Below are 72089 nucleotides of genomic sequence, written 5' to 3'. Positions count from 1 at the left end.
GTTAGCTTCGGGGGTTGATAGGTGGTTTAGGAGTATGATCGGAATTAATTTTGGAGGTTCAGAGTGGAATTAGGCTTGAATTGGCGAAGTTAGTATTTTGGCGAATTCCGATTGGTAGGTGAGATTTTGATACGGGGGGAGGAATGGAATTCCGAGAGTTGCAGTAGCTTCTTTAGGTGATTTTGGATGTGTGTGCAAAATTTCAGATCATTTGGAGGTGTTTTGGTCGGGTTTTTGATTAAATGCGTATTTCGGAAGTTTTTAAGAAATTTAGGCTTGAATCCGATGTAATTTGATGGTTTTGGTGTTGTTTGTGGTGTTTTGATGATTGGAACAAGTTTGAATGATGTTTTAGGATGGGTTGGCACTTTTGGTTGAGGTCCCGGGGGCCTCGGGGTGATTTCGGATGGTTAACGGGAATTCTTGAAGTTGGAAAATGCTGCAGAAATGCAGGAGTCAGTGCAGAGAAATTTTGCTCTATGCGATCGCATAGCACAAAGGGCTGCGATCGCATGAAAGGATTTTAGGGGTTGTTTGGTTGTTCAATGCGGTCGCATGAAGTGGTTGCGATCGCACAGTGTTGTTTGGTAAGGCATTGCGATCGAATAGGGCCTGTTGCGATCGCATAGGGTAATTTGAGACCATGGAATTTTTGGCCTATGCGATCACATGGGCTTGAATGCGATCGCATAGAGTTAGCTACAATGATCCGGGCAGAATGTTAAAAACATTTCATCCGCGAACCCAAACCTATTTCCTCTATTTTTTGAGCAACCTTGAGAGCTTTTGGACGAGAATTGAAAGGGTTTTGACGAGAAGTGATTGGAGGTAAGTCCTACGAACTAAATACATGATTATATTGTGAAATCATCCTTGAAATTCATGAAAATATAGCAAAATTGTAAGAAGTTAGGGTTTGACTTTTGAAATAAAAATTTGAGGGTTTGAGGGAGCATTTGAGCTCGGATTTCGGTAAATTTGGTATGTATAGACTCGTGGTGAGATAAGGAATCCGGTGATGTCAATTTTTTGATTTTTCGAGAAGCAGGCCCGGGGCTCGAGTTTTGCCAACTTCGTGATTTTCGATATTTTTCGAGTGTTTTCGATTGGGTATTGTCTCTTTAGCATAATGCGACATATTCGTTGTGATTTTGAGCAGATTCGTCGCACGAGGAGGCTAATTTTAGAGGCAAAGGAGTAGCAAGCTAGGATTTTGGACTGCTTGAGGTGAGTAATGAATGTAAATGATGTCCTGAGGGTTTGAAACCCCGGATTTGCACATCGTAGTGCTTTATTGAGGTGATACACGCGCTTGATGATGAGTGCGGGTCGTTTACTATTGGGGATTGTGACTTGGTCCGTCCCGAGTGATGCTTCTACTGCGTATTTGATTAAAGCTTATTTGTTATCATCGTTAGTTGGACTGATTGTCATATTTGGGCTTCTTGCCAATTCTTTGAACCCTCCGGGGAGTTTATTTACTATTTCCTCACTGTTTGACTTACTACTTGAACTCAGTCGTACCGTTTTCTACTGTCTTACAACTCAGCCACTTTTACTCGTTTTTTGAAACTAAAAGATATTAAATGATGTTTTGGGCTGAGACCTACTATTTTACTATTGCCCGAGGAGCTTATATGATTTCTGGACTAAGTACGGCCAAGGGCTAGATGTGAGGATACTATGGGATCGGGCTGCGTGCCATAGCAGTGTCATACTGATATTGATATGAGGCTGAGGGCCTAGATTTGATGCCACGAGATGGCTTGATATTGCGCTTGGGCCGCAAGGGGCCCCTCCCGGAGTCTGCACACCCCCAGTGAGCGTCGTCGACGATAAATAAATAGAGCGGGCTGCACGCCGCATCGGGTATTCTAGGGTACCGTTCTATGTGTTGATTTCTCTTTATATGTCTGTCACTTAACTGCTTATTTGTTGTAGTATTTCTACATTTCGCTTCCATTGGTTTATTACTCTCATATTACTTGTTTTTAAACTGCCGCAGTGTAGATTTCTCTGTGTTTTTCGTGATTTCTTATTCTCAGTCATTATTTATGCTTATTACTCACTGGGTCGGAGTACTCATATTACTCCCTACACCTTGCGTGCAGATCTAGGTGCATCTGAGGCTGAGTGAGGATTATTTCAGTTGAGCAGCGCGTATCCGGGAGAATCGAGGTAGCTGTATGGCGTCCGCAACCCTGATCTCTCCCTTCTATCCTTGTTATTAATTAGTATTCCCTATATGGACATGTATTAGGTTGTTAAACTTGTACTAGAGGCTCGAGACTTGTGACACCAGATCTGTATAGGCTATGTAGTGGTATTATCATCTGACTTTCCGCATATTTAACTCGTTATCTTAAACTCTTATCGGAGTAATTTAGCAATTTAACTGTGTTAACTGATAATGATTTTCATAAGAAAGCATAAAGGGTTGTTAGTTGGTCAGACTTTCCTAGCAGTGTGTTGGGCGCCATCACGACCGAGGTTGGGGTCGTGACAAGTTGGTATCAGAGCCTAGGTTACTAGGTCTCGCAAGTCTGGAGCCGGTTTAGTAGAGTCTTGCGGATCGGTACGGAGACGTCTGTACTTATCCTCGGGAGGCTGCAGAACCTGTTAGGAAAATTCCACATTCTTAAAATTCTTGTCGTGCGATTGTTGCTCTGAATACTAAATTTCTCTTTATTCCATTCTCTCACAGATGGTGAGGACTCGAGCTACCGGACATGCCGGACGACCACCAGTACCACCTACTGAGGCTACAAGAGGCCGTGGACGCGATCGTGGTCGTGGTCGTGGTAGAGGCATAGCAGCAGGGGCAACACCTATGGATCCTTTAGTTGCCCCAGCTCAGGACCAGGCTCCAGCAGCACCAGTGCAGGCACCAGCTGTGCCCATTGTGATACCGGGTCTCTAGGAGGCCTTGGCACAGATTTTGACAGTTTGCACAGGCCTGGCTCAGGCAGTTTCAGCCACCACAGCAGCAGCTACTTCACAGGCCGGGGGAGGCAATCAAACCCCCGTTGCTCGCACACCCGAGCAGGTTGTGTAGGGACTACAGACGCTGGGGGCACCTTCAGCTCAGCCGGTTATACCAGTTCAGGAGTTTGTAGTACCAGCTATGCCGGACGATGAGCAACGTCGTCTTGAGAGGTTTGGTAGGCTCCAGCCTCCATCGTTTAGTGGTGCTGAGGGCGAGGATGCGCAGGGTTTTCTTGACAAGTGACAGCGGATGCTCCGTACAACAGGGATTCTTGAGTCTAGTGGTTTGGCATTTACCACCTTTCAGTTCTCCGGGGCTGCCTTTACTTGGTGGGAGGATTTTGAGAGGCGTAGGCCGGTTGGTGCAGCACCCCTTTCTTGGCAGCAGTTCTCTGCTCTCTTCTTAGAGAAGTATGTACCGCAGTCCCGCAGAGAGGAACTGCGCAGGCAGTTTTAGTGGTTAACGTAGGGGGTATAACCGTGACCTAGTATGAGATGAGGTTTTCTGAGTTGGCTGGTCATGCCATTTGTATGATTCCGACAGATCGTGAGAGGATCAGGAGATTTGTGGATGGCCTTAACTACCATATCCGTATTCTGATGACTAGAGAGATAGTATTGGGTGCTACGTTCGAGAAGGTGGTTGATATCGCTCGTGAGATTGAGACGGTTCGCCGTCGGGAGCGAGAGGAGAGGGAGGCCAAGAGGCCTCGAGGATTGGGCAATTACAGTGGTGCTCCTTCGAGAGGCCAGTTCCAGCATGGTAGAGGTCGTTCTTTCAGGCCTGCTCATTTGGCCCGTCCAGAGTATCATGAGACATCTTCCAGTCGTGGTCATCATGGGTCTCAGCAGGGCTAGCCTTCACTCAGCGCCCTTCCAGCTCAGAGTTCGTCTCATGCCCCATCAGCTCAGGGTTCTTCTGCACCGAGTGCATCAGCTAGTCACTCCGGTGCGAGGGGTTCCCTTAAGTCCCCATCTCCAGCACCGGGTAGTTGTTATGAGTGCAGAGAGTTTGAGCATATGAGGAGGCAGTGTCCTCGACTTTGCGGTGGTCAGTATCAGCAAAGGGGTCAGCCCTCAACTTCTTCTCTAGTTACTTCACCACCCGCCCAGCCAGCTAGGGGTGGAGGTCAGGCAGCCAGGGGTCGCCTTAGAGGGGGAGGTCGATCAGGGGGAGGTTAGGCCCGTTTCTATGCACTCCCAGGCAGATCTGACGCCATTGCTTTGGATGCTGTCATTACAGGTATTGTTTCAGTCTGCCACAGAGATGCCTTTGCATTATTTGATCTCGGTTCCACCTTTTCTTATGTGTCATTATACTTTGCTCATTATTTGGGTAAATCCCGTGAGTTTCTTGCATTACCTATTCATGTATCTACCCCGGTGGGCGATACTGTTGTTGTAGACCGTGTGTACCGGTCATGTGTGGTGACTATTGGGGGTCTGTAGACCCGAGTAGATCTATTGCTATTGAGAATGGTGGATTTTGATGTCATTTTGGGCATGGATTGGCTATCCCCGTGTCGTACTATTCTAGACTATCATGCTAAGATAGTCACTTTGGCTATGCCGGGTGTACCGCGGATCAAGTGGCGTGGTGTGACTGATTATGTTCCTAGTAGAGTGATATCCTTCTTGAAGGCCCAACGTATGGTTGGGAAGGGTTGCCTTTCATATCTAGCATTTGTGAGGGATGTTGGAGCCGAGACTCCTAGTATTGATTCTGTTCCAGTTGTGAGGGATTTTCCCGATGTTTTTCCTGCAGACCTGCCAGGCATTCCACCGGACATGGATATTGATTTTGGTATTGACCTGGTGCCGGGCACTCAGCCCATTTCTATTCCGCCGTATCGTATGGCACCGGCAGAGTTGAAGGAATTGAAAGAACAACTTCAGGAACTCCTAGATAAGGGGTTCATTTGGCCTAGTGTGTCACTTTGGGGTGCGCCCGTTATGTTTGTGAAGAAGAAGGATGGCACAATGAGAATGTGCATCGATTATAAGCAATTGAACAAAGTAACAATTAAGAACAAGTATCCTTTGCCTCACATTGATGACTTATTTGATCAGCTTTAGGGAGCGAGAGTGTTCTCCAAGATTGATCTCCGTTCGGGCTATCACCAGTTGAAGATCAGGGATTCAGATATTCTTAAGATTGCTTTCAGGACCAGATATGGTCATTATGAGTTTCTTATTATGTCTTTCGGGCTAACCAATGCCCCAGCAGCATTCATGCATTTGATGAACAGCGTGTTCCGGCCTTATCTCGATTCATTCGTCATAGTCTTCATTGATGATATTTTGGTGTATTCACGTAGTCAGGAGAAGCACACGGAGCATTTGAGAGTTGTGTTGTAGAGGTTGAGAGAGGATAAGCTTTATACAAAATTCTCCAAGTGTGAGTTTTGGCTCAATTCAGTGGCTTTCTTGGGGCACGTGGTGTCCAACGAGGGTATTTAGGTTGATCCAAAGAAGATAGAGGCAGTTCAGAGTTGGCCTAGACCGTCCTCAGCCACAGAGATTCGTAGCTTTCTTGGGTTAGCAGGCTATTATCGCCAGTTTGTTCAGGTATTTTCATCCATTGCATCGCCCTTGACCAAGTTGACTTAGAAGGGTGCTCCATTTGTATGGTCGGACGAGTGTGAGGAGAGATTTCAGAAGCTCAAGACAGCTTTGACCCCAACTCTAGTGTTGATTTTGCCATCAGCTTCAGGTTCATATACTATGTATTGTGATGCTTCGAGAGTTGGGATTGGTTGTGTGTTAATGCAGGAGGGTAGAGTTATTTCTTATGCTTCTCGTCAGTTGAAGCCCCATGAGAAGAACTACCCCATTCATGATTTGGAGTTGGCTGCCATAGTTCATGCATTGAAGATTTGGAGGCATTACTTGTATGGCGTATCTTGCGAGGTGTTTACTGATCATCGCAGTCTTCAGCATTTGTTCAAGCAGAAGGATCTTAATTTAAGGCAGCAAAGATGGTTAGAGTTGCTTAAAGATTATGATATTACCATATTATATCACCCGGGGAAGGCCAATGTGGTGGCTGATGCCTTGAGCCGAAAGGCAGTGAGAATGGGGAGTTTGGCATATATTCTAGTTGGGGAGAGACCCCTTGCAGTTGATGTTCAGGCCTTGGCCAATCGGTTTGTGAGACTAGATATTTCGGAGCCTAGTCGGGTGTTGGCTTGTGTGGTTTCTCGGTCTTCCTTATATGATCGCATCAGAGAGCGCCAGTATGATGATCCACATTTGCTTGTCCTTAAGGACAGAGTTCAGTATGATGACGCCAGAGATGTGACCATCGGTGATGATGGTGTGTTGAAGATGCAGGGCAGGATTTGTGTGCCCAATATGGATGGGCTTAGAGAGTTGATTCTGGAGGAGGCCCATAGCTCATGGTATTCCATTCATCCGGGTGCCGCGAAGATGTATCAGGATTTGAGGCAGCACTATTGGTGGAGAAGAATGAAGAAAGACATCATGGGATTTGTAGCTCGGTATCTCAATTGTCAGCAGGTGAAATATGAGCATCAGATAACGGGTGGCTTGCTTCAGCAGATGGTTATTCCCGAGTGGAAGTAGGAGAAGATTACTATGGACTTTGTTGTTGGACTTCCACGGACTTTGAAGAGGTTTGATGTGATTTGGGTGATTGTGGATCGGCTGACCAAGTCTGCGCACTTCATTCCTATGTGTACTACCGATTCTTCAGAGCGGTTGGCAGGGATTTATATCCGGGAGATTGTTCGGTTGCATGGTATTCCGGTTTCCATCATCTCAGATAGAGGTACTCAGTTTACTTCGTAGTTTTGGAGGGCCGTGCAGAGGGAGTTGGGTACTTAGGTGGAGTTGAGCACAACATTTCATCCTCAGACGGACGGACAGTCCGAACGTACTATCCAGATATTGGAGGACATGTTGCGTGCTTGTGTTATTGATTTTGGAGGTTCATGGGATGCGTTTTTGCCACTTGCAGAGTTTGCTTACAACAACAGCTACCAGTCGAGTATTCAGATGGCTCCGTATGAGGCTTTGTATGGGAGGCGGTGTAGATCTTCCGTTGGTTGGTTCGAGCCCGGCGAGGCTAGGCTATTGGGGACAGATTTGGTTCAGGACGCCTTAGAGAATGTGAAGGTGATTCAGGAGAGGCTTCATACAACACAGTTGCGTCAGAAGAGCTATGCGTACCGGAAGGTTCGAGATTTATCCTACATGATTGGTGAGAAGGTCATGCTGAAGATTTCGCCCATGAAGGGTATTATGAGGTTTGGGAAGAAAAGCAAGTTGAGTCCGCGGTTCATTGGGCCTTTTGAGGTACTTCGGAGGATTGGGGAGGTGGCTTATGAGCTTGCTTTGCCACCCATCCTGTCGAGTGTGCATCCGGTATTTCATGTTTCTATGCTCTAGAAGTATATTGGGGATCCGTCTCATGTTTTGGACTTTAGCACTGTTCAGTTGGATGATGGTTTGACCTTTGATATGGAGCCAGTAGCTATTTTGGGTCGCCAGGTTCGGAAGTTGAGGTCAAAGGATATAACTTCAGTGAAAGTGCAGTGGAGAGGTCAACTAGTGGAGAAGGCTACCTGGGAGACCGAGCGGGAGATACGGAGCAGATATCCTCATCTGTTTGAGGCTCCAGGTATGTTTCTTGACCCGCTCGACGACGAGCGTTTGTTTTAGTCGGGAAGGATGTGACGACCCGGCCCGTCGTCACGTGAGTTACTGCCCCGTTTCCCCCATTTTATACTTCTTCTTGTTTCGTTATCGGTAATCGGTGTGTAGAGTTAATTCGGATTGGTTTGATAGGAAATGAGACACTTAGTCTCTTTAAGGAATGCTTGTTTTGGAAAAGTCAACCGGATGTTGACTATTAAGTTAGAGGGCTCAGATGTGATTTTCGGTGATTCGGTTAGCTTCGAGGGTTGATAGATGGCTTAGGAGTGTGATCGGAATTGATTTTGGAGGTCCGGAGTGGAATTAGGCTTGAATTGGCGAAGTTAGTATTTTGGCGAATTCCGGTTGGTGGGTGAGATTTTGATACGGGGGTCGGAATGGAATTCCGAGAGTTGCAGTAGCTTCATTAGGTGATTTTGGATGTGTGTGCAAAATTTCAGATCATTCGGATGTGGTTTGGTCGAGTTTTTGATCAAATGCGTATTTCGGAAGTTTTTAAGAAATTTAGGCTTGAATCCGATGTAATTTGATGGTTTTGGTGTTGTTTGTGGTGTTTTGATGATTGGAACAAGTTTAAATGATGTTTTAGGATGGGTTGACACTTTTAGTTGAGGTCCCGAGGGCCTCGGGGTGATTTCGGATGGTTAATGGGAATTCTTGAAGTTGGAAAATGCTGCAGAAATGCGGCAGTCAGTGCAGAGCAATTTTGCTCTATGCAATCGCATAGCACAAAGGGCTACGATCTCATAGAAGGATTTTAGGGGCTGTTTGGTTGTTCAATGCGATCTCATGAAGTGGTTGCGATTGCACAGTGTTGTTTGGTAAGGCACTGCGATCGCATAGGGCCTGTTGCAATCGCATAGGGTAATTTGAGACCATGGAACTTTTGGCCTATGCGATCGCAGGGGCTTGAATGCGATCGCATAGAGTTAGCTACAGTGATCTGGGCAGAATGTTAAAAACATTTTATCCGCGAACCCAAACCCATTTCCTCCATTTTTTGAGCAACCTTGAGAGCTTTTGGACGGGAATTGAAGGGGTTTTGATGGGAAGTGATTGGAGGTAAGTCGTACGAACTAAATACATGATTATATTGTGAAATCATCCTTGAAATTCATGAAAATATAGCAAAATTTTAAGAAATTAGGGCTTGACTTTTGAAATAGAAATTTGGGGTTTGAGGGAGCATTTGAGCTCGGATTTCGGTAAATTTGGTATGTATAGACTCGTGGTGAGATAAGGAATCCGGTGATGTCAATTTTTTGATTTTTCGAGAAGCAGGCCCGGGGCTCGAGTTTTGCCAACTTCGTGATTTTCGATATTTTTCGAGTGTTTTCGATTGGGTATTGTCTCTTTAGCATAATGCGACATATTCGTTGTGATTTTGAGCAGATTCGTCGCACGAGGAGGCTAATTTTAGAGGCAAAGGAGTAGCAAGCTAGGATTTTGGACTGCTTGAGGTGAGTAATGAATGTAAATGATGTCCTGAGGGTTTGAAACCCCGGATTTGCACATCGTAGTGCTTTATTGAGGTGATACACGCGCTTGATGATGAGTGCGGGTCGTTTACTATTGGGGATTGTGACTTGGTCCGTCCCGAGTGATGCTTCTACTGCGTATTTGATTAAAGCTTATTTGTTATCATCATTAGTTGGACTGATTGTCATATTTGGGCTTCTTGCCAATTCTTTGAACCCTCCGGGGAGTTTATTTACTATTTCCTCACTATTTGACTTACTACTTGAACTCAGTTGTACCGTTTTCTACTGTCTTACAACTCAGCCACTTTTACTCGATTTTTGAAACTAAAAGATATATAAAATGATGTTTTGGGCTAAGAACTACTATTTTACTATTGCCCGAGGAGCTTATATGATTTTTGGACTGAGTACGGCCAAGGGCCAGATGTGAGGATACTATGGGATCGGGCTGCGTGCCATAGCAGTGTCATACTGATATTGATATGAGGCTGAGGGCCTAGATTTGATGCCACGAGATGGCTTGATATTGCGCTTGGGCCGCAAGGGGCCCCTCCCGGAGTCTGCACACCCCCAGTGAGCGTCGTCGACGATAAATAAATAGAGCGGGCTGCACGCCGCAGCGGGTACTCTAGGGTACCGTTCTATGTGTTTATTTCTCTTTATATGTCTGTCACTTAACTGCTTATTTTTTGTAGTATTTCTACATTTTGCTTCCATTGGTTTATTACTCTCATATTACTTGTTTTTAAACTGCCGCAATGTAGATTTCTCTGTGTTTTCCGTGAGTTCTTATTCTCAGTCATTATTTATGCTTATTACTCACTGGGTCTGAGTACTCACATTACTCCCTGCATCTTGCATGTAGATCCAGGTGCATCTGAGGCTGAGTGAGGATTTCTTCAGTTGAGCAGCGCGTATCCGGGAGCATCGAGGTAGCTGCATGGCATCCGCATCCCTGATCTCTCCCTTCTATCCTTGTTATTAATTAGTATTCCCTAGATGGACATGTGTTAGGTTGTTAAACTTGTACTAGAGGCTCGAGACTTGTGACACTAGATCTATATGGGCTATGTAGTGGTATTATTATCTGACTTTCCGCATATTTAACTCGTTGTCTTAAACTCTTATCGGAGTAATTTAGCAATTTAACTGTGTTAACTGATAATGATTTTCATAAGAAAACAGAAAGGGTTGTTAGTTGGTCAGGCTTGCCTAGCAGTGTGTTGGGCGCCATCACGACCGGGGTTGGGGTCGTGACAAAGAGGACAAGGTCTGCAGTGAAAAATAAACAAGTTAGAGTTTTTGAAGATGAGGAATGGAGTGGTGAAGAAGAAAGTGAGTCTGATGGTGGACAAGACAAGCTGGTCAAGTTTGGAAAAAGAAAAATTTTGAAGGGAAGATTGTTGAAAGATTTAGTGGAACCAGGAATGGTTTGTTTGGTTGATGCCCTAGCTGTTCAAGGCTGGAAGGACATGGTCATTCATATGGATGGAAGGATAGACATGAATGAGATCATTAAATTCATGGCAAATGCTAGGTCAAAGATGGCAGAGTCACCAGCCAAGTAAAAGGAGTTTAAGTGACCTTCGATGCAGAGAAGCTGGGAGAGATTCTTAACATCCCTGCAGAAGGATATGATGACTACACCAGGAAAAGATGGCCAAGTCTGGATTCCCTTCCTCCGGCCCTTAAAATCACTAGGAGATTCTGGGATGTTGAAGAAGTGAAGGAGGCTAAGTTTGTGCACAAGAGTGAAATGAAGCCGCAACACAAAGTCCTCTTTGAGTTTGTCAACAAGTGCCTACTGCCCAGGCATGAAAGAAGGAAGACTTAGTTCTGATGGAGTGCCTTGAAAGTGGAAGACAAATCAACTGGCTTACATTCGTCATCAAGCTACTAGACAGGGTTATCAATGGCTCCAAGGCCCATGCCACCCCTATAGATTTATTTTGACTACTATTCTGGATTGATGCAAGGTGCCTCTGAAGAAGTGGGAAATGGCCACAAGCCAAGGACTACTTTGGCATCAATACTCTGATTGCTTGTGACTATCTAATCAATGCCATTCCATATGAACCTGGTTCATCCAAGAAGACACCTATCAACAATAAAGTCAGGGCTTTAGTTCTGGAAAGTGAGGCCAAGGATGCTGAGATAGCTAGGCTGAAGGCTCACTTAGCTGAGGTTGAATTTGAGAGGGATGCTCTTAGAACTGAGCTTACCAAGGAAAAGGACAAGAATGATGGGATTCTTCAAAATATGCTGAATCTTGTCCAAGCCCAAAACCAAACCTCTAGCTCCCCAAGCCTTAGTAATTCTTGCCTTTATCTCCTGCACCTGTCTAGTACCATCAGTGAACCTAGATTAGGGATTTCTCTTTCTTTTTGCTCATGTTTTGAATATTTTTGCTATTGTTTGTGGATTATATAGCAATATATCTTCTATCAATGATATCTATTATTTTTGCTCTAGTCTGTTACTCTTTCCTTGATAGTTTAAATATGTTTTCCTAATTACTGATGATTAATCCATGATTGCACTTGCAGTTGCCCCAGTGGCCATGAGTACTTATTAAAATCGGGACTCACTTTGTTTATGCAACTTTTCGATGATGCCAAAAGAAGAAAGAGATATTGTGCTTTATATATTCTGAATATGTGATGTTTATAACCTAATTAACCTGGTCTTTGATGATAAGTGAATTTTTATAAACTTTGTATTGATGAATAAGCTGAGTTCTTACACGGCCTAAGTGAGTGAAAATCACAGAGTTTGTCATCATCAAAAGGGGGAATTTGTTGGCCCAAGTAAATGTGAAGTTTTGAAGACTGACAAAAGAACTCAGACATGGACCAGGTCCATCTTGTGAAGCACAGTCGTGATCAACCCAAACATGTGAGAAGCACGTGAATGAGATAAATATAACTTATCAGAAGTAATATATCCTGATCATGATCGAAAATGTTGCATATTGGATAAGGATAAAGACTCTTTACACAAAAGAGAACATAGTTTAGGAAAATTATAGAGTTAGAGTATGAGATCAACTAGAACTCTTCCACCATGGAAGAGTAGCATCTGTATCCTAGTCAATCTCTAATTATTAACCCTTTAAATATTAGTGTTGTTCTCTTTTACAGGTAATGCACATAAGCAGAAGTAAAACGTGAATTGAGAGCAAAATAGCAAGGCAATTTTGCAAGCAATTTATGTGTGATTCAAGCGTGCAATCTTGAAGCTATTTGAACCAGATAAAAGAACCAGTTCCATGTGTCTGTCTTTTACTCTATTTCAATTGTAGTAGGTGATTTTACATTGTACCTTTCAGATTTTATAGAAGCAATTGTATTAGGTACTTAGAGTTTTCAAGTTAGAGTTAACTTGAAGTTGTCGCAATAGTTGAGGCTGTGTGACACAATGGGATTAGAGTTAATCCTAGGTTTACAAAAGAGATTTTGTAAACGTAGTTTTTGGCTCAGTGATTTTAATGGAGAGTTTGGAAAAATCCTACTGTAAGGTAGGTCGTGGTTTTTTCACCTGTTGAGCCAGGTGTTTTCCACGTAAAATCTTTGGGTTCTTTATTTTCTATATTTATTATTCCGCAACAGTAGTAGTTGGAACACATAGAAGAACCATGTCTTTCTATAATAAAGATAAGCAAAAATTAGGTACCACACAAATCACCCCCTCTTGTATGGCATTGAAGTCTAAAACATCAACAAAGATTTCTTCAAGATATTTTTCACACTGGTTGATGCTTCACAAAGATTAAACAAGGAAAATAGCATTTACCCTATACAGCTTCAAACATACATTAGATAGTACTCTCGTCTTTTCGACCGTCTATTGAAGGCAAAGCCCTACACGAATGATGTTTAAATTACCTAATCTTCTACAGATCCCGAGTTGAATTCTGATTCTGGATAGGCAATGGTTCAACAGAATGAAGAGTATAATCAGGGCCAAAGTACTTGTAATACTTATTGTAAGGCAATTTATTCTCAAGCTCTACTCCAACTGCAACTGCTATTTGCGGATATTGAAGTAGTTCAACCTTACCGCAACTTCCAAGACAAGTAAACAGTAATAGGTGATAATCCAAAGACGGGAATAAAACACTGAAGCACATAGATAGAGACAGACCTCATAGGCCCAACACCGGGAAACATTTCGAATTGTATAACCTCCACCACCCAATACCATTAGAGGGACATTGAAAGACCTGAGAAATCGAAGTCAATCTGCATGGCCTTTGACAGACAAGTTGAAAGGGCCCAACCTGTCTCCGGCTAGTGAATCAGCACCAGACTAAAGAACAACAACATCTGGTTGATAGACCTCCATTGCCTTTTGGATTATAGGACGGAATAGGTGACAGAAACTTTCATCATCAATCCCATCATTCAAAGGGGCGTTTAGGGTATAGTATTTCCCAGCACCTCCACCAATGTCTTTGATATGTCCTGTACCAGGAAAGAAGTCTCCAAACTTATGAAAATACACTGTCATAACCCGATCTGTGGTGTAAAAAGTAGCCTCAACTCCATTTCCATGTGAACATCAATATCAACATATAAAACACGCTGCACAATAATACTGAGCACGTTAAAGGAACAATAATTCATAATAAGCACGGTTTGGCAAAGGAGACCATTAAAGCAGATGATGCTTTCCAAATATATCCTACAAGCACACTTATATACAGTTGATACAACAATTGTCTATAAGCTTTGTTCCTCAATAATTACAGAAGAAAAAGTTAAGATCACATAAAGTTCGCTTTCATTAAGCATCCAGGGATATAAATGAGTCCTCCATAACTACAGAAATAATGAGTGATCAGCTAAGTTCCAATCCTTATAAAAATAGCAAATAAGTATTTTGGCCTCCAAATTACTTGCTCCATCCGATTTTAGATTCAGCTAAATAATGACTTCTTATCTTTAATGGTAATCAACAAAATATGAGCAAAGAATAAAATAATTACTTCTTTTGTAGACAACAATACAAAACAATATGTACCATTACATTGAATTTAATACTATCTTTAATCCTTTGACACATCCTCGAGACTTATTATTGACATATCCTTTACAAACTCAAAAGATAGAAGCGTATTAAAAATTTCTTCTCTTTATATTCTTCAAAGCCAACCCAAGTTGGCCTCAACAACGATACGAATAAATAAAGGCCTCACACCTTAGCATAAACTACCTTGATTTAGTGTCTACAATAGTGCCTAGTCTTCAGTACATTACACAGCTAACTTAGGTTATACAATGATATTATCCCCGCGATTGTACCACCGTGAATAAAGGCCCGACTTGCCATGCCTATGTGCCTCAGGCGCACCTCTAATCAATCTTCTCTTTTTGCTCCCCGAAAGGTTAATAGAAAAGTAGTACATAAAAACAAGGAATATCATATACCAACCATCCAATATGCAATCAATATTCAACATAAACATGGGGTGTCACATTAAAATCATAATATAAATTAAGAAAAAGTGATTGTCTTCTCATTCATATAGGAGAGATATGATAATATTATAGAATACTACGAAATACTTGATGCCTGATGTTTCCCAAAGGAAAATGTTCTGACCTGCTAAGGCCATTATTTAGTAGAGAGCTGATCTTCATACTAACAACAAAATTTAAAAAGAGTTTGGCTTCTTAGACAGCTTCAAGGTAGGATGAAATTCAATTTTGAAATACTAAAATGGTAACTCCATAAATAGAATTGCATGAACCAAAGGAACTCTGACCTTAAACCATATTTACATTCAATCCAAGGGAGGCAGATTACATAACACCAATTTTCTTCGAACCTGTTTTAGCTAAACCATAAGCAATGATTCATTCCAAACTTGCTCTTCAGTAAGATAAATTTATTCCCAACAACGACTGGAATTTTCAATACAAAAAACATTCCTTCCGGGAGATTTACTGTAATGACCCGACCGATCGTTTTGAGTTTTTGCACTTTATTCGCCAGTTCTCAGGCATGACTTACCCAGTGATGTATTATGAGTCATGTAAATCGTTGGTTTTGGTTTTCAGGGTAATCGGCATGAAATTTGGAAGAACAGATCTCAGTTTGAAGCTTGTAATTCGAAAGGTTTGACCAAGATTTGACTTATTTGTAGATGATCTCAAATCAGAATTTTTATGATTTGGTTAGCTCTGTTACATGATTTGGGACTTAGGCGCGTGATCGAAATGCATTTTGGAAGTCCGTGAAAGATTTAGGCTTGAATTAGCGAAATTGAGATTTTGGCGTTTTCTGGTGGACAAGTGAGGTTTTGATATAGAGGTCAGAATGGAATTTCGGAAGTTGTAGTAGTTCTGTTGCATCATTCGGGTCATTCGGACGTGGTTTGGTTGGGTTTTTGATCAAAAGCGAAATTCGGAAGATTTTAGAAAGTTTGGCTTGAATCCGAGGTGTTTTAGTTGATTTGATGTTGTTTGAAGTGTTTTAATGATTGGAACAAGTTTGTATAAGGTATTGGGTTATGTTTATGCTTTTGGTTGAGGTCCCGCGGGCCTCGGGGTGATTTCGGGTGGTTGCCGGAGAGGTTAGAACTTGTTGCAGCAGTTGATATTGCTACTTCTGGTATTTTCGCACCTGCGGTTTGGGCGCCGCATATGTGATGGAATGGCCACAGAAGAGGATCGTGGAAGAATGTCGGGGACTACAGAAGCGGTCAGGTTGGCCGCATCTGCAGAGTCGCAAATGCCGAGGATTTATCGCAGAAGCGAAAAATGGCCAGGTGGGCTGAGACCGCAGAAGCAGTAAGGAAACTGCATCTGCGATGTCGCAGATGCAGAAATATGGTCGCAAATGCGATTTAGACTGGATTAGTGACTTCCGCAAGAGCGGAAGACTTAACCGCAAATGCGGTACCACAGATGCGGTTGAAGGACTGTAGATGCGGAAAGGCCTAGGCAGAACATATAAGTTATTTCATTTCGCGAAATTGAGCTATTCCACCATTGTTGACTTTGGCCTTGGAGCGTTTTGGGTGATTTGAAAGAGGGATTTCAAGGGAACTTCATTGACGTAAGGAATTTGGACCTAAAACTCGTTCCTATGCTATTATTTCATGGATTAGAGCTAGAAATTGTGGAAATCAACGGTTAAAATGGGGGATTAGGGACTGAGCATAAGAGGCCTTAAAATGAGGATTTGAGGGGTCATTTGAGCTCTGATTTTGGTATTCTTGATATGCATAGACTCGTGGGTAGATGAGAAATCTGTTGATGTAAAAATTTCTGACTTTTGAGACGTGGGCCTCGGGGTTGGGTTTTGGAAATTTCGGGATTTGTGACCTTTGTTGATTGTTTTTGCTTAGGCTTTGCTTCCTTAGCATATATTGACGTACTCGTCCTGATTTTGGATAGATTCGATGCGCATGGAGGCCGATTCGAGGGGCAAAGGCATCGCGGGCTAGAGATTTAGCCGATTCAAGGTAAGTAATGATTGTAAATACTGTCCTGAGGGTTTGAAACCCCGAATTACACATCGTTATGTTACTTTGAGGTGACGCACATGCTAGATGATGAGCGTGGAGTGGTGCACCATTGGGGATTCTGACCTGGTCCGTCCCGTACGACTGCTAAGTCGCGTATTTGATTTGAAATCTTATGATATTCCATGTTCTAGAGATTTATATTATATTTTGGGTTGTATGCCATGTTTGGGACCTTGTGCCGACCTGCTGAGATCCTTAAGGGCACTTTCACTATTTTTCTTCACTCTATTTGTTTTGAAAGCATATCCTCAGTCATGTTTTACCTGTTTATTGTTTAAACCTGGTTTTATCCTTTATTTCTTAAAAATGTGAAAACTATTTGGGCTGAGTTCCCTGTTTTACTGATGGTCTGAGTGATCGTGAGGTTTATGACTGAGATAGACCAAGAGTCTGATTGTGAGGTTAATGACTGATAGAGGTTGAGGGCCTGGTTGTGAGGATTATATATATATGGATCGGGTTGCATGCCACAACGATATGTATATGGATCAGGCTATACGCTGCAGCGATATGCTGAGTCGGGCTTCACGCCGCAGCGATATGTTGAGTCGGGCTTCATGCCGCAGCGATATAGCACTAGGGCTGTAGGGGCCCCTCCGGAGTCTGCATACCCCCAGTGAGCGTAGTCGACTATATATATGGATCGGGCTTCACGCTGCAGCGATATATGGATCGGGATGCATGCCACATCGATTGCTATATGGTACCTATTGAGTGTGAGCGTTGATTGGTAAGAGTTGAGTCATGAGTGACTAAGAGGCTTGCACGAGGGGCTATAGATATACATGCACATGAGTGATGCTTTGCCTGAGGGGCCTATTTATGAACTTACTATTTTTTCACTCCTCCTTAAAGTGAGTTTCTATTGAATATGTTAATTTAATTACTGCTTTCACTCATCTTTAGACCGATCCTTTATCGAAAATGTTGAACAAATGTTTTAAATAATATTTCATTTAAACTGAAGTTTTTAAGTTACGAAAAGGGTTGTGAATTTTTGTTATGCCGGAGGGGCTATATACGAACTAAGTTTTTGCCCAAGGGTGGTTTTCATCTCTTTTATTATAAATGGTATCGAACTCCTACTGAAACTGTTGGAAAGCATTTTAAATGATTTTTACCAAAAGATGGATTTTAAATGAGACGTTTGACTCGTATTCTGATTGAAAGCATGTTGGGCTTATTGAGTTATAATATTTGTGGATTCATCGTTTCCTACTGCTCAGTCTTTATTTACTCTTATTACTTACTAGGTTGGAGTACTCATATTACTCTCTACATCTCGTGTGCAGATTCAGGTATTTCGGAATCTGGTAGCAGGTGTTGATTGCTCAGACGCGGAGTCATCAGAGTTAGCAAGGTGGCTGCACGATGTTCGTAGCACTGGTTCCTTCCTCTCATTTTCATTACTGTACTTAGTGCACTTTTGACTGTTGTTGTTGTATTCAGACCTTGGTAGATGCTCATGACTAGTGACACTCCGATGTAGGGTTTGTGTAATTATTCCGCATTTTTCTTTTAATTGTTCATTATGAGATTATTGGTTTATAAACGGTATAAAAAAAACTTTTAATGGAAAATGGTTGATTTGGGAATTGTGTCGGCTGGCCTTGTCTTCATGAGAGGCGCCATCATGATCGGGTCCGGTTTGGGGTCGTGATAAGTTGGTATCAGAGCCTAGGTTACATAAGTCTCACGAGTCATGAGCAGGTTTAGTAGAGTCTCGCGAATCGGTACAGAGTTATCTGTATTTATCCTCAGGAGGCTACAAAACCTTTAGGAAAAAACTTCACATTCTTGGAATCCTTATCGTGCGTCCTTGATTTAGCTTGAAAAGTAACTCTTTGAATTCCCTCCACGTGTTCGTATGCGCGCATGAGCGCTTAGTATCTGATGTGCATTAATGGTTTGTGATTCCCTGATCGAGGGGTGAGATGTGATCTCTGTGAGTTGATGTTGGGCCAGTCTGGAGGACTTGAGGCCAGATTTTTGCCTATAGCTTGAGCACCGAGGTGATGATTGTGTGAGCAAGTGTTTTTGAACTTATATGTTCGGTAGTGTCCCTATTAGTGGAAGTGACGGCTGGATGACTATGTGATAAGTATGTTAGTACTGCGAGATGTATCCATATGATTTGGAAGTGACGAGAAGGGTCTGCTGGAGGATAGAGAAATATGAGGTGCTTGAATTCCATCTTGATTTGAGGTGTAACCTCGAGTTATGGGCGTGTAAAGAATCTTTTCATGTTTCACAGTTGGGAGTGAAGTAAATTTCATGTTGCGGTATAAGTTCATGCTTAGGAAGACTAAGTGACTGCGTAATATTTATGACAGTCGAAGGTATACAGGAATGATAGTTGGAGGTAAAACATGTGGGTTATCTCATGCAGAGTGTTCTAAGGTTGTGTGATCCTCATGTTGACTGTTAGAAGATCTCATTTACAAGTGAAATATAAGTGTTGAAGATTTAAATTTGGGCCGCTTAAGAGAGTGGGCTTGGCTGTTGCGAGGATGAATGCGAGATTGGTAGAAGATTCAAAGTACCAGATGGCCTGTGTTTCACAATCTTACAAAGGATTTGAGTTTCATCTCACTATGGTATTATGGCAGCAATAGAGTATATGCGTTATGCATTATTGAGTGTGTTATGATTTATGGCTTCGAGCCAAGTGGGGGAGTCTATTATTGACTAGTTGATTGCACGGTTATGGGCTATGTCAATTCTAGTTTGAGGCGCGGTTGAATCAGTTATTGCCGGCAGAGATTGAGACCGAGGATGGCTTGAGTAAAGGAAAATTCTTAACAATGGTTATAGGATGCTTCACATGAAGTTGCTTGGTTGTAATGGAATAATGTCACCTTCTGCGGTGTTAGAGTGCTAATGAGGCACGGGTTGTTCAGTTCGTTTGATACGGCTAATTGCAGTTCGGGTAGAGTGGATGACTCTCGAGAATGGTTTTAATGGGTTCAAGATTTTTACATGTAACATTTGGGTATCTTCAAGTGGTATATGTGGCTAGAAACTGAGTTTTCATTGGAAGATGTCAAGACTTGTGGTATTTTCTATATTAATTATGAGATTCTATGTATTAGTGTCAGGAAGGTGAAGGTAATAGCTTTGGATTCGTAGGAAGTTTCTCCAGGGTAAGCATTTTGAATGCGGTGTTGTTGGGAATGTTAAGAGAGTATTCAGTAGCTTATAGACCATAGGACGGTGTGGTTTTATGCTTGGGTCTCGTGTGGTAAGCTTGGGTTGAGGAATGGTGATGTTATAGCAAGAAGGAGTACCAAGTTGAAGGTAAATCAGAAGGAAACTTGGATAGATGGGATAGCTTGGTAGTAGGCTGGATCGGTGTGTTAAGGATATGATTAGTTCTTTGGATGCTTGTGAGGTAATGAGTTTATACATGTGTTTCGCGACAATTCTTTTAGGTTCTAGTGACCTGTGTAACTCGGATGAATTAGAAGGATTCAGTCCTGACGATTTGGTGTTGTGCAAATGGAACTCGGAGAGTTCTGGATGGTTTCCACCACAGTTAGAAAGGTATATTTTTCCTATTGGCATGAGGAGCATGGGATGTATAATGATCTTTTCCTAGATGGGATCGAATAGAAAAGTTCTTAGATAGTTGAGTAAGTAGTTTCTTGTAGCTCGGAGTGGATTGCGAAGTTCTCATAATCTTTATTTAGGTGGTATAGTATATGCGGTATGTTGTGTGGGTTGAGGTTTGCATGTGTAAGGTCACAGTTCAGTTATGAAAGAAAAATCATAAATTCTTATATAGCATGGGAAGCTTTAGGTGGCTATATGAATGAGATCACCGATTGGTGTGGCTTGATGAGGGTATATATTTCAGATAGGGCAATATGTTTGAGTTGTGGATGCTTTATTGGTATTACAGCACTATCTTGTCCGATCGTCTGATGATATTTGAGTCTATTTGGTGGCACAGAAGAATTTTAGGTGTACCTCTCATGAGATGAATGAGTAATAGAGGTGTGCTATACATGCGAGCGGCGGAATTGGGATCAGATTTGGTAATTTGTGTGCTTTATGGACTTGGAGACTAGAAGTTCTCATATACAGGTTAGCTTGTGGTTATGGACATCAAAGATGTGGGTAAGTTAGTCAGATGATAGTATGTGCTATGATTCAGTCATTGTGAACCTTCGGAGGATTATTTATCTGTTGTGTGTGACTAGAGTTGATGTGTGGCTCATTGATAGACCTATATGGATGTGTGTTTTGCATCGAGATGGCTTTGTTGACTTCAAGTTGCCATTGATGAGGGATATGTTGATTCGATTGTCATTGAGCTTATTAATCAGGGGGATCTATGAGCTACCTTTTCGTGTTGTGAGCCTTTAGGATTTGTTGATTTTAGGCACATGTGGTGCGGTGTCATTAGGGCCACTCAGCGGAATTTGAGCGGGAAGAGCACTGGGTATTGCTTGGTGGATGGCGTATCGGTTATGTCCTTTCGAGTTGTGTGGTGTTATGTAATTGCCTCCTGGTGGTTGTGATAATTGCTTTGGTTTTAGCCATCATATTGCGCACGGTTGTCGATTTGGAGCACAGTAACTTAAGGTGCCTCATGTGGACCAGTGTTTGGATGAGGTCGCGCATTGGAGCGAAGTTATGTGGAGGTATGACCTGTCGGGTTAGATTTGTGTGTTCTGTTTCTATGATGTGTGACAGGTTCTCAGTCTTGTGTTGTGGTGGTACTGGTGAGATTGCGGTACAACTCTTTCATTTGAGTCATTTTCATGGATTGAGTAAGTTCGGATTGTGGCTTATTGGTGCACGGATTGTACAAGTTGTGGCTTTAGTCTGTATTGATGTGTCAATATCACCAGAGTAGTTGGGTTGGATTAGATGAGATCGTCGGGATCTTTAATGACTGCAGACAGACTCGATTTCAGCATGTTAGAAGCATGATATTGAGGTTCAGCTCAGAAATTTGCTATGGTCTCTGCCCAAGGAGAAGTGGCTTCGTGAATGGTTGATATGAGAAAACGGTTATGGCTTACTGCGCATTTTATTTATCATTAGCAGTATATGAAAGTGTTGGAATAAGACTTTAGTTGATAAGAGGTTTCCTACCGGTATTCGGTTGTTGTGTGCAGCTGCTGTGATTAGAAGTTATCGCTACAAGTGTTTGAGTTATGTGGTATATCATGTAATTGCATATGAGGTTGCAAGTATGGGTTATTACAGCTGATTCGGACTTATTCAGAGTATAGATGTGAGATTCTGATCTTGTGGATGATTTTAGAAGTGGAAATGTGGTTCCAAGGTTAATAGGCTAGGTTGGACTGTAAAATTTCAGTTACATTGTATCATCGGACCTATACGAGATAGGGTGACATGGGATCACCCCCGGGTATATGTTCATGGTAAGGTTATTCAGTGATTGGTTGGCTTGTGGAACAACTCTAGGCATGCTCAAGGACGAACGTATGTTTAAGTGGGGGAGGATGTAACGACCGGACCGGTCGTTTTGAGTTTTTGCACTTTGCTCGTCAGTTCTCGGGCATCATTTGCCCCGTGTGTTGTATTATGACTCATGTAAATTGTTGGTTTTGGTTTTTTGGGTAATCAACATGAAATTTGGAAGAACAGTTCTCAGTATGAAGCTTGTAATTCGAAAGGTTTGACTAAGATTTGACTTGTTTGTAGATGATCTCGGATCAGAATTTTTATGATTTTTTAGCTCCGTTAGGTGATTTGGGACTTAGGAGCGTGATCAGAATGCATTTTGGAAGTCCGTGGAAGGTTTAGGCTTGAATTGGCAAAATTGAGATTTTGGCGTTTTCCGGTGGATAGATGAGATTTTGATATAGAGGTCAGAATGAAATTCTGGAAGTTGCAGTAGTTCCGTTGCGTCATTCGGGATGTGTGTACAAAATTTCAGGTCATTCGGACGTGGTTTGGTTGGGTTTTTGATCAAAAGCGAAATTCGCAAGATTTTAGAAAGTTTGGCTTGAATCCGAGGTGTTTTAGTTGATTTGATATTGTTTGAAGTGTTTTAATGATTGGAACAAGTTTGTATAAGGTATTGGGTTATGTTTGTGCTTTTGGTTGAGGTCCCGGGGGCCTCGGGGTGATTTCGGATGGTTGCTGGAGAGGTTAGAATCTTGTTGTAGCAGTTGATATTGCTGCTTCTAGTATTTTCGCACCTGCGGTTTGGGGGCCACAGGTGCGGCGCCACATATGCGATGGAATGGCTGCAGAAGCGGATCGTGGAAGAATGTCGGGGACCATAGAAGTGGTCGGGATGGCCACATCTGCGACTCCTGATTTATCGCAGAAGCAAAAAATGGCCAGGTGGGCTGAGACCGCAGAAGCAGTAAAAATACCGCATCTGCGATTTAGACTAGATTAGTGACTTCCACAGGAGCGGAAGACTAAACCGCAAATGTGGTACCGCAGATGCGGTTGAAGGACCGTAGATGTGGAAAGACCTAGGCAAAACATATAAGTTATTTCATTTCGCGAAATTGAGCTATTCCACCATTGTTGACTTCGGCCTTGGAGCTTTTTGGGCGACTTGAAAGAGGGATTTCAAGGGAACTTTATTGAGGTAAGGAATTTGGACCTAAAATGCGTTCCTATGCTATTATTTCATGGATTAGAGCTAGAAATTATGGAAATCAAAGGTTAAAATGGGGGATTAGGGCTTGAGCTTAAGAGACCTTAAAATGAGGATTTGAGGGGTCATTTGAGCTCTGATTTTGGTATTCTTGATATGCATAAACTCATGGGGAGATGAGGAATCTATTGATGTAAAAATTTCTGACTTTCGAGATGTGGGCCTGGGGGTCGGGTTTTGGAAATTTCGGGATTTGTGCCCTTTGTTGATTGTTTTCGCTTGGGCTTTGCTTCCTTAGCATATATTGACGTACTTGTCCTAATTTTGGATAGATTCGTCGCGCGTGGAGGCTTATTCATGGGGAAAAGGCACCACGTGCTAGAGATTTAGCCGGTTCAAGGTAAGTAATGATTGTAAATACTGTCTTGAGGGTTTGAAACCCCAGATTACATATCGTTGTGTTACTTTGAGGTGACGCACACGCTAGATGACGAGCGTGGAGTGGTGCACCATTGGGTATTGTGACCTGGTCCGTCCCGTACGACTGTTAAGTCGCGTATTTGATTTGAAATCTTATGATATTCCATGTTCTAGAGATTTATATTATATTTTGGGCTGTATGCCATATTTCGGACCTTGTGCCGACCTGCTGAGACCCTTAGGGGTACTTTCACTATTTTTCCTCACTCTATTTGTTTTGAAAGCATATCCTCAATCATGTGTTACCTGGTTATTGTTTAAACCTGGTTTTATCACTTTATTTCTTAAAAATGTGAAAATTGTTTGGGTTGAGTTCCCTATTTTACTGATGGCCCGAGTGATCGTGAGGTTGATGACTGAGATAGACTGAGAGCCCGATTGTGAGGTTAATGACTGAGATTGGTCGAGAGCCTGGTTGTGAGGATTATATATATATGGACCAGGCTGCATGCCACAACGATATGTATATGGATCGGGCTGCACGCCGCAACGATATATGGATTGGGTTGTACGCCGCAGTGGTTGCTATATGTTACCTATTGAGTGTGAGTGCTGAGTGGGAGCACTGATTGGTAAGAGTTGAGTCAAGAGTGACTGAGAGGCTTGCTAAAGGGGCTATAGATATACATGTACATGAGTGATGCTTTGCTTGAGGGGCCTGTTTATGAACTTCCTATTTTTTCACTCCTCCTTAAAGTGAGTTTCTATTGAATATGTTGATTTAATTACTACTTTCACTCATCTTTAGACCGAGCCTCTATCGGAAATGTTGAACAAATGTTTTAAATAATATTTCATTTAAACTGAAGTTTTTAAGTTACAAAAAGGGTTGTGAATTTCAGTTATGCCGGAGGGTCTGTATACAAACTAAGTTTTTGTCTGAGGGCCGATTATAGTTTTTATCTCTTTTATTATAAATGGTGTCGAACCCCTAGTGAAACTGTTGGAAAGCATTTTAAATGATTTTTACCAAAAGGTGGATTTTAAATGAGACGTTTGACTCGTATTCTGATTGAAAGCCTATTGGGTTTATTGAGTTATCATATTTGTGGATTCATCGTTTCCTACTGCTCAGTCTTTATTTACTATTATTACTTACTGGGTTGGAGTACTCACATTACTCCCTGCACCTCATGTGCAGATTTAGGTATTTCGAAACTCGGTAGCGGGTGTTGATTGCTCAGACGCGGAGTCATCAAAGTTAGCAAGGTGGCTGCACGACGTTCGCAGCACTGCTTCCTTCCTCTCATTTTCATTACTGTACTTAGTGCACTTTTGACTGTTGTTGTTGTATTCAGACCTTGGTAGATACTCATGACTAGTGACACCCCGATGTCGGGCTTGTGTAATTATTCCGTATTTTTCTTTTAAATGTTCATTATGAGATTATTGGTTTATAAACGGTATAAAAACAACTTTTAATGGAAAATGGTTGATTTGGGAATTGTGTCGGCTGACCTTGTCTTCACGAGAGGCGCCATCACGATCGGGTCTGGTTTGGGGTTGTGACATTTACCATCAACAAAAAGAACTAATAAAATTTCGAAATACTCACAAGATCAAGTAAGCAACAATTTTCAATTACACAGAAATTCAGACGGCTTGACTTTTCAGGGAAAAAACAACTTCTCTTGCATTTCATATTTTTCAGCAACACATTTAAAACATCCCAAAACTATCCTAATATCAACAACACAAATATCCACGAAACATCTACAGTAGCAGTAACCGCCACAACATATCAAACACATAAATAAAGAGGCTATACCATTACGCCGACACCGCTACACCCAGAAACAAAATACATCGCCCAAAAGAATAGCCAAGAACGTATAAATAATTCACCATACACATAGATATATGCTCCAATTTGAAAGAGTTTGCTTTCGTTTGCATGAATAAGCAAATAAAATACGAATATTAAGAAAAACAGAGCATTATAAGAAGAGTATTTACCCTGTGGACCTTTAGAAGTTCAAGAATTCCAAGAACAATATCATTAACATAGCAAAATCCGGAGGCCCCGCTTCTCTTTGCATGTTACAATCCACCAGCCCCATTGATGGCTATGTCAACATCTTGTCGATTAAGTGTTTGACTTAAAAGATATCGAAACCTTTTTGAACAAATCAATCAAAGAAGATGAAGGGGTAAATCTTAGCTAAGTATAATAATCTCTAGAATGAAAGATTGATAAGATGAATACGGATGATAAGAATTCCTTATCTTGTTTAGACCAAAAGAAAGACCTTCAACAATAATCTTCCCAATCCTTTATGTAAGCAAGTTTACAGTAAGTATTATGTATTAGCAAAAGTCTCTCCCTACAAAGTTGTTTCATGCCCTCTATATAAGGAACTCTACCTTTCTTAGCTCTAAAAGACAAGTTATAGGGAATATTTGAAAGGATATTCCCGATATCCCCTAATGGGCATGCACTACGGTAAGGGTCGTACCGTCTTTTGTTTACCTCAAGGTCGCCCTCTACAAGATGTCAAGCTATGAGGTTCTCGTTGTTAGTCGTGCTAATTAGCGGTCGCATTGGTTCAAATTTGGACCCATACAGTTAGTCCCTCTGCTTGTCGGGGTTGCAACTTGGTAAGTCCTCGATGAGCGGACACCATGCACTCTTATGGAGAAATTTGACCTTACAAAGCGTTACGGCCTGGCCAATGGCAGGCGGTCAGCGTGCTTAGCAAGACACCAAGTAATGCATTTTACCGGGAAATGACATCATCTTCATGTGCATCATCATTGCGCGTGTTTTCGAGATGGGGGATTGATGGCTTGTCACTTCGATTTTGGTGCAACTCTGGGGCCTTCCGCTTCGATTCTGGCGCCACCAAATCCTATAAATAGGTGGAGGGTTTGTTTTTTCAAAAATTCTTGGCCATTTCATTTCTATTTATCCCTCCTTATTTCTCCGAGTTTGTCTTAACACCCTTCTGCTTCTTCTTCTCACACTCTTCGTTCATAACCTCTTCTTCTTCCTCTTTTTCTTTTTTGCTGTGTCACTACCTTGTTTAACAAAAGTATGCCAAGATCACATCGATCTCATGAAGGGGTTTTTGAGGCCGCCCCGTTGTCCATGGCGCCCCATTCAGGTGGTGACGGTATGGAGGTAGAAGAAGGTGACAGTCTTCCTACGGTAGATGAGCTACTGCCGAGACACTCCATGTCTCGAAGTGACTTCCTCAAATATCCCCCTTCTACTCCTACCCCTGTATTCTCTGAGATGGAGCAAGTTCACATTGACGCTCTTCATGCAAAGTATGCCATTCCCGCTCATGTTGACATGGTTCCAGCGGGAAAGGATTTCGTAGAGGTTCACAGACTTGGATACTGTGCTTTCTACGAATACACTTTCATGATTGGCTACTCTTTTCCTCTCCTCCCATTAGCGGAAGAGTTCTGTAGGTTCTACCAAATTTGCCCGGCACAACTTTCGCCATACACGCTCAAGATACTTCTACTGTTGACCAAGTATGCGAAGTTGGAGAAATGCGATATTTCCATCCATCACCTCTTGCACCTGTTCTCGCCCAGCTTCTATAGGGGCACTATGGTGCATTTGAGGTATCGTGGCACAAAAGAGCTGGTGGTTGGGACCGACGACTGAGCAAGTCGCAAGTTTTGGCATAAGTATTTCTTCGTCAAAACTGAACATGTTGTTTCTGACTCTGCCAGGTTCCCGAAGCAATGGAACGAGACTCGTAAGTGTCGCCATTCATATTGCTCTTCCTTCATCTATATTCATTATAAGGTTTGTTTGTTTCTTATTTGCAGCTATGGGATGTCTGCCCCGCCCTATTGCCGACATCAGGGATTGGGTAGCCCGTCTTTGACCCGTGCAGCGGAAACCCAAGATTGGCCCGCCTTAATAAAACGTTATGGCCTGAGAGTGCCATCCGGTAGGTGTTTTCCCCTTATCGCTTTGTTAGTCATATGTCATCATCTGTTGATACGACTCTCTATGACGATAGGTCGAGGAGCTTCCAGGTGGAGGGCACCGGTCCCTACATTCCAACAGGCCGTCGCTGCCGCAGGAATGCAGTTCACTTTGACTGAGTCGATTTGAGGGAGTCATGCTTAACCGACTCAAGTAGAAGGTTCCTCTCGGTACATGGTCGTGAGGGAGGAGGCTTATTCAGTACCGACCTCGCATCCTTTGGACGAATCTTCTAATGGGGATGAGTCATTGTCGAGAAAAAGGAGGAGAATAGAGCTTGGGAAGGATATGGCCGTGGACGCTAGTAGAAGTAGGGCATCACAAACGGCACCTGTTCCCACTTTTATGGCTGATGCCATTTTAGCGGGTAGGTTTCCCCAAACGGAAGGAATTTACCCAGGGGCCAGCTCCGTGCACTCCGCTAAGGGTGGCGCGTCATCCAACGTTGGAGGGGGCCGCCGTGTCGAGGGAAAAGGCTCAGGTTCAGATGTCGATCCTGAGGATGTTCGCGAGTTCGTAGGTCGCCATACTCACGTGGAGGTCAGAGTGGAAGGATCTTATCGTCACATAGTTATTCTGGGGAATTACAACTTGTTGTTAAACTGCGACCAAATGACGTCTGTTTTAGCCTCTCAATGTTTTGCCCCTGAGAGCGATGCGCTTAGGGCAATGAGTGACATGGAGTTGTCTTAGAACGTCGCCGGCATGGCCTTGCGGGTAGGTGTCCTTCTTTTCCTTTTCATCATTGGTCTTACCACTACTAAAAAAATTAGGTTTTAGCGATAGACAAATTCTGTAGCTAAACAGAAAATCCATTGCTAATCTCATTTAGCGACAGATTAGCGACGTATTATCAAAAGATTCTGCTAGCTACGAGCATTTTAGCGACAAATAAGCGATAACGTCCGTATCTAATTTCAGTTTTTTTGTAGTGTACGTTGTGATTGTCGACCTGTGTTTTTGTCTTTAACTTCTCTCTATTCTTTTTTTTTGTGTGCTAGACCCTTATCATGGAGACCAAGCGTGAGCATCAGGAAAGGAAGAGGACGGCCATTTATGGGAAGATGTCTTCCAAATACCAATAGTATCGCGCTAAACATCGCGCAATGGCCGATATTTATAACTAGGACCCCGATTTTTAGTTGTTCCGTAAAGGACTCAAATAGAGGGAGGAACAACTGGCGCATAAGGTCGAAGAGCTGAGGGAGCAAGATAAGGAGCTTATGAAGGTTGTCGCCCGCAATAGTGAACTCGAGGCCTCCCCTAAGGCGAATGAGGATGAGCTTGAGCTAAGTAGGGGGTGATGGCTGAGAATGCCGACCTACAAGCAAAGGTGGCTAGTTTGACCGCTGAATTGAGTATGAAGGAGATGGAGATTGAGGGGCTTAAGGGTGAACTGAATGTCGGTACTGATAAGCTAGCGGTAGCTATTTCTGGAATAACGGCCTTGGAAGATACCCTTCATATTTGTAGGTCGGAGCTGGCCGAGGAGTAGGAGGCCTCTAGGCTTAAAGTCATGGGGCTTTAATGGAGTGTTAAGGAGTTGGAGGCGGAGCTATCTGTGTTGAATGGACAAGTGGCCTCGCTGAGAGCGGAGGATGCAAATCGACACTCACAGCCTTCTATGTCTTGTGCTTCGGTTGATCCGGTCGTGCCTCATCACTTATATGAGTTGTGGGTCCATGCTGAGGCCCGACTTGACGTGTACAAGGCTCTTCATGTCGAGGGGAGGGTAACTGAAGCAGAGCTTCAGGTCGTGCATATCGAAGCTCGGGCATCTTGGAAGGTGTGCAGGTACGACCTTCTTACTCCTGACGGGGATGACATCAACTCCGATGATGCGAATCGTCTTACTTCTGACTCGTGGTATGAAGATGCATACCCAACAAGGGATAACGTGTAACCTTTTGTTTGTGTTTACTTTTTGTTTTGGGATTTTTGTAAGGGGCGTTCTTGAGCCCATTGTAAAGATAGGTGTAAGTAACATTTTGATGTAATGTAGAATTTGTTTTGTCGATTTGGTGATGATCTTTGCAATACTTGTTAAGATGATTTAGGATTTGGTTGAGGTCGATTCCTTTTCGTTTAGTGATGGCCTTGACCATTGGGATATTGCTTCGAACTGTCGTCGAAGTAGGATCCCATCGCAATTCGAACAAGGTCGAACTCATATGTTTGTCGATGGCCTTGGCCATTGGTATGTTGCTTCGAACTGTCATCGAAGTAGGATCTCGTCGTGGTTCGAATGAGGTCGAACTCATATTTTTATCGATGGCCTTGGCCATTGGGATGTTACTTTGAACTGTCGTCGAAGTAGGATCCCGTCGTAGTTTGAACGAGGTCATATTTTCGTCGATGGCCTTGGCCATTGGGATGTTTCTTCGAACTGTCATCGAAGTAGGATCCCGTCGTAGTTCAAACAAGGTCAAACTCATATTTTCGTCGATCTCCTTGGCCATTGGGATGTTGCTTCGAACTATCGTTGAAGTAGGATCCCGTCGTAGTTCAAACAAGGTCTAACTCATATTTTCGTCGATGGCCTTGGCCATTGGGATGTTACTTTGAACTATCATTGAAGTAGGATCCTGTCGTAGTTTGAACGAGGTCGAACTCATATTTTCGTCAATAGCCTTGGACATTGGGATGTTGCTTTGAACTGCCGTCGAAGTAGGATCCCGTCGTTGTTCTTGAACGAGGTCGAACTCATATTTTTGTCGATGGCCTTGGCCATTGGGATATTTCTTTGAACTGTCGTCGAAGTAGGATCCCATCGTAGTTTGAACGAGGTCGAATTCATATTTTCGTCGATAGCCTTGGCCATTGGGATGTTGCTTCGAACTGTCGTCGAAGTAAGATCCCGTCGTAGTTTGAACGAGGTCGAACTCATATTTTCGTCGATGACCTTGGCCATTGAGATGTTCAGATTAGAGGTTTGATCATATTCCTGTAGGAAAATACATGTCGGTTTTATTCATACAATGGCAATTTATTTATGTTCTTGTAAGAATCGCATGTCGACTATGTAAATATAATGGAGATTTGATTATCTATATACAGTCCCTTCATTACTTGGTACGGAGAACACGTCGATGGGTGGGGTAATGAACAATACTTTGAACCTCGAGGCATCCCCCTTGTAGCCTTATTAAACACCTTACCAAGAAAACCCGATTGGGACAAAACTTGGATGAGGGAAAAAGAGTACGACTTACGTGGTGCCTCCTTTCAGAAGTGGAAGTATTTGAGATGGGCGACATTCCAATTGTTTTGGATTAGTTTTCCTTCCATTGTCTCTAACTTGAATGCTCTTTTGTTTGCTGCCGCTGTGATTTTGTATGGTCTGTCCCAGTTTGTTCACAGTTTTCCCTCATTAGGGTCTTTCGCTGCTTGTGTTTTAGCTTTGAGGACGTAGTCTCTGACCTTGAGCGGTCGCACTTTGGCCTTTTGGTTGTAATACCTTTCTACTTGTTGCTTTTGAGCTACCATTCTTATGTGGGCCATATCTCTTTGTTCTTCGACTTCATCTAGATCTTGTAGCCTACTTTCATCGTTGTTTGGTCTGCTCTATTGGAGTATCTCAAGCTAGGCTCTCCGACTTCGACGGGTATAACTACGTCATCTCGTAGACTAGTGAATATGGCATCTCACCTGTGCTAGTTTTTTGTGTAGTGCGGTATGCCCATAATACTTCTGGCAGTAGTTCAGGCCATAGCCCTTTGGCTTCCTCGAGCTTCTTTTTCAATATATTCAGTATTACTTTATTGGAGGATTTGTCTTGACCATTGCCGGCGAGATGGTATGGCGTGGAGAGTATTCGTTTGATGTGCCATTTTTTGAAAAACTCAATCGTTTTCTTTCCGACGAACTGAGGCCCGTTGTCACAGCTGATTTCTTTGAGGATGCCGAAACGTCATATTATATTTTTCCATATGAACGCGATGACCTATTTATCACGTATCTGAGTGTATGCACATGCGTCCACCCATTTAGAAAAGTAATCAGTTAAAACCAAAAGGAAACGTACCTTACCTCATCCTGCTTGGAGGGGTCCGATAATATCCATTCCCCACTTTACGAATAGCCATGGCGAAGTGACAGAATGAAGGAGTTCCCCTGCTTGGTGTATCATGGGGGCGTACTTTTGACACTGCTCACACTTCCTAACGTAGTCCGTGGCTTCTTTTTTCAGAGTGGGCTAGTAGTATCCGGTGCGGATGAGGCATTGGACGAGGGCGCGGTTTCCCATATGGGCGTCGCATTGCCCCTCATGTACTTCTTCCAGTACTCGCCTTGTTTGACTTGGCCTAAGATATTTGGCCAGGGGGCCGCCGAACGTTCTCTGGTAGAGATAACAGTTTACGAGGCTGTATCCAGTTGCCTGTATTCGAAGCTTTTTGGCTTCTTTATTATCTTGTGGGAGCGTTCCATCCTACAAATATATTACGAGACGGCTGTGCCAGTATCAAGTTAGGTTTACAGAATGTACCTCGACTTGGTCTATTGAGGAATGGAGGAGGGTGACCACGTTTTCTTTGTTGATATTTTTGGTGGCTACCGCTAGCTTGGCGAAGCCGTCTGCTTCGATATTCTGCGCCCTAGTATTTGGTCAAGGCGGCATTCATCAAACTCTGGCAGCAGTTTCTGAATTTCTGACTAGTAATTTTGTAGTCTCTGTTCTTTGATTTGGAAAGTCTCGGTGACTTGGTTCACCACGATTTGAGAGTCGCAATGGAGGATGAGTCGTCGAGCGCCATATTTGAGGGTTAATTTCAATCCTGCAATCACAGTTTCATACTCAGTCTCGTTGTTGGTCATCTCTAGGCATCGTATGGACTGGCGAATTACTTTGCCTGTAGGAACCTCGAGGACGAGTCCCAGTCCCGATCCCGATGCATTAGATGTGCCGTCAGTGTACAGGACCTAGAGGTCAAAATGTGCGGAAGCGCGGAGCACCTCCTGCTCTACTTCAGGCAATATTTCTACGCTGAAATCAACGACAAAATCGGCGAGCACCTGTGACTTAATGGTAGTTCGTGGTTGGTATGTTATGTCGTGCTTGCTTAATTGTTTGGCCCATTTGGCCAGTCTACCCGATAAGTCGGGTTTGTGTAGGATGCCCCTCAGGGGGGAAGGTTGTCACCACTTTTATGGGGTGACATTGAAAATAGGGTCTAAGCTTTCGTGAATCTATAACTAATGCCAAAGCTAGTTTTTCAAGGTGAGGGTACCTTGTTTTGGCATCAATTAAGGTTTTGCTGATATAGTAAATCAGAGATTGCGTACCTTTGTTTTCGCGGATCAAGACTGCACTCACCGTGACTTCGGAGACTACTAGGTATACTAGTAGGCATTCACTCGGGTCTGCCTTGACGAGTAGTGGTGGCGAGGATAGATACACTTTCAGCTTCCTTAATGCGTCGACGCATTCTACATTCCACTACAGTCCGTGGTCTTTCCTTAGCACATTGAAGTATTTGTGGCATGTTCCGATGATCGTGAAATAAACCTCGACATGGCGACTATTCAACCTGTTAATTTCTGTACCTGCTTCATGCTAGTCAATATCTCCGGTATTCCTTTGATGGCCCTGATCTGGTCCGGGTTGACCTCGATACCCCTTTCTGACACTAGAAAACCAAAGAACTTTCCTGAAGTTACGCTGAAGGCGCATTTTTCAGGATTCAGCTTCATCCCGTACTGCCTCAATATCTCGAAGGCTTCCTTTAGACGGTCAATGTGATCCTCTTTCTTTTTTGATTTTACAAGCATGTCGTCGATGTAAACCTCCATGGTCTTACCGAGTTGTTCTTTGAATATCTTGGTGACTAACCTTTGATACGTCGCCCATGCGTTCTGGAGTCCGAACGACATTACCTTGTAGCAGTACGTTCCTCAGTGAGTGATGAAAGTGGTCTTTTCTTAGTCTTCTTCAGCCATTAGAATTTGGTTGTAACTAGAGTAAGCATCTAAGAAGCTTAGTAGTTTGTGTCCCGCCGTTGCGTCGATGAGCTGGTCGATGTGTGGTAATGGAAAGGAATCTTTCGGACATGCTTTGTTTAAGTCGGTGAAGTCGACACACCTCCGTTATTTCCCATTCTTCTTTTTGACCATGACCACATTGGCGACCCATTGGGGATATTTCGATTCTCGTATGGAACCATTAGCGAGTAATTTATCAACCTTTTCGCTGACTGCCTCATTGATGGCGGCATTGAATTTTCTCCTCATTTGTCATACTGGCGGGTAAAGAGGATCGATATTCAGCCTGTGTATGGCGATATCCCTTGGGATTCCTGGCATATGTGAATGGGAAAAGGCAAACAAATCGGCATTGTTAGTTAAAATCTCACGATATTTACCTGGTTCTGAGAGGTTGTGTTCGATATAAGCCTTTTTTGTTCTATTGGTGTTGTCTAGCTGGACGGGGTTGAGGTCTTCTATGGTTGCCTTGCAAGCTTCTACGACATCCGGGTCTCTGATGGCCTCTAGTTGTGTGTCGGGTTTGGTTCCCGATATGGATGATTGCTATGCTTTCTCACTTGCCCCTTTTAGTTGTTTGGTGTGTATGCAATCTTGGGCAATCCGGTAGCATTCTTGGGCACTGCATTGCTCGCCTCGGATGCTGAATATCCCCCATGGGGTGGGAAATTTGATTACTTGATAGAAACTTGACGGGACGGATCGTATGGCGTGTATCCATGGACGCCCTATGATGGCGTTGTAGGTTGTTTCCTATTTCATGACGTGGAATGTCGTTTCCAGGGTGACTCCTCCTTCCAGGACGGGTAGCACTATCTCTCCAGAGGTTCGTTTTACTGCATTATTAAAACCTGTCAGTGTTATGCAATGCAGTATTATTTTATCCTCGAGTATCATCTGCATGAGAACTCGTGGGTGAACAATACACGCATCGCTTCCGTCATCTACCATTATTTTCCTTACGTCGGTATCTGTAATGCGTAAAGTTACAACCAAAGCATCATAGTGAGGAAAAGACAAATCGTTGGCATCCGACTTAACAAAGATGATACTGTCTCTGAGGTCGTCATACCATTTGTGGGCGACTGTCCGTTTGAGTTTGTGCATGGTGGTCACCTTCACATGGTTGATTATAGTATCGTCGCTGCCACCAATGATCATTTGTATGGTACGAGCTAGTGATGGTGATTTTGGAGGTCCCTAAGGTTGATCGCGTCCACGAGCGAAGTTGGCCCGTCCTCGATCGCTTAGAAGTTCTTTTAGGTATCCCTGGTTTAACATTCTTACCACTTCCTATCGCAGTCCTCGGTCTTGTGTATCCTTTCCTGGTGGAATTCACACAGGACGTTCGATCTCCTGGCGCTCGGATCCGACTTCATCTTTTGCGGCCATTGCACCTTTGTGCCGAGCTTTTCCAGTGCTTACACTATTTCTAAAGGAGAAACACAAAAGTTATGAGCAGATAATAGTGGAGGCATACCTCTTTCACTTCGGGGCAGTGCGATGTGTCGAGGCGCGACGTCTGTATGTCGTGGAGGAGGTGGGTTGGATGTTCGGACATAGGGATGATGACTTTCTCGGTTGAAACGTGGTAGTTGATCCCTTCGGCCATCGTTGCGACGATCTCTCCTTATCTTGGTTTGAACCGAGGTTAGTCGCTGGATCAGGCCGTTCAGGTCATCCTTGTCTGCCCTCACTTCGGCGCAATAGGCATTATGGATCTCTTCCCACGTAGTGGGGGGGGGGGTTACTTCATTAGTCTACTTAGCAGCTTCTTGGTTGCTTTTGACCCGTTTCTGTTCAACCCATTTTGAAAGGCTGCTACCGCCATCCGTTCTGACACGTTCGATAGGCTCATCCTTACCCTATTGAATCAGGCTAGGAAATCCCGAAGTCCCTCGCCTGTCGTTTGCCTAACGGCGAAGATATCATTTACCCTGGCCTCTGCCTTTTTCGCTCCCGCGTGAGCGGTAACGAACTTATCTGCCATTTCTTCGAACGTTGATATCGATTGTGCTAGTAGTTGGGAGTACCACGTTAACGCTCCTCCTGTCAGAGTTTTGCCGAACTTTTTCAGCAGTACTGACGACACCTTTTCTTTTGATAGATCGTTACCTTTTACTATAGTAATGTAATGGATTAAGTGATCCTCCGAGTCTGTGGTGCCATCATATATTTTTAGATATGACAGCATTTTGAAGGTTTTTGGAATAGAGTGAGGGGCTGCCCCTTTGCTATATGGCTGTTCGACGAATCGTCCCATGTCACGTTTTGGTAGCAACTTCGGAGCGCCCGATATTTTATCAACCCTTTCTTGATGCTGTTTCATCTGGTCGCTGAGTGTTTTGTTCTCATTTTACATCTATTCCATTTTCTTTAAGATGGCTACAAGTGTATCGTTGCCTACATCAGGGACAGTACGGGTGTTACCTGTTCGTGTAGTTTCCGGCTCATCGGCGACAACTGCGATTTCTGCGGCTAATGTGTCTTTGATATCTCTCTAAACGGGTTTCTAGAGTATGTTGCTCAAGGTGTTTGTCAACCATTCTTCTAATAGCCTTTTCACGGCCGGTGGTGCTTCTCCTGTTGTGGGTGTTGAGGTTTCCCTCTTGCGCAATATAGTTAAACCCTCGTGCGGGGGGAGGGGGGGTGAGATCTCCCCCTCAGGTGTAGCACTCAGTGTTACGTTTTTGTTGTCTTCTTCACTGGCTTCATTGAGAGAATTCAGGAGGTTGTTTGTGACACCTACTATTGCCTTTAGCCTTGCTTCTCCTTTTCCTGCCATTGTTGGCCTTTATGAGACTAAAAAGAGGTGATTATTTCTTTCAAGAATCTAGACGAAACTAAGGTCTCAACTATAGAAATCCCCACATACGGCGCCAAATTGTTTGACTCAAAAGATATCGAAACTTTTTTGAACAAATCAATCAAAGAAGATGAAGGGGTAAATCTTAGCTAAGTATAATAATCTCTAGAATGAAAGATAGATAACAAGAATATGGATGATAAGAATTCCTTATCTCGTTTAGACCAAAAGAAACTTCAACAATAATCTTCCCAATCCTTTATGTAAGCAAGTTTAAAGTAAGTATTATGGATTAGCAAAAGTCTCTCCCTACAAAGTTGTTTCATGCCCTCTATATAAGGAACTCTACCTTTCTGAGCTCTAAAAGACAAGTTATAAGAAATATTCGAAAGGATATTCCTGATGTCCCCTAATGGGTCTGCACTACTATAAGGGTCGTACCGTCTCTTATTCGCCTCAAGGTCGCCCTCTACAAGATGTCGAGCTGTGAGGTTCTCGTCGTCAGTCGTGCTCATCAACGGTCGCGTTGGTTCAAATTTGAACCCATATATTAAGTTTAACGGCGGCGCCAATGGATCCACCGGTAGAAGCTTTACAAAAACCATAAAGCCCATAAAAAATAGGGCAATCCTCTACCAAGTTGAAGCATTTAAGGTCGTGATCATCATGCTTCTGGTAGTGAAGAGTCTTGGGTGAAACGGAAGAGAGCAAGTCGACGTACTCGAGTGAGTGGAACCGCCGAATATCCTCTGCACTCGCCGGGAACGGCTGGGTGATATCCATTCACCGATGAAGATCATAGTGGAAAGCAAGAGTGCGGGAAACGCGAATATGATGAGGCTTCATTTATGGTCCTGGCCATAGTAATAGTTGCCAATGTAAGGGTCGTAGAAATATGTAACACGACGCTTTGTCGCGTCGGCCCCCATCAAAGGAAGCGACACGCCGCCCTCTATGGTTGAAGTGGAAGAGTCCATTACCTGCCGCTACTATTATGTACGTTCACTCTCAAAAAGCTGCTCTTTTTTCTAAATTTCTGCACAATCACACCCAAAACAGCTGCCAAGTAGTACTAACTTTTCAAAAGCGTAAGGTAAAGCTCAAAACCATTTTATATAGTAGTTGGAAATGAGAGTAAATGGTTGAACAAAGTTTACAAGAAAATGATTCTACAAACTGGAAAGGAATTATTAAGTCTTTTCCGCCAAGTGTCTAAAGCCGAGAAACATTTTTATCAAAATAATTTTTAAATAACTACCTTGAGAGAAGATTTGTTTTGGTCAATCAAAGATGCATATTTCATATATTAATGAACAACTAGTATTTTATCCTAATTTTATTTTTATACTTGAATTTTACTTATTACTTAAAGAAAGGATACCAAAATAAATCATATAATTATTGAATAAATTTATGTTCATTATTTTTATATTATATTATGCACTCTTATTATTAAATTGTTAATAACTTCTTATTACCTTATCACTTTTTTTTTGTTAAAAGAGGTGTATTTATATACTAGTTAACAAAGGAACCACATTAGGGACATTACTGGGGTATCACAGAGACCCCATAGTTGCAAGGTTTAGCATAATTGTATTTAAGTTACAACCCACAAAAGACCTAACTAGTTCAGTTCCTAGGATGTTTGCCCAAAATACATTATTGACAAACATCGGAGGAACTGATAATGTAATAGATTTGTTCAAAAACATCTCCTTTGCTGCTTCCTTGGCCATAGCATTAGCTACTCTGTTCTGCTCCCGGTAGATATGCCTCACTACCATGTTGCCCATCCTTTGGATGATTGACCTGCATTCACATATTAGAGGATCAAAAATCAGATTTTCATTCAAAAGCATATTGATTGTTTCAGCTGAATCAGTGTTTATTTCCAGTGGTACTAAATGGTTTTGCTCCGCCAGTTGTAGACCCCGTATGAGGGCCTAAACTTCTGCCCTTATATTTGTTGTTTGGGGGATATTGTCCATATAACCCAATATCTAGTCGCCATTGTGGTTTCTGAATATTCCCCCTAAACCTCCTACTTCTGGGTTCCCCCTTGCTGCTCCATCTGTATTTAATTTGTAGGAACCTCTAGATGGAGGATCCCATTTTAACATCATCTGATTAGTTGCCTTTGTTGAGTCATTCTTTGTAAGCATAAGGCACTTAGTTGCTTTTGAGATTGTGTTATTGACATTGATGTACTCTTTCTAGTTATTGAATACATTGCTGTTTCTTGTTAGCCAGATGTGCCACAGACAAAAGGGGATGAGGTTGTCCCAACAGATGTAGTTATTTAAAGGGACATTTTTGAGTGAGTTCCATGTTGATTGCCACTGGTGGCTATTGAAGACTAGGTGATTATTTGAACTATTTCCTGTAGATTTGGATAGAATGTCATTCTAGAAATGGACAACATTAGGACATTCAAAGAAAATATGGGCAATGTTTTCCTGCTCCTTGTTATAGTACTGGCATTGGGGAACACAATTGATTCCAATAGCGTGGAGAAAGCTCCTAGTTGGAAGTCTTTTATGGGTTAGGAGCCAGATGAAGTATTTGATTTTTTTGGGGGCTTGAAGCTTCCAGATCCATTTGAAGGAGGCTTCCTTCCCAGAATGGAGACTGGGTGTAGTCCTGCTTAGGAAGGAGTAAGCAGAGCTATTTAAGAACTGGCCATTAGGAGTCAAATCCCATATAAGATTATCATCCTTAGTTGTAACAGGGGGAATGAACACAGAGTTCAATAGGTACAGAATACTTGGGGGATGTTAATGGACAAGGCTGATGTGTCCCAATTGCCCAGGTTGTGGATTGAGCTAACTTTGGCCTCAAGGTCATTTTGGGTTAATGAGCCTTCAATCATCTGTCTGATTGTTGGCTTATTAGGGATCCAAGTGTCATTCAAGAAACTGACCCTATTTCCTTTGTGGACTACCCATATGCTTGCTTTGTTGTATATCTCCCAGCCCTTTAGAATGCCTTTCCAGGTTGAAGATTTTGGATTTTTAGGGTGTCTAAATATTGTAATTGGTCTAGACATGTTGCAATGTTTGTGAATGAGCACTCTAGCCCATAGGCTATTGGTATTCCTATAGGTTCTACATGCTAGATTTGTGAGTGAAGCTTTGTTCTTGATACTAGCCTTTTGGAGCCCTAGCCCTCCCTCAGCCTTGGTCTTAGTGACTACCTCCCACTTGATCAGATGTAACTTCTTCCTTTTAGGGGTGGTGCCCCAAAGGAAGATTCTATGAATTCTATTAATCTAATTGGTGATTTTGGTAGGTAGATTTATGTATTGCATAACATGACTTGAGATGTTGTTCAAGAAGTTTTGGCTAGGACTATTCTCCCAGCTATGTTGAGGCATTTAGTTTGTTAACCAGCCATCTTGGATTGCATGTTATCAATAATGAATTGGAAGTCTGCAGCTGATTGTTTTTTGTGGAGAATGGGGAATCCTGGGTATTTTCCAAAGGATGTTGTGTGCTTGATGGACAAATAATTGGTGAGATGCTGAAAGACATCTTGAGTAATGTTTGAAGAAAACATGACTTTTGATTTGGTGAGATTGATTTTTTATCCTGACTGCTCATTGAAGTTCTGCAATATTGAAAGAATGGTATTGCAGTTCATATTATTGGCTTTAGCAAAGAGGGTGAGGTCATCTGCAAATAAAGGACCATTCCAGCCTGTCAAAGGCCTTCTCTAGGTCTATTTTTAGGATCACGTTGCCACTATTCCCCCTTATTTTCCTAAAGTGAGTGATATACTCTTGGACAATGACAGAATTGTCACATGCTCTCCTATTAGAGAGAAAGCTTTCTTGGCTTGGCCCAATGATGTGGGATAGAATAGGCTTTATCCTGTTTACAATGATTTGTGTGACTGACTTGGAGATGGTGTTACAAAGTCCAATGGGCCTGAAATTCTTTAGCATTGAAGCTTGGGGGCATTTAGGGATTAAGCGCAGTATACTTTGGTTCATGGTGATATCCATAGAGCTTGTAGAGAAGCATTTTTGACAAAAGATTATGATAGAGTCCCCTACTATATCCCAATACTTTTGGTAGGAGAAAGGGTGAAGGCCATCAGGGCCAGGAGATTTGAAGGGTTTATGGGAGAACACTGCCCTTTTAATCTTACTCACCGTGAGCACGTGATTTTTGTTTACACGACAATTACTCCAAAAGAAATCAAAAAATAATAACAAATGGCCTTGCTGTACAATTTTTGGATTTACGTGGCATTTTGTTAGCTATTTGTGGTTTTGTCCGTGTTTATTTAGTCTTATCAAACAAAAATACAAAAATATATGTCGTGTGTAAGTTTAGGATATCATTCTACTATTAGGAATTAATTAACCATTATTTGGTTTTAAAAGGCGAAGATCCCAAGATATGCATTTCTATTCTATTTCTTGTTGTCGTAGTGATTTTATTAAATGATTTAATTCGTGTGATAACCGTTGTTAAATGTTGATTAATATTTGGGTAGTTTAATTTTGGTTTTAGGAATTTTTGATTTAAATTATAAGAAGGAAATATTGGATTTGGGCCAAAAATCCAAAGAAAATCAGGCCCAAATCAATACAAATGACCCAGTCCAAGCCAGGCCCTTTAGAGATGTCCAAACGACGTCGTATAGGGCCTTCCAATCGGAACCATTCATCCCCTCCAATCCAACGGCTCCCAAGCCTTCCCCAAATACCCGACCCACCGAAACCCGGTTTGATCTGTTCCCAGCATGAGACCAAACGACGACGTTCCCCCCAGTGGAATGATCAAGGCCGTTGATCATTGGTGATCCAACGGCCAATATCAAACCATTCACTCCGTATATAAGCTTACCTCCTTCACCCCGCACCCCCCGAGCCAGACCCCCTCCTCACTATTCTTCCGTCTCTCTCATTTCAGAGACGGACCTAGGTTTAGAACCCTAGCCGCCTTAGCCCCCTTTCGTTTGAAACCCGACGGCATCAACGCCGTCGGCCACCAGACTAACACCCTAGGACCACTCAACCACCCTGAATCCAAATCCACAAACCATTCAGTTCGAATCTTCCCCCACCGTCTCGAATCTTCATTTGAAGATTCGATCCCAGACCTCGACCCATGCCAACCCCCCCCCCAAATTCATACCAGGTATCCCCTTGACCTTCCTCGTGACCAAACCAAGCTTGGTTGGGTCCGAATCTACCCACAAAATGCTCAGTTCAGGGTTGGAGCCCTAATGCTGGCTAACAGAAAAATGCTCAGTTCAGGGTTGGAGCCCTAATGCTGGCTAACAGAAAAATACTCAGTTCAGGGTTGGAGCCCTAATGCTGGCTAACAGAAAAATGCTCAGTTCAGGGTTGGAGCCCTAATGCTGGCTAACAGAAAAATGCTCAGTTCATGGTTAGAGCCCTAATGCTGGCTAACAGAAAAATGCTCAGTTCAGGGTTGGAGCCCTAATGCTGGCTAACAGAAAAATGCTCAGTTCAGGGTTGGAGCCCTAATGCTGGCTAACAGAAAATGCTCAGTTCAGGGTTGGAGCCCTAATGCTGGCTAACAGAAAATGCTCAGTTCAGGGTTGGAGCCCTAATGCTGGCTAAATGGAAAATGCTCAGTTCAGGGTTGGAGCCCTAATGCTGGCTAACAGAAAAATGTTCAGTTCAGGGTTGGAGCCCTAATGCTGGCTAAATGGAAAATGCTCAGTTCAGGGTTGGAGCCCTAATGCTGGCTAAATGGAAAATGCTCAGTTCAGGTGACCCCCCCTTTGTTTTGAGTTTTCTTCTTTCAGTAAAATGTAAAAGAGAATTTTGGGGAAACTTCCCTTTTGAGTAGATTCCTTAATGCCAAGCTGTTTCTTGTACTCATATATTTCTTTTCTTTTTGGGCGACACCTGCTTCTTGCATGGTTGCCTTGGATCACACCTATTTCAATTTTTTAAACAAAGAACAATTGTCAGTTCGGAAATGGAGGTTGGTTCGGTGACCTTGATTGTTCCAATTGCTTTGTCGCGTCCTAATTTCTGTTGAGAAACTCTGTCATTGATTGGATTCGCAGGCGAAACCCTTTTGGACTGCTCAGACTCGCATTTCCAGATTTTGTGATGATTTGCCCGTGTAAGGCTTTGGTTCTTCCATCCCATTCTGCTTGGGGATTTTTATTGGGGAGACTCTGTGGGGATTTGTACAAGGCAGACTCGTCGGGGATTAGCTGGGGCAGACTCTTTGGGGAATTTTTACAAAGGGAGGCTCTGTGGGAATTTTTTACAAAGGGAGACCCTGTGGGGATTTGTCTTTTTTTTGTGTGTGTGTGTGTGTGTGGCTTTACTTCGAATGCAGCCAACATCATGATCCATCGGGTTTGGACAAACGTATCACTGAAGCGGGGTATTTACTTCTTACAAAACGAAACTCCGTGAAACCGGTCCTGCCACCCATTCTTTCCAGTATATCTAGAACTTGGAGTTAAAATGAAAGGTATTCAAATAAAGTAAAACAAAGAATGGAGAAAGCAAATTTTAGAAGAGAAGTGTCCCTTTCGGGACAAGAAAGACTTATCTGAGGGAAACATGCTGACTTTGAATTGACATGACATGCTTTTTGGACTGGACGCCTGACCTTCACGAACTTGTATTTCCCCATGAACCAAAAGTGGAACTATGTTTCCAAACCGGTGGAACTTTGCCAAGACTTCCTGAGGTGGAATCATCCTTTCGGCCGACAGCGCCCTTTGCAGGTTTTCGCTAGTCGGCCTCTCTAATTTCTCTTCTTGTTGTCGCTTGATAGCACTCTTTGCGAGTTTTTACTAAACAAGCTCTCTCATTTTGGTTTCTCTACTCCCGTTGCCTCACGGTGCCTGAAAGTTTTCACCGACAAGACTCTCTCATTTTATTTCTCTCAATTCTGAATGTACCGGCCTCCAATCGTGATATCCCTTGGCTTCCCCTACCTTTGGTAATTGATCCGAAGGACTTGTGCTTGGTGAAAGAATGGTAGATGAAACTACAACTTCTAAGCCGTTTGGTGTGCCCCGATTTCAATTTCAGGGTAAATGGGATTTTATTTTGGTGTGACTGAACCCCAGAGAGAGGCTGCCTACGTATCCTTTCGGAATCAAGTCAGACGTAGTTCAGACCCAATCAATGTTTTTTTTTTCTTTTTTTTTTTGATAGGTAGCCAACGAAATGTAACCGGCTCAAAGGGCTTATAGAGAGAGTTGATAGTGTTTGGGGTAGTGGGAATAAAACCTTCATCATCTCAAATGTGTCAGGACCACCGGAGTATAACTCAGACATAGTACCTTTTGACTGCATCCGCATTCACTGCTGTTTCAGGATCATTTCCTTCAATATCACCCAGATACAATGCTCCTCTCGGCAATATCTTCCTTATGATGTATGGGTCTTTCCAATTTGGAGCAAATTTTCCTTTCGCTTCCTGGTGATGTGGCAGAATGCGCCTCAGTACCAGTTGACCCACTTCGAAATTCCTGGGTCGGACTTTCTTGTTGTAAGCACGGGTCATTCTTCGTTGGTACAAATGCCCGTGACAAACTGCAGCCATTTGTTTCTCGTCAATCAAAGTCAACTGCTCCAATCGAGTCTTAACCCACTCGCTATCTTCAATTTCTGCTTCTACAATGGTTCAGAGCGAAGGAATTTCTACCTCTGCTGGTATCACAGCCTCGGTCCCATAAACCAAAAGATAAGGGGTTTCTCCTACTGACGTGCGTACCGTAGTGCGATATCCCAATAATGCATAGGGTAACTGTTCATGCCACTATCGGGAACTCTGGATCGTCTTCCTCAAAATCTTCTTGATGTTCTTGTTTGCTGCTTCCACAGCGCCATTGGCCTTGGGCCGATAAGGAGTGGAATTCCTATGCGTTATTTTGAACTGTTCGCATACATCCCCCATCAAGTGACTATTCAGGTTTGCCGCGTTATCTATGATGATAGTCGCAGGAATACCAAAACGACAAATAAGATTTGAATGCACAAAATCCATTACAGCCTTTTTAGTGACCGACTTGAGAGTGACATCTTCCACCCATTTTGTGAAATAGTCGATAGCAACCAATATAAATCTGTGTCCATTTGAGGCCTTCGGCTCGATCGGACCAATGACGTCCATACCCCAAGCAACGAATGGCCAAGGTACAGACATGGGATGCAGTTCTGTGGGGGGCGCATGAATCAAATCACCGTTCATCTGACACTGATGACACTTTCGAACGAAGCTAAAACAGTCCTTTTCCATGGTCATCCAGTAATAACCTGCTTGAAGGATTTTCTTTGCCAAAACATACCCGTTCATGTGGGGCCCGCACACTCCTGCGTGTACTTCGTGCATGATCCTTCCCGCCTCCTCGGCGTCAACACATCTTAGCAGATTGAGGTCCGGGGTCCTCTTATTCAACAACTCGTCGCTCAAAAAGAAACCACTTGCATGCCGCCTAATGGTTCTCTTTTGATCTCCAGTAGCATGCTCGGGGTATTCTTGTGTCTTCAAGAACCTCTTGATATCATGGTACCATGGTTGTGTACACGATCCTGCCTCGATTATGTTACAGTAACCGTGTCTTTCCCTGATTTGGATTTCCAAGGGATCGACGTGGGCGTTGCCTGGGTAGGGTAACATTAAAGCTAAGGTAGCAAGTGCATCCGCTAGTTCATTGTGACACCGCGGGATATACCTGAACTCTATTGATTTAAAACGCTTGCCGAGGTCCTCCACGTGCTGTCGGTAAGGAATAAGCTTGACATCCCGAGTTTCCTATTCACCTTGGGCTTGCCGGATAATCAGGTCAGAATCTCCCATAATCAATAAATCTTCAACATCTTGATCGATTTCCATATGCATGCCCATGATGCATGCTTCATATTCAGCTGTATTGTTCGTGCAAAAGAAGCGCAGTCTAGCTGTAGCAGGATAGTGCTAACCAGAGGGTGAGATCAAAATTGCCCCAATTCCTACACCTTTGGCGTTTACGGCCCTATCAAAGCACATCTACCTGATGGCTGCCTGACTTAAGATTCTACCAATTTTCAAACCGTTCTCCACCATCTCCCCGATCTTGATTTCTTCCGCGAAAGGCTTTCCCATGGCTGACATCATATTCTGGAAATAGTCTGATTCTTGAGCCTGGAGAAAAGTAGTGACCATTTCTATCTTGTCCATGGGAGGTTTTACCCTCGATGCCTGCTCGCACCATTTAATAGCATATTCTCTGAAGGTTTCTAAAGGTTTCTTCTTCAAGTTTGACAGAGAATTTCGGTCTGGTGCAATGTCGATGTTATACTGGAATTGTCTCAAAAAATCTCTGGCGAGATCATCCCATATGCCATCGAGATATGTCTTGGTCCATATACCATTCTGAGGCTATTCCTACTAGACTTTCCCCGAAGTATGCCATTAGCAATTCCTCTTTGCTGCCGGCTCCCCGCAATTGGTTGCAATATTTCTTGAGATGAGCAATGGGGTCGCCGTGCCCGTCATACTTCTCAAACTTTGGGGTTTTGAAACCCACTGGTAGGTGCACGTGAGGGAACATGCATAGATCGGTATAGGAGACACTCTTCTGTACGCTTAAACCTTGCATGTTTTTCAAACTCTGCTCAAGGCTCCTCATTCTCTTTGCCATCTCATCTTGTTTAGCAGTTTTGGGGTTTTGATCCTGCCCAGGTGCAAACTCGTATTAAGGCTGTGGAGGATGAGTGCTGGTGGTGAACCGAGTTGGTTCCACTGAGAAGGATGGTGCTTGGAATGTGAATGAGGATGAGTCAAAATTTGGCTTGTGTGTAGCAGGTTGTGCCACGATCGGACAGGGAGGTGCAGTGAATATGTTCGTAGCTACATCTGTTGTTGACATCAGGGGATAAGAATCAGAGGGCGATCCAGCAGAGAAGACCGAAATGGCTGGGTACCCAAATGGGGTAGCCGGATAGCTTATGGGGACGTTGGAAGTCCCACTTGTCCTGGAGAACAACTCAGGGAACCCAGGGATAACACTTGGTGGCTCTTTTCCGTTATTCCCGTCATCCAACATTTCCAACATGCAGAGCTGCAGGATTCTATTTTCCTCCGCAGTTGCGGATTCGGGCGTGAGGACGGCCGAGATTGAACTCTCCTCAGAAGCAGGAACTGTCGGCAAAGGAATTTCTGAAGACATGTCTATGCTTCCCTTTGATCTTGTGAAGTAAGTGTGAGTACCCCCTCTTGACTTAACAACGGGTAACTGAACACTCCCTTTCGACCTCGTGAAGTATGAATGTGAGGCCAGACCTCCACCAAACCAACCACCTTTTCTAAAAACTTGGAACTCAGCAGCAAGCAACTGGTTAGTGTGAAACAAATAATAGATAGGTAATCGCAAGTTGGGGTGTGATGCACCTACACAGTTAAGTGAATTTCTACATGTTTACAACAGAGACATGCGTCATTCCGGCTTCTCTTTTAGGCTTTCCTTTTTTATTATTATTATTTTTTATTATTATTTTTATTGAGTTTTATTATTTATTATTGTTTTCATTATTTGCAGTTAAAAATGTGACCGGATCTGATGAGGATTGCCTACGTATCACGATGCCGCGTGAATCAGATCATTTCGTTGTTCAAAACAGATGAGTGTAAAAGAAGCACACATTTTATTACTGAAACAATCTATTACAACCAACATTTTGAAAAAGGGAAAATAACAAACCTTGAGAAATAAATACAGACTCAAATGGACTAATGTACCCTGATGCGAAAAGACGGACAGAAGACGCTAAGATACAGACTCGACCTATGAACACTTTAAGGTTTCGAAAATTGGTGCCCGCGGGGCATCGTTCGGCCTCACCGTGGTCCTAGGTGTGAGATCCCTTTCAAGTTGTTCCAGCTCATGCATGGTCTGCTTGACATAAACCATCACCGCCGAGAGAACGGTAATGCTGGTCATGTTTTCACACCGTAGACACCTTCTGATGATGGCATGGGCAATGGTCCTAATCTTATCCCTGGTTTGCCTCTTTTCTATAAGCAGGCGTTTTATCTGATCACTGCATGTTTTTAACGCCTGAGAATCCTGCATATGCTGATTCTTCAGTTGCCGCACTTCTACCTCCATTTGGGCCAACAAGTCGTAACAGTGTCCGCTTTCAATATGGAAATCCTCGACCTGCTTAACTGTTTTAACCTCAAGTGTAGCCACCTTTCTCTTCATGTTGGAAACAGTTTTCTCGTGGTCGCGTTTCAATTGGTTCAAGTATCGGCGATGCTTATCTGCTCTTGTTCCCCACTGTACTTTGAGTTCTGCCATGATGTTTTCAGACTCTTCTAAACCATCTTGCCATTCCCTGACTTCATTTTTCAACCCTTTTATCAACTGCTCTTCTGATCGACTCCTTAGTTGTTTATCAGGAGCCGTTCTCAATTTCTGGATTTGGGCCTTAAGTTCTTCATTTTCTTGGGCCAATCTATTCTTTTCGCCTCGATCTGCGACGATTTGCATATTGTTATTGAACTTTATACTTTCAACCTGTTGCTTCAACTCACCGATCTCCGCCCAATACCCCTTTTCCTTTGCTAACCAGTTCCATTGCTCTTGGGATGACTCAGCGAAATCTTTGAGATGAGGTCTTTTAGCTGGTCTCTCGCAGGACACGTCACCTCTAAACCAAGTGTGATACCCCGGGGAAACTTCCCCTTTAGCCATATCTAACACACAAGTATTTGCCTTCAGATGTTGACACTCACTCCAGTTCTGGCGAACTGCTTCTTCGGGGAACCGACCGTCCGGACTGATTTCAACCACTTGGGTACTCAAGTCCTCATCTTTTGGCACTACTTGATACCTCCCAATTTGCCTCAAAACTCGATACGGTGCGTAGGGTTGGATGCTTTTAAGTCCCATCAACAGAAAATGGGGCCTGGTCGCCGGCATGTATATGACTTCCTCAACAGGCAACCATCCGAGCATCCACTGGATTTGGTCGGCAGTGAGTGTTCGGAAGAATGACGTCCAAGCTATGACTCCCTCGGGTAAACTAACCCCTTTGATTCTTGTGTAAAATTCTCCAATGCAAGTCTTCTCAGGCGAACCATAACCCAAGAGCAGGGAGCGGTGGCATAAATGATCGGTCATCCACATTTGCAACAATAGGTTACATCCTTCGAAAGAGTCGCCCCCGGCTCGGCAAGCAATGAGAGCCCGGAAGATGTCAACCATAATCATAGGCGCCCGAGTACTTTTATCTTGGGTGAGCAAGGTACTGACGACCCCAACTACTTTTAAATCAATGTTTCTGTCTTTTCTTGGGAACACTATAAGACCCAAAAAAGCTGTCATAAAAGCTACCAGCCTGTGTTCGTCCCACTTTTGTCGGTTACCTCTACTGAATAGTTTAAAGTCTGGTTTATTGAACCCGCCCACATGGCCGTATCTAGCATATATGAGGCGGAGACTGCAGAAACCTTTTGCAAGATCTGGATGGTGAAATGTTCGGGGTATTTTTAGGAAATCGAGAAACCGGTATACCGTGACGGCCCTAGGTGCAATCAAGTACTTGAACCTTAACGGAGCTTCATCACTTCCGATGTATCCCGCTATTTCTTCCAATGTCGGGGTGAGCTCAAAGTCCGAGAAATGAAATACATTGTGTGCTGAATCCCAGTAAGTGACCAATGATCTGATAATATCACCCCGAGGCTGGATGTCTAGTAAGTCCGGGAGATCTTTCAGATACTTCTTTACTTTGCCTTGCCCTTCCTCACCTTGGTCATTCCACCACAATCGCAACTCAAAAGGGATCTTGGTCATTATTGAAAAGGATTTGTTTTGTATCGTGCTCATCCTGCACATTTATTAAGGTGATTATGCCAACGAAAAACTTTTATTAGACTCAAAAATAAAATTATCTATTTTGTTTTCCAACTGATGGACTCGATTTTCAAATGCGGCCTTTTAACACTTCGGGAACGAAGATTTTAAGGCTGCGAGGATGAACTGGTCAAAAATCCAAAATGATTACCAAAGATGACCGTTTATGCAATGTCAGCCTTCCGCCGTCCCTTTCGGGAACATTCGACTGTTTTTGACAACAAAAGCATCACTTTTGTTTTAGATGACCCGATATTGGGAACACGGCCTCGCAGATCCTCGGGGACGAGGATCCTAAGGCCATTAGGCAACTTGGTCAAAAAAAATTTTTAAAATAAATGACCAAAAATGGCTGTTTGTGCAAAGTTAGCCTTCCGGCGTCCCTTTCGGGAACATTTGGCTATTCTTGACAAAACGGCATCACCCGACTCATAAATTAAAATTCTGACAGTTTGGCTATTTTTGAAAAAGGGAAAGTTGGACCAGATGAGGGTTGCCTACGTATCTCACACCCTGTGAGAATCAAACCGGCGTAGTTCGGGCTGGATCAAGCGTAGAGTAAATAATCTAAACCCCTCCTGAATACACTCTTTTTTAGAAAGAAAAAATATTTTCTGGATTTTTATATATTTTTTTTTATTTTTTTTTTGAAAAGAGATAAAGACTAAAGAAAATCTTTTTTAGGGAAGCATTTGGACTATTAGTCTGAATTTATAAAAGAGACACTACAACAGAAACAACATTTTTTTGAATTTTCCCCTTTTTTAAATAAATATATTTTTTTTTTGGATTTTGAAAGTGATTAAAGGAATAAATCAACTAAAAGACAAATTTTTGTTTTCATTTTTTTAGAAAATTTCGGCGAGGTTTCGACACTACTTGGACATTGGTTTTATTTTCCAAAAATAGGTAATTATCTCCCCTACGCTGCTATTTTTCTTTCCCCCCTTTTTTTAATTTTTTTTTAGAAGTCGGTCAGCATGCAGATCTGAAGCAAATAAATGCGCAAAACAAACGGGATGCAACAGGATGGTCTTTTCATTTCAGGTTGTCTGTCCTAGACGGACCCAACCCCTGTGTTGAGTCCCCTATGTCAAATGCAACATGATGCAAATAAATGTTCCTACTAGGGATCCGACATGAGGTTTCGTTATACTAGGTTTATAACCTGGGTATATGTTCTAGACTGTGTACCCGAGCGGACAACTCGAGTCGAGGAGGGGGCAACTTATCGGGAACCAAAAGGCCATCCGGCTTCGTAACTTGTCCGAGCCTCTTTTTTATTTCAGGGTATGACACTAACAGAATAGAGAGTCTCAACCAGTAAGCACATCCCCGGAGGTGTTTATATACAGTTCAGATAATATCAAAGCAGTAAAAGACAACATTTAGCACGTTATGTCAAAACACGTAATAAAGATCAGATAATAAAGCCAAATATAATTATTCTAAGCTCGAATTCTTGAACCCTGAACCAAAGGTTCTGGGTTATATTCCCCAGCAGAGTCACCAGAGCTGTCACACCTCCTTTTTGCGCGCCCGCCCCGAAGGGTTAAATGCGCGAGGGAGTTTTTCCAATTTAAGTGACAATATTCGAAATGGGATTATTTATTTAATTCAGAGTCGCCACTTGGGAAAGGTTTGGCTTTTGGTGTCCCAAGTCACCGGTTTATCTTGAATCCCAAATCGAGGAAATTTTCGACTTTTCCAAATGAAGTCTGCGAACCAGAAATTCTAAGTAAGGAATTCTGTTGACCCGAGGGAAGGTGTTAGGCACCCTCGAATCCCGTGGTTCTAGCACGGTCGCTTAAATTGTTATAATGGCTAAATATCTGATTTAAATACATGTTGTGACTTATGTGCTTTTATTAAGTTTAAACCGCTTTTATTATTATCATTTATTTTTATAGAATTGCAACGTCGTGAAAATGCATCTCGAACCACGTCACAATCAATGCACCCGTAGTTGTTAACACATTTCGATTCCGTTGAGATTTGAATTTGGGTCGCATAAATGCGCACCCGAATTTAAGAATGTAATTTAATTAAGTCGCGCCTAAAGAGTCTAACGCGTTATTATCTTTGGGGAAGGCAGTGAAATTCATTAAGTAGTCCATCCCAAATTCTAAGTATTTTAATATGTACATTCATGAGGGCCCCGTAGTTTGTGCATGTTATTTGGCGAGGCTCGTCTCATTTTTGAAAAGATAAACCTACAGCGACTATATTTTCTATTTGTTTGTCTCTAAAAAAAAATAGAAGAAAGAAAATACAAGCTAATTGGATTACATACTTGGCCAACTCCGGGTTCTTATTAATTATCAGATTAATTATCTCTGAGGCGGGGAATGGTTTCACGCCTTATTCCAGGGGATAACATGCTTCTAATTTAATGAAGAGAATTACATACAAGATTAGTAAAATGCTAAACTCATGCTAACATTATTCGAGTGGAATTTGAATTAGCTTATTTAAGCTGGATTAGTGGAATTAATTATTATAAAGCTGCTACTAATAGAAATTCGAACACGGTTCTATAGACTGCCTAACGAAATCAGATTTAATAAAGTTAGCTCGAATGATAAAAAAAGAAACTATATTACATTGGGCAAGATTAGAAACAGTACCATATGTACAAAATATAACCAAAGATGAAGTCTAGTTATTGCTATACCAACTACTCGTGCATTTTACAAATTACATAATTACATCATACGTACAACTAAACAAACTCAACCATTGTGAATCACAATAATTAAACCAACTAAGTTTTTAATTAGATACGAAGCTAACCGCTGTATTTTCCTATTGAGTTGCAGCCTAAAGATTTGCACAAATTTACTGACAATTTATAAGACTATAGATACAACACCAAATGACTGAAAAATTCTTTGCATCTTTTATTTCATACTTATTGTTACGGTTACATCAGTGTGGGATTCAAAATGTGTACCTGGATGCTGAAATGCAAAGAAGAAGAAGAAGGTAGAGAAGTCAGCAGCAGTAGCAAAGGATAGCGGCAACAACAACAAATACAACAGCAGTGGCAGAATCAACCCCAGATGGACAAACCAGAAGTAACCCAGTGAAACAAGTACCCAATACCAAAACAAATTACACTCAGCAGACTCAGTTGAGACTCGAAAATACTGGTGTTAATCAACAGGCAGTAAAGGTGAATCCGAACAATAATAGAACACAGTTTCTGATTTTTCAAATACTCAAAGGAAAGACCTCAAGTCTGACAGAACCAGTAGCAGATTAATGCCAATTTCCAAAAAGCAAAAGATGAGGAAAGCAGTGTTTTCAGTTTCAATTAAACAGCAGAAATTTCTTTTTCTATCTCCCTCCCTGATTTCTGGGCCCTCTCTTTATGATTTTCAGATCTATTTTTGCCCCCTATTTTCAGAACTATCTCTTTCTGATTTTCAGAACTTCTTTGCTGATTTTCAGAACTAATCCCCTGAACTCTCTACTCTCTCCTTGGTCTTTTTAGCTTCTGTCTCTGTCTATCTGTGTGTATTTGTATATCTCCCCTCTTCTCTCTTTCTATCTCTGTCCCCTTCCAACTGATGGAAAAACCCCTCTATTTATAGCCTCAGCCCATCCCACAGCCTCTAAACCAACTGCCACCCCTCCCATGTTCTCTTTCTGTTTTCCCACTTACAGATTAAAATAAAAGCCCCATCCCATGAGATTCCCCTGGCAGACCCTTTTTTTACTGCTAAAGTGGCCTATCTTTATTAAAGACAACAGACATGGGCAGTGTGGCATGTCCTGACAGCACATGCTGTCCATTTCTACTCTAATTCCCTAACTTCTGACAAAACACATGCTGTTACTGGTTTCCAGCCATTAAAGGTACTCAATATGTCATTAATCCCACTATTGGTAAATTAATTCCATTAGTTGAATCAATGTTTTAATACTTTACTGTCAGCCCACTTGCCTTTAAGCTTTTCAAAGCTTTTACAACCTTAAACTAACCATGAATCCACTGATTATTAACCGTATTACCCTAAGTTCATCAAACTGAAAATCCAAACTAATAGGAGTTCAAATTCACAACTATCCTAACTAAGTTCCAACCTTTGTACTGCAGCCAACAAACCATTCACAGATAGTTTCAAACAATCAGTTAAACGACAATGGTTTGATCAATCATATGAAGCTTATCAGAATCAGGGCATTTGAACATTCAGTCCTATGAAACTAATCGACGTCGTTTATCTAATCGACTATACTAATTATAACGTGGAACAATTGGTCGATTAACAAATAATACAAATAGGGCATCAAACTGTTCTCGACAATTTGCACGACACAGGGAAACTACAGGCATTATTGATTCGATGATATCAATCCAATTGAAATATGTATACCACTATACAGATTCAACATAACAGAATAAACAATCGACCAAATAAAAGGTCTTATGGAGATGGAGAACAACTGACAACAGAAATCCCAAAATAAACAAACAAACTAAATAAACATGCCGATAAACTAATCTAAACTAAAATAGACAACAAAAGGGAAAAGTGAACAAACCAAAAAAGCTTAAACACAGATGACCCAGGCCCGAGCTTGATTTTCCCATTTGAGGTTTAAACTTAATGGGAGCACGCAAGTCATAACATGTATTTAAATCAGATATTTAGCCATTATAACAATTTAAGCGACCGTGCTAGAACCACGGGATTCGAGGGTGCCTAACACCTTCCCTCGGGTCAACAGAATTCCTTACTTAGAATTTCTGGTTCGCAGACTTCATTTGGAAAGTCGAAAATTTCCTCGATTCGGGATTCAAGATAAACCGGTGACTTGGGACACCAAAATCCAAACTTTTCCCAAGTGGCGACTCTGAATTAAATAAATAATCTCATTTCGAATATTGTCACTTAAATTGGAAAAACTCCCTCGCGCTTTTACCCTTCGGGGCAGACGCGCAAAAAGGAGGTGTGACACTCACATGAAGAGGTTTGTCCATAAAAGCTCTTTGGATTTGAGACAGAATGGGTTCCATGGTGAAGTGGTCTATGGGATCCCAAGGGGTTTCAGTGTGGGAAGTTGTGTATAGGTCAGTAAAGAAGCTCACAATTGCTAAATGGATGTCCTTTTGGTCATGAAGCCAATTTCCATTCTCTTCTTTAAGAGAGAGGATTCTATTCCTCCTTCTTCTATTGAGGGTGGATGTGTGAAAGAATCTAGTGCTAGCATCACCCTCATTTAGCCAGTTGATTGTAGACTTAAGTTTCCAAAAGTCTTCTTCATTTTTGAGGATTAGGTTGAGTTCAGCATTTAGCTCTATTTCAAGGTGTAACAGGTAACTACTGAATTGGTAGCTAGGAGATTTTGGATTCCAGAAATTCTTGCTAGGAGTTTCTTCTTTTGATGGAAGATGTTTCCAAAGACCTCCTGGTTCCACTTGGTTACCAGAGTCTTGAAGCTTTCAATGGATTGAAGAAGGGTGGAATGGTTAGAGAAGTCCCTACTAATGATGTTGGGGAAGGAAGGGTGGCTAGCCCACATTAACTCAAACTTGAAGGGCCTTGATGGTTTGTTGTTTGGAGGCCCTACCAAGTTAATTTTCAAAGGGCAATGGTCTGAGTGGGTCCTAGGGAGATAAAGTAGAGTAGCTTCAGGGTACTGCTCAATCCAACCTTCATTTGCGAAGCACCTATCTATTCTTTCCAGAATTAGAGAGGTTTTGTTACTGTACATTTTATTAGTACAAGTGTATTTGCATCCTTTATAGCCTAGGTCTAGGAGGTTATACTCATTTGTACAGTTCTAAAACAGGTTGTTGTAGCTTCAGGGTACTGCTCAATCCAGCCTTCATTTCCGAAGCACCTATCTATTCTTTCCAGAATTAGAGAGGTTTTGTTACTGTACATTTTATTAGTACAAGTGTATTTGCATACATTATAGCCTAGGTCTAGGAGGTTACACTCATTTGTACAGTTCTAAAACAGGTTGTTGTGGCTCAGGTTTATGGGTTTACCCCCAAATTTGTCCCTGGCCTTTAAGGCTTCGTTGAAGTTTCCACCTATAAACCAATTTGTTTTTATGTTTTTAGATATTGTGATTAGGTTCTCCCATAGGAGTTTCCTATTTTCTAAGAGATTGCTAGCACAATAGCATAGAAAAGCCATAGAGGGTGGTCTGGACTTACTTTCACCATTGCATGGATACCTTGGGGGGTAGTTGCCACTTCTTTAACAATTACTAAATCCTCTTTCCACATAAACAAAATACCCCCAGATGGGCCTACTGTCGGAGACTGGATGATCATATCAAACTGAAGTTGCTAGGCTAGGGACTAGTGGTCTGCCATTTTCATTTCAAGCAATACAAACATGGCAGGCTTGTGCATTTTCACCATTTTTAAACATTGCCATTTGAACTCGGCATTGTTTCCACCCCTAACATCCCATATGATATAGGTAATCATTGGAGTTGTGGGTGATTGGTGAGTTTCCTCTTAAGGGCTCTTTGGTCCTTGCAGACCCGACATTTGAGGGGGGGACTTTCTCTTGAGACTCGGGAGTGGAGTTAGGTTGAGAAGGGGTTTCATCGGACCATGTGTTAGGGTTGAGACTAGGCTCATTCCACACTTTGTCATTGTTCTGGGGCATAGCACCACTACTATATCCCTAGTTTCCGTGCTAAACACTATCGATCTCACTAAGTCCAGGAGAAGTGAGTCCGTTCTTGGTGTGGCATAAGGTATTTCCCATTCTTCTGAGGCATTCTTCTTCTTGAGGATCTCCAGAGCTTTGGAGATTCCTTTCTGGATATTCTGAAGAGGTGGGGAATTGCTCTTCCCTTTTGGAGTAGACGATGATGGGTTGTTTTGGGTTGGATGGTCGATCGTGATGAAGATCGGCTCCACTGCTGGATCCTTTTTCATTAGATCTAGGAAGAAAGGTAGGGTTTGGAAGCTCTGTAGAATGTGATTGTTGAGAGATTAAGGGTCCGTTAATAGGGAGTTGTTGTCGTTATTGACCATCGATTACCATAGGAGAGGTCCAAAGGCTGCCAGTGCTTTGCTTAGTGCTTCCACCGTGACTCTGGCTAGGTGGGCTAGGTTTTGCACTATTCCTTCTGATTGGCCAGGGTGAAATAGTAGGAGAGTCGCTTCCCTTGCAAATCAACCTCCAACCAAGAGACCGGTTGGTGGTCCAGTGGTGGTGGTAGGGAGGTGATGACGGTTGGTTGCGTTTCTTTTGCCATTTTTGTGTTTCTTTGTCTTGCTACTTTGGGTAACAAGGGGGGTGAAGTTAAGGGATTGTCGTTCCATCAGAAAACCTTTTGGTGTCACATCTTGGTCAGTGGAAGGGTTTCTAGGCATCGAAACTTGGGTGGGATGGTCATTAATTGGGGATCTAATGGAGGTGACAGTTATAGTCTTTTCATCTAGAAATGGGGGGTACCAGATAGGACACTCGATTGTTATTGGTGACTGTTGATATTTCTCCATTAGAGGTTGTTTCAGGCGTGTTGGTAGGGAAAGCGTAGGTTTGTGTGTTTGGGTGGGGAATTGGGCTGTCAGTGGTGCCCTTGTTGGAGTGCCCGTTTGGGGAAAAGGGATCGGCCTTATTGGGTGTTTCACCAGTCTTAAGGATTGTGGTCTTGGGAGTTGGGCTAGAGGTCCCTTGGACGCTGGGCTCATGATTGGGGTTGGTGGGGTCGTCAGTAGTTGGCCCCGCTTTCTTTTTGGCACCTGTACTGGGCTGCGTCCATGGGCCTTTTTTCTGACCGTGTTGGGACAGATCTTGTGTGTTAGTGGGTTTTTTATTTAGTATTGGGCCATTGCGCCTCTTTTGGGTATTTTAGGTGGGGTAAACCTTTTTTGAATTATAACGAAGAGTTTGAGTTTGGAGAAATTTACCTGAATTGGCATCAAACAAATTTACCTGTATCTCTTCCGTCTGTGGGGCATGTTGTGGTTCGTTCATTCTACCATCATTTTTGTTTGTTGTTTTTGCTTGTCCCTGCTTGCGTCTTCTTGGGAAGGTGACAATTTTTCACTCACTTTCCTCCGAAATGACTGCTTTCTTTTGATGATCATCCTGTGGTTCGTGGGTTGTCGTGGGTGTGGGTGCACTATAGTTGCAAATTTGTGTAGTGTGCCCTATTTTGGCACAAACAGTGCATAGAGTCCCCTCTCCTTCATAGATCACAACATGCTTATGGTCTCCTATTATTACTGTAACGACCAGACCGGTCATTTTGAGCTCTAGCACGTCGTTCAGTAGTTTGAGGCCATGAGTAGCTTTACTTCAGGTATTATGACTTGTGTGCACGGTCGAAATTAAATTTCGGGAAGTTAGCAGTTGATTTGGAAAGAGAATTCTCATTTCAGAAGCTTCAAGTTGAAAGAATTGACTAAGTTGGATTTTTGAGTAAACGACCTCGGAATAGGGATTCGAAGGTTCCAGCAGGTTCGTATGATGATTTTGGACTTGGGCATATGTTCGGACTGGGTTTTGGAAGACCCGGGAACGTTTCAGTGCCTATTGTGGAAGTAAGCATTTTTGGAATAATCTTATAAGTTTGGATTGAAGTGCATTTCAGGGTTATCAATTTCCGTCTGAGATTTCGAGTCTGAGAATAGCTCCGTATGGTAATTCTGGTATTGGGAGAGTGATCGGAAGTGAATTCGGAGGTCTGTAGGTCATTCTAAAGTTCCTTAAGCTTGAATTGGGGGTCGATTCATGATTTTAGCGTGTTTGATATGATTTGAGGCCTCGAGCAAGTCCGTAATTTATTTAGGGACTAGTTGGTATGATTAGTTGGGGTCCGAGGGCCTCGGGTGATTTCCGGATGGTTAACGGATCAATTTTTGGAATTTAAAGAAGAAGAGATCAGTTGCCTTCTGGTGTAACCGCACCTACGAGGTTTGGGCCACATAAGCGGCCCTTGGTTCGCAGACGCAGAAATGGGCCGACCAGGCTGGGACCGTAGATGCGGTCAATTTATCGTAGACGCATGACCGCACCTGCAAAAGGAGGAGTGCAGATGCGGAAGCTGAGGCTAGGAGGAGGACCGCAGAAGCGGAGGGTAGCCCGCACCTACGGGATAGCAGAAGCGGTCAGGTGACCGCAGGTGCAGAAATGCTTGAATCAGTAAGGTTGTTTAAAATGGGGGTTTAGCTCATTTCAACCCTATTTTCTCCATGGGAGCCGATCTTTGGGCTATTTTGGAGCTCCATCTTGGTCATCCATGTCAGGGTAAGTGGTTTCTACTAGTTTTGAGTTAAGTACTTGGATTATATATGGATTAGAGAATGAAAATTTGTGAGAATTGTGGTTTTTGGTGTAAGACCTAGAAATTTATATTTTGGATTTTTACCAAGATTTTGGGAATGGAATTAGGATAAAATCATATATTTGAGTTCGTGAGTTCCTGGGTAAACTTTATCTTCGAAAATTTTCGAAATCCGGGCACGTGGGCCCGAGAGCAATTTTGTCAACTTTTCGATCGGGGCTAGGAATTGTTATAATGATTGTAATGAGTAATTGAACATATATTAATGGATTTGCATAATTATTGGCTAGTTTTGGAGCATCGTGCATCGATTTGAGTCTTCGAAAGAGCGTGGAATGCCGGTTATGGATCTTCGGAGCGAGGTGAGTCTCCTTTCTAACCTTGCAAGAGGAAATTGTCCCCATAGGTGAAATAATTGGTTACGTGCTCCTATTTGTGGGGGCTATGTACACAGGAGGTAATGAGAGTCCGTGCGTAGCTACTAATATATGTAAGTCCGAGTAGTCTAGGACCCAAAAACATGCTATACTTGGAATATCTGTAATCTTATTGACAGTTGAATTTCTTAAATCCTATCGAATTGGTAAATGAATTTCTAAAAGGATTAAACTTCATTTTCTTAAATCGTTAAAAGATAATTGGCTTTTATTTGGATAAATGTTCCCCGATAAATTCTTAATTGGCTGTTTGAGCATGTATTTCTATGTGTATCTGTGTCGCATGTATGATTTTCGAATAGGGTGATTGTTTATTTAAATTTGACCGCGTCGCATGTATGATTCGCGCGCGGGGTAATAGATGCATCTATGGTTCACGTCGTTCGACCCTCGGCAGTACACATTTTACATTTATGTTGGATCAGGTCGTACGACCTCGGCATGATTTGCGCATGCTTGTATTGCTTGCCTGGAGATTTTTTATATTGATATTTGCTCTCCTCGACTTGAGATAATTGTTAATGAATGAGTTATGAATTTGGAGACTTTTAATTAAAAAGGAACTTTTACCTGTTTTTTGACTTATTTGAATTTACTGTTGTTCTTAATAAATTTGTGATTCATCGCATTAATAATATTACTATTGGACCACTAGCAAGTGTCGAAGTCGACCTCTCATCTTTATTTCTTCGAGATTAGACGGGATACTCATTGGGTATACGTTGTTTTCATACTTATACTACACTTGTTGTGCATTTTTGTTGCACAGGTTCATATGTGGCTAGTGGCTTAGTGGCATAGTGGCATGGTTGATATGGAAACTTAGGTGAGCTGCATTTATCGAGACGACCCGCAGCCAACAGAGTCCCCTTCAGAGTATTGTACTGTGTTTTTTTCATGTCTGTCCACTTTGTATTCTGGAGAGTTACCGTATTTTATTTCATTTCCTAGTAAATGCTCATGCAATTGTGACACCGGGTTCTAGGATGATTATGGGGTATCTTGTATTAACTGCTTAATATTCATATTTGATTTGAAACGATTATCTTTTGCTGGTAAAATTGAAGGAAAACTATAGTTTTCAAAATTATTAAAACGAGAATTTAATTAACTATTTTGGTTGACTTGCCTGATAGTGGTGTCCGGCGCAACCCTTAGTTGAATTTGGGTCGTGAAAACATGATATTAGAGCTAATAGGTTCTCTTAGGTATCACGAGTCATGAGAGAGTCTAGTAGAGTCTTGCGGATCGGTACGGAGACATCTGTACTTATCTTCGAGAGGCTACAGGGCTGTTAGGAGCACTTCCCTTCTTGATTCCTCATCGTGCGATTTGATTCTTTGGGGCTTATGCCCTTTTTTCCTTCCTACTCAACCTTACACGACACGAATCGCTTGTTATAAATCAATAATTGAGGAATTGTAATGGTCTTACGGTCGTGGTGCGGGATGTTTCTCCCGGTATAGTTAATTGGGCTATTGTCGCCGCCTTGTGGAAGGATTTTTCTATCATTTTGACTCGGTAGTTCTGCTTCTAAGAGCTTAGAGGCTATGCACAGGTTGATATGATACTCACGATTGGTTATCGCACAGTAATGACTTAATATCAGGATATCTGCCTATGTGTTGGGGCAGTGAATGATTTGAAAGGAAGCCTACTCAGTGGACGATTCATAGATCTGATATTTCATTTCTGGCAGAAGAAAAGCAATTGGCCTAGGGACGTCTAGATTTGGAGTGATGGAGTAACAAGAATTGGTGATTTCAAGCGTGATGGGATTTTTATCTGCGATGTGGTGTCGTCGTCCGCGATTGAATATGTTAAGTTCGTTGGTGTTATGGTCTTCTGCAATTCGCCTTTGGGGTAAGATATTGTGAAATAATATTGGAGAAACGACTGTTAGATATCGCGGGGTGTGGTGGTTCTAGATTGAATCAGTGTTTCTAATTCTAACGGCTCGAGAAAAATGATCTTCGGAGAGGTTTAAAGTTAGTAGCGATTTGTGGGTTCAAGTGTTACGAAGATAGATTTTATTTATGGCAACAACTGAGCAGCAAAGGATGAGGAAGGACATATGGGAAGTGTCAGGCGGTGGTTAAAATTTCTAGAAGGCCAAGTATAAGAAGCAAAGGTCGAGTAGTCGATTACAAGGGTGAGTTCCGCCAAAGTGGGAGAGTGGCGGAGTTGCATATGGGCTTGGTGGTAGGATGACCACGCACCTTGAGGAGAGTTTGGAATGATTTGGGAATTTTAGAGATTGGTGATTGGGGCCTACGGATTTAATTTGGAGCATGGGCTATTATGCGGCAGGAGATTTGATATAATGGATAGAAGCTGCTTGAAATGAAGAAGGATACAACATAACTTTGAATTGGAAGGATGTTGCCGCACATCTAATTGATGTCCACGAAGGGTGAATGGACTTGTGCATCTAGAGAGTGAGCTCGGACTCAGGATGGGTTATTGATATCGTAGTGATTGTACCCCGTGCAGCAGCGTTGGAAGATGTCAAAAAGTTATTTCCACAGGTGGGTTATTCCTTGTAAGCAGGTTAGCGATCGCGTGGTTGGCGAAGCTTCTGCAGAGGATTTTACTGGCCATTCCGGTAAGAGGTCGAATATGTGAATGTTGATGGAAATTCAGGGTGTTCATGAAGTGCTAATGGAAGGATTTCAAGGAATCTGGCGGATTAATTGCACTAGGTCATGTCAATATGAGATAAAGAATCTTGGTGAATTCCAAAGGTGTGTAATAGTGGCTTCAAGCTAAGTGGGAGAGTCTCACCGCCTATGATTGGGTTGCATGGTTAACTACTTGTGAGGTTTCTGGTTATTAGCATATTGATGGGTTATTTCAGCTACAGGAAAAGGACATAAGTGGTAATTTGAGCAAAGGGATTATTAAAGGTGTGCTATGGTTGGCCTTATTGGCCCATGTTCAGATATGGGGAAGGATTCAGGATTTATGCCTTGTATAGATGCGGGTTTCAAGGAAAGTGATTTTGTCGGGTGCTTCGTCGAGAGGGTATTCATGTGCTAGAATATTCATGGAGTAGATTATATTCGGGGCCAAGTCAGAGTGGGTGGCTCTCAACAACGGTCCTGGTGAATTCAAAGGGGTAAAGTGTGGTACCTAATGATTTCAAGCCTATAGGTACAGTTAATGATCAAGCTTTGTAGCAGCTTATGAGAAGAGGCCCAGAATGTTCTATGATGTTTTGACTTGCAGTGCTGCATTTGGGAGGAAAATGAGAAAGGACTTCGAATTCGTAGAGAGATTATCAGAATGGGCGTACCAGTTGAGGATGCGAATGTGCGCACAAGGGAGGTGTGAGAACGTGATTTTTGCCCTATATGAATTACTCCAACAAATTCAAAACAAAATAATTTTTTCAGTGTTTGCAATTTTGTTGGATTTCGTGGCATTTTCTGTTAATTATTTGCATTTAATTCATGAAAAATACGAAAAATATGTTGCATCTGCATTGAGGATTTAATTTTATATTTTTAGATTAATTAATAAATTAGTTTGTTTTATAAAAATGAAAATCATAAAAATAATTCATTTTGCATTTTTACTTTTTAATTTTGAATTGTGTAATTTTTCTTTAAATTTAGGATTTAATTAATTATTGCAAATACCATGATGAGTGATTAATCTAATTGGGTAGGATAATTTAGTTTAAAAATAATTATTAATTAATTTAGGATTTATTTTAATTTTGAAAAGAAAAGAATTTTGAAATTGAAAAAGAAAAGAAAGAAGTGAAAGAAAATCCAAATCTGGGCTAAAACCATTTAATTGTCCCCAGCCCAAACGAAATTACTCAATACCCGGCCCAAAGTCCTTTGTCTTACCCGGTCCAAGTAGTCCATCACCCAAGCCGTTGAAACGACGTCGTAAGGGAGTGGAACGACGTCATTTTGAGTTCAATTTTGCCTTAACGAATCTTGTCCCTTCATCTTGCTTCATCCGACGGTCCATAGCATATATCATAATCCCATAAGAGTGTTTGAAACTTCAGAAGACACTCAGTTCATCCAAACACTCCTGTACTCCGTCTCCTCCATGACAAAACCCTAATTCCCCATTGTTACCGGCGATATAGCTCCAAACCGCCACCAAATCTCGACCACATAATCCCCACAGTCCCTTAAACACTAAACTACAACCACTTTTCCCCAAATCCTCTCCAATGGTCTGTAATTTCATATCGTAAAAAATGGAACCCTGATTCTTCCCTTACCTCTGTTCCGGCATGCAAGGTCGATGTTATTCACCAAGCATCGAGATCGTTTCGACCCGAAATGAGTGTTAGACGGTTGTTCTTACGAGAACAACCCGACTAACACTCATTTTGATCCAAATCAAACTGGTCGGAGTTTATCAAAGGTGTAGGGTGAGGTATTTCTTCTTCCGGTTTCTCTCTCCTCACTTATCTTTGTGTTTCTTCTTTATTTCTACATCCTCTTCCCTTCTGTTAGTTTTCTCTGATAAAGTCACTGGGATATTAGCATCTTCTTTTGCTTCCTTTCCATCTATTTTCCTTGATTTGTCGATTCTGTTATTGGTTCTCGATTTCTGGTTACAAGCAATTTTAGTTTTGTTTTCCATAAAAAAGGGATATAAGAGTCATTGGGTTTCTGTTTGGTTCTGGGCGCCGATTACTGATTTTAGTCATGGCTTAGCTCGAAAGTCAAGCCTAATCTGTTGGTTTGTAATTGATAAATTGACAACAAGTTCACAAAGATTGTTCTAAAATGCCCACAACTTTGTTTCCTTTTCATTCGATTTGGGCTTGACTGTATTGGGCTGTTTAAGCCAGGCCTCACTTGGCGTTTAGATTTACCAGGTCACCTTGACTCATATCTGTTTTGGGTCTGTCAGTAGTTTAAAAGGTAAATAACAGGGGTCTTAAAGGGTAATGTAGGGAAATTAGTATAGGGAATCTCATTGTAACAGAAAAGGAAGCTTCTAGGAAGTTGGGGAGGGGGCTGTTTTGAAACTCTGATATTTGAACTAAGGGTAGTTAAGCAAAAACAAAAATTAGCTAAGGATCTCTAAGCTAAAATGAAAATGTTGAGAGATGCAAGGGGCAAAATCTTAGATTTGTATTTGTTGCCCTAACACCCCTCTATAAAAGGATCATTTTGCTGAAATTTTAAAGGGGGAGATCCTTTTCAAAAAAAAAATCAGACACAACTAGAAATACTGAAAAATTACTGTTCCATCGAGATCTTCTACAATTCTTGAAGTTTATGAAGTATATTCTGATTCATCTGGGTTTGAAAGTGGTTTGAATTAGGGGTCGTGGCTTGTTTCTGCTGCTATTGGTCTATTACTGTTGTTTCCTCTTAGTTTCAAGATAATTGTTGGTCTATTTTGCTGTTATTCAGGTACACATTTCTACATTCCACCTAATGTAAAACTTGATTTGGAATCGAACTGGAAATCTGGGGCTCTGAGTTGTATTCACAATTAGTTATGTTCATATTTTAGTTTACTTGTCTATTTTTTTATTTAGAGAATTTCGCTTATTGCCTTTCAAATTCTGAATATGTGATCAGAGACTGAGCTTCTGAATATCATCTGACCTGGTAGTTTAATTTGGTGTCCATCTTAGTCTGATTCTTTAAATGTAGTCATTTGCATTACTTATTCGTTTTAAGGTCAGGATTTGGACTTGTTTAAATGCAGTCAATTCGAGATTTTTTTTTAGACTTCAAATGTGTACTAAGTAAGGTTTTTAAGGCTACTGTAGTATGGATTTGAACCTTGAATGCAAGTTGAATTGATGGTTCAATGCCATAGCTTTTGAATCTGATAAGCCTCGATGTCAGGAAATATCAGCTTTCCTATAGCAGGGGTCTAAGTTTGCTTCGTTATTTTTCTTTAGGTCTAGTTTAAATTGGTTTCATGTTTAGCTTAGTTTTTTCTTTCAGAATCAGAGTTTTGTATTATAATCTTCTATTGCATTGTCTTTTATAATTCAAGTGAGGCATTTTTGTTCAGTCATACCTTGGTTTATACGCATACCAGTCAGTCATGTGCTGGCCAGGGCCAGTAGGCCCAGCTGACTTTTGGGCCTGGTCTTGGAGGCCCTGTCACACCTCCTTTTTCCGCCCCCGCGAGGGGTACAGGAGTTTTTTCCAATTAAAGGACAGTCGAAACGGGATTTGTTTATTTATTTCAGAGTCGCCACTTGGGAGATTTAGGGTGTCCCAAGTCACCAATTTAATCCCGAATCGAGGAAAAGAATGACTCCATATTACAGTCTGTGCACCAGAAATTCGGATAAGGAATTCTGTTAACCCGGGAGAAGGTGTTAGGTATTCCCGAGTTCCGTGGTTCTAGCACGGTCGCTCAACTGTCATATTTGGCTTAAATATCTGATTTTTATACAATTATAAGCTCATGTGCAAATTTTTAACTCTTTACCGCTTTTATTATTATATTTTTAAAAGAATGTGAACATCGTTTAAAAACATGTCTTTGGATTGCGTCACATAAAATGCACCCGCGATCCGGAACGTATTTTTATTCAATGTTTTGGGATTTGGATTTGGGTCGCATAAATGCGCACCCGTGTTTAGGAATGTATTATTATTAAAATCGTGCCTAAAGCGATTAGCGTATTATTATTTCTGGGTAAGACCGTGGAATTCACTAAACAGTCCATCCCGAATTCTAAATATTCAATTAAACATTTATTGAGGGCCCCGCAATTGGTGCATTTTATTGGGCGAGGCTCATCTCATTTTATTTTTAAAGGACAGTCCTAAAATGCCTACATTTTTCTCTTATTAAATTTGTCTCTACAAAATAAAAGAGAAAATGTCTTAATTTATTTACATGCTTGAGTTGTTATAGATGGGTTTCGAATATGATTCATAAAATCTGAAAATGATGCAAACAGGACAGTCCGTTGCCACTGCGGGCCCAGGCCCAACGTGTATGACATAAAACTAGACCTGGGTCGTCTTATTCACATGTTACTACCTAGTTACATTATACTAGGCATGTTCTCAGTTTGTCAAATTAAAAAAAAACTTAGCAATCTAATTTTAATCCTAGACCATTTACATGCTGAAATTAACCAATATTATTTAACTAAACAATATTCCTACCAAGTTCCTAAATGGCCTATTCGTTTGATTTTTTGACTAGGCGGAGTTACTACACCATTTATTTATTTTTAGGCAATATATAGATAGTTCATCTGTTAAGCTATCGTCGGATGTTCCACTATATATATTAAATAGCTACATGATTCTGATTTTTGCAAGCTAAATAATTTATACATACAAATAAAATTCAGAATATAATTAAATTAAATTTAGAATTTCAACTCTTCATTTTCGTATTCATGCTTCATATTTCGGTTTACAATAACCAGCGTGTCAGTTGTGTACCTGATATTGGAAGCAAAAGAAGATGAAGATGAGAATCAGCAGTAGTAATAACAATACAGCACAACAACAACAACCCAGCAACAACAGCCCAGGAACAGATTTGAAAATCAAAATAAAATCCAGAAACACCGACAACAAACAACGGACAGAAACCAAGGGAATTTTCAGATTTGAAAGGCTAATTAATGTTTAACCCTTAATTTCTAAACCCGTATATCAGAATATTTATCAGGTGTGTACTACTCTCTCTTCTAATTTCCAGCTCCTTTTTTATTTGTATTTTTTCTTTTCTTTTCTTTTTCTTGAAAGTTTTAATATTTTTCGGAATTTTCTTTCTCTCTTAAATATTTAGCTCTTTTTTTCTCTCTCTATCTGTCTTCTTAAAATCTTTTTTTTTGTAATATCTGATTCAAAACCTCTTATTTATATCTCATCCCAAACCCTTTAATCAATTAATAACAAACACTTTCTCCTACCAAACTCACTATCTTCTCACTCATCCCCCACTATATTAAACAAATATATCAACTCCACCCCATTACATCTTGTCCCCCATGTCTAACATAAACAATTACCATATTCTCCTCCACTACATTATGTCTTGTCACCCATTTATATTAAACAATTATATCACCCACACCCCATTACATTTTGTCCCCCATGCATAACATAAAGAATTACAAAATGTTCAATTACCAAACTACCCATCCGACCTTATTGCAATTACCATTTTACCCCTGAACGTACTGCGATTCACCAAACTACCCCATCAGCTATAACCAATCAATTAATCAAACTTAACCAAAATATAGCCAATATGACTAATTTCTAAACAAATTCAACAACAACTCATATGAACACAGATGAACAACATCAAATTAATGTGAATAAATCAACCATATTGGGAACCAATCCTGGTTAACTTAGACCAAAAATGGATGAGCAATGAAATAACAATATTAACAACACAATACATGATTCATCAACGAATCAAAAACCAAAACATAAAATCACATTAAATCACTGGATTAAAATGAAGTTCAAACCAAGATGAACATGAATTAAATCCAATTTAAACAACAAAATATGATGGATTCACATGATTAAACCAACATATTTCCCTATTACAACTAAATTCTTTTAGACAAATAACAAGATCGAAGAAGAAACAATTATAAATTTAAACTTGAATCTAACAACATTAACAATTTCTGAAAAATAAATAAAACACATGAAATAAATTGAAGAAATAATTAATTAAATTTCAATTTGAATCTAACAAACATTAAACTAACAATTTCTTCCCTAAAAAAATAAACAAGAACAATAAAACAAACATGAAACAAACTGAAGAAAAATAAGAAAACGATAAATACGAATTGGTTAAACAACTAACCGGAACGGAACGACGATAAACTTGAATGAGAACAAATCTGTCCGGACAAGATTATCGTGCCAAGACTGCCAACGACCTAACAGATCTTGAATTCAACGACGAACTCACCTTCCTTTTAACCTTGACGAACTTAAAACGACGATCGACGACCTCGACAAAAATTCGAATAAACGAAATGGTGGCAGCGGCACAACTGAAACAAGATAGCTGCTTGTCGAGAAGCGACAACGCAGCAGAAGCGAGGTGCGTTTGGACGTAACAGAGCTTGGAGTCGAGGTTCGAGAAGATGATGACAGAGGCAGCAAGAAGCAGCTGGTTGAGCAGCGGCAGTAGCAAGAAGCAGAAGCAGTAGTGGACGCAACACGGAGGAGATGGAGAAGAAGAAGCAACAGCAGACTGGGTTTTCATGGTGGAGCTCGACGGAGCAAGCAGCAGTAACACTGCTGGAGCAGTGAAGCAGTAGCAGCTCGACGAGGCAGCCGGAATGGAGCAGCAATGACGGGCTGGTCCTTTGGAGTGACGGGGTCGATTTTTCGAACCAACTGCTCGACCATGCTAGATGCAGCAGGAGCAGCAGAAGCCGCTTGGCTTTGGAGCAAAGGCGACGAGGCCGTGGTCGTTCATGGATGGTCGTTCATGTTGGTGAAGCCGCGGGTGTGTGTGTGTGTTACGTCGACGTGGTTGAGGGGGTGGTTGTGAGGATGAGGGGGAAGGGCAGCTGCCATGGGAGGTGATGGTGGAGCTTGAAGATGGTGAAGGAGAAGAGAGAAATAGAAGGGGGGGGATGAGTTTAGGGTTTTTTAGGTTTTTTTTTTTTTTGTTTTTTGAAATGCAAGATAGGGGGTGTTGGGTTATGGATTGGGTCGACCCGGTTTGAAATGGACCGGGCCGTGGGGAAGGTTGGACAATTGTTTGGGCCTGGGGTTGAAATTTGAAGAAGTGGCCCAATCCGATTTTTCTTTGTATTTTTGCTCTCTTTTCTTCTTTTATTTTTCTAAAACTAAATTCTAAAAATCCTTAAATTATTATTAAGAACTAAAATAAGTTATAAAAGCGCAAATTAACTCCCAATAACAATTAACGCACAATTAAGTAATAATTAAGCATAAAATTGTATATTCGAACATTAAATGCTAAAAATGCAAAAGATGCCTATTTTTGTAATTTTCATTTTTTGTAAAACAAACTTAATTACTAACAATTGTAGAATTAAATCCTACATACAAAATGCGACATATTTTTGTATTTTTATTAATTTAACAAATAAACATGCACAGACAAATACAAATAATTATTCAAAAATATCACAAAATTGCACACCAAGAAAATTATTTTATTTTTGAATTTTTTGGGAGTAATTCTCATATAGAGCAAAAATCACGTGATTACAGCTGCCCCTCTTTGCCCGAAGACACGAAGGGTTTTCGTGCAAAGATAAAGTGAGCTATTTTTGCCCATCCGAGTACTCTGTGTGAAGCATTTTTTTGAAAAAGATTTGACCGAACCTTTGCTTCAGAGGTTTCCTACATATCCTGGGCTAAACAGGAATCAGGTCAATATAGTTCGGGAAGTTTTGGTAGCTGGGACTACCGTGGGATTGCAAGGTTACTGCTGTTGCATGCTATTACCACTGCTTACCGATCTCCTTGTTACACCGTGCTTAAAAGAAAACAAGAAGCTAGGCTAGACTGCAATTTGTTCTTGTTGCCTTGCTTTCTTGTCGGCTTGCGTTTCTTTCGGTTCTTTTCTTCCGAGACTTCTGGCCCTTTGCTTTTCTAAATACCAGTTTTCATCATTTTGTTCGGTCCGCTGGGGACATGGCTTTCTTCATTAAGCTTTTCGGCGGTTCCTCTGGGGATATAACTCTCTTTATTAGATTTGTTATGCTGGGCATGATTTAATGTTCACATACCACTTCTTTCAAGATGCGTCTTTTCTTCCTTTTGACACATGCACTTGAATTTATGCTGGGACCTCTTGTTTCCACCTTCTGCTTCCCGGTGCTGGGGATTTTTATTGTTTCCTGCTGGGGATTCCTGTTGTAACCTTCTGTCTTTCGGTGGGGTTACTGATTTCAAAATCTGCAGTACAAGACTAAAAAGTATTCCTCTTGTTATACAGGTGGGCGCCTGACTTCAACAAACAACTTTGAAAAATAAAAACGCCATTCCTCTCTTCAGGCGGGCTCCTGATTTCAAAAACAACTTTAAAATAAAAATACCATTCCTTTCTTTAGGCTGGCGAAATTTCAACAACTTTTAAAAATAAAACGCCATTCCTCTCTTCAGGCGGGCTCCTGACTTCAACAACAACTTTAAAAATAAACGCCTTTCCTCTCTTCAAGCGGGCTCCTGACTTCAAACAAACAACTTTTAAAATAAACGCCATTCCTCTCTTCAGGCGGGCTCCTGATTTCAAAAACAACTTTAAAATAAAAATGTCATTCCTTTCTTTAGGCTGGCGAAATTTCAACAACTTTTAAAAATAAAACGCCATTCCTCTCTTCAGGCGGGCTCCTGACTTCAAACAAACAACTTTTAAAATAAACGTCATTCCTCTCTTTAGGCGGGCTCCTGACTTCAACAACAACTTTAAAAATAAAATGTCATTCCTTTCTTTAGGCTGCAGATTTCAACAACTTTTTTTTAAAAAATAAAACGTCATTCCTCTCTTCAGGCGGGCTCCTGACTTCAACAACAACTTTAAAAATAAACGCCATTCCTCTCTTTAGGCGGGCTCCTGACTTCAAATAAACAAAACGTCATTCCTCTCTTCAGGCGGGCTCCTGACTTCAAACAAACAACTTTTAAAATAAACGTCATTCCTCTCTTCAGGCGGGCTCCTGACCTCAACAACAACTTTAAAAATAAATGTCATTCCTTTCTTTAGGTTGGCGAGATTTCAACAACTTTTAAAAATAAAATGTCATTCCTCTCTTCAGGCGGGCTCCTGACCTCAACAACAACTTTAAAAATAAATGTCATTCCTCTCTTCAGGCGGGCTCCTAATTTCAACAACAACTTAGGAGGAAATGCATCTCCTATGGGTAAAACGAACTTAGGAGGAAATGCATCTCCTATGGGTAAAAAACAAACTTAGGAGGAAATGCATCTCCTATGGGTAAAAAAACAAACTTAGGAGGAAATGCCTCTCCTATGGGTAAAACTAAACTTAGGAGGAAATGTCTCTCCTATGGGTAAAACTAAACTTAGGAGGAAATGCATCTCCTATGGGTAAAAACAAACTTAGGAGGAAATGCATCTCCTATGGGTAAAAAAAAACTTAGGAGGAAATGCCTCTCCTATGGGTAAAACTAAACTTAGGAGGAAATGCCTCTCCTATGGGTAAAACTAAACTTAGGAAGTGTGTCTCCTATGCGTGAACCATTTCCTTCTTCCTGAATTATTTACTTACCTGTGTTGTCTTCCCTCGAAACTGCGGGGGATGAATTTTCCTTTTCTTTCTTACCCACTCTGGGTTGTCCGACCCTCTTGAAACTTGGTCGAAACTCTGTCGAGGATGCTTCTACATCTCGATGGTCCGCTGGGGATAACACTGCAAACTGCTGAGTAACCCTGCTGGGGATAACATTGCTGAGGATAACTCTGCTGAGTAAATATGTTATCTTACTCCTTCCAAAATTACCTCCTTTTAAGTAGGATGTTTCATTCCTCTGCAAACTACTTCCTTTTTTTTTGCGAGCTTCTTCCTTCGAAAACTACCTCCCTTAAGACTTGTTTTGCCTTTCCCTGAAAGGAACCGCTGAGGATACCGACTTTCACCAAACTTGTGTCGGACTCCTCGTAACTGCTGGGGATAACACTGTTGGGGAATTATTTACTTACCTGTTGGGGGATAAAATGTTATAAGCTGGGGATAACGCTGTCGAGGATAACACTGCTGGGGGATTCTGATTCTTTCAGAACTAGTGCTTCACTCTTCGGAAGGCTGTTGGGAATGATACTGGCCTTTTGCTTTTCTGAGCACAAGTTTCATCCCTTTGTTCTGTCCGCTGGGGAACAACTTCCTCCATTGAAACTTATTATGTTGGGGGCAACACTGGTTCAAAGACCACTTCCCTTGAGACTGGTGTTATCTTTATTCTTCCCCAAATGGGTACCTGACTTCCAGAAAATTTTCTAAATGAAAGGAAAATTTTCTGCCCCAGTTTGACAGTCTCCCTTATGGCTTGCATTTCTGTCATCAATGCCATTTCCTTTACCTGTTTCA

General features: G+C 41.8%; 1 protein-coding gene and 1 pseudogene across 1 annotated transcript in view; one reads left to right on the top strand and one right to left on the bottom strand.

The window, feature by feature from the left end:
• LOC138888379 (uncharacterized) overlaps window positions 1-2920 on the top strand; it is a 4215-nt gene extending 1295 nt beyond the window's left edge. Inside the window, exon 4 of the mRNA XM_070170234.1 lies at window positions 2705-2920. Within this exon, the coding sequence (XP_070026335.1) occupies window positions 2705-2920 (216 nt within the window). The remainder of the gene's footprint in view (window positions 1-2704) is intronic.
• A 10115-nt stretch (window positions 2921-13035) lies between these two features.
• Window positions 13036-37460, bottom strand: LOC104229032 (histone deacetylase 6-like; annotated as a pseudogene).
• Window positions 37461-72089: the final 34629 nt, after the last annotated feature.

Source organism: Nicotiana sylvestris, chromosome 3 (assembly GCF_000393655.2).
Source record: "Nicotiana sylvestris chromosome 3, ASM39365v2, whole genome shotgun sequence".
NCBI classification, from domain to species: Eukaryota; Viridiplantae; Streptophyta; class Magnoliopsida; order Solanales; family Solanaceae; genus Nicotiana; species Nicotiana sylvestris.
Note: the sequence above shows the minus strand (reverse complement) of the source record. Positions and strands in the feature narration are given on the sequence as shown.